Consider the following 72,089-nt stretch of genomic DNA (forward strand, 5'->3'; position numbering starts at 1 on the left):
GGTACTAAGGAAATATATATGATAAAAGGGACTATTAGGTGTTGCGTAAGGTGTTAGGTGTAAGGTGTTGCGCGCTTAGCAACGATAAAATTAAACGCTTTTCCATTCTTTTTTACGTACCGGTAAAGTCAATATAAACCATAAGGGGAATAATGCAATTTACGCATCATTTTTATGCCCCCGAAGGAGGGCATATAGTGATCGGACCGTCCGTCTTTCCGTCACACTTTGCGTTTAGGTTTCGCGTTTAAGTTTCGAAAAATGCTCATAACTTTTATGTCGCTTCAGATAGCAACTTGATATTTGGCATGCGTGTGCATCTCATAGCGCTGCATATTTTAAGTGGTGAAAGGTCAATGTCAATGTCATTCTTCAAGTGCAAAGGTCAAACAAACAAATTCAAGGGAAGTAATAAGCCTCAAAGGGAGATAATTATCTGTACCTGCCGAATGATAAAAAAATAATAATTCAAAACGGCGCAGTAGGGGGCATTGTGTTTCTGACAAACTAAGATCTTGTTCAATTTTTATTTTTACTACATAAAAAAGATGCCTTCGACCCCGACAACAAGAATTACTACGTCGACAATAATGTCCACGACGCTAATGGCAAAGAGGACAATGTGAAGGCTATAACAAACATGGCGATTATAATAAAGTATCAGTATGACGTACGTAACGTTAAATGACTTTGTAAAGGTTATTTGTAATTAGGCAATATGAATGAAAATTATAATAAATACATGATGACCTTTCATGCAGAATGTAAATGTATATGTATTTTCCTTTTCCCGTCTTAAATAATTAATTATTCAGAATTAAAACATTCACTAAAACTAAGTGTATCAATGAATTTGCCAAAGAAGCACTTTCAAAAAAGATGTAAAGCTGAACATTTAAAAATAACAAAAGGATAACAATGTCAACTTTTTGTTCTTGCATCCCCGACAAATTATACGTCGATAATCTCACACTACGACCAACTTGTAAACTAATTCTAAATCAATGACATCATTATTGACCAAGGGATTCTGGTATAAGCCCCCACCATCAAGTTCTAAATTTACCTCCTACCAAATTTAGAGACTTTTGTGAACGCCATCACCATATCTGGAGACTGCTAACACACCATAGAATGATATGAAACACATGCTTTCCTGTCAATACCTTTAAAAAGGCTTATTAATCAATTGATCAACAATCACAATAAAGATATGCGAGCGTCCATCCCATCTTATACAGTCTGGACGTCTTTGTCAACATCTCAAGTTCTGAAATATCGTTATGACAACATGATAGTCTGCTACACTCTATCATCCTCGAACAGCCACACAGAATCAAGTTCAAGGTCAAGCTTGAAATCAGATAGTTTCACCGTTATTATTTTGGTCAATGTAAAATTATATTCTCAGCGGCGAATGTAGCTGTCTCTTGTGATCCCATGTTTAATTAGTATTAATCGTTACGTGTTGAAATGTTGTTCTTCAGATGCATGTTTGTGCACATTTTTTTGCGAACGGGAAATGGACTTAAAAACCCATCTGCAATTTTCTTGAACATGGCTATTTTATTGCTATTTAACTGCACCAAAACAATATCAACATCAAACGTTTAATGTTACACGGAATTTTATCTGCTTTACATGCAAATGGTAACAAGCATTTGCCCCTGATAACGCTTTTGGTGTTTTATTGTTCCTATATTTATGGGACTGAGATTGTGCTGGTAAAGTATTTGTAAGATTCTATAAGGGTTCTCTTTTTTCTCTTATCAAGGGAATGCATTTTCAAACTCTTTAGTCAGAAATGGATTGAGATCGGGATGCCCTTGTGTCTAAAAATATTTTACCTACAAGTAGAAGTTATTATGTTAGAAGAGTCCTTATAAATCTTAACAGTAAACACAGATTCTTTATTCATGTAGATGTAATACTTGTGCTCTCAAACAAATGACCATGTTTATATGAAGTTCGTGGAATATGTAAATGTAAAATTAAAAAGGTTTTATTCTGAGAAATGTAACCTGATATTTTAATTTAATGCTGATTTTTTATTCGCAATTCTTGGAAACCAAAGTATTCGACAAGCGATATCTGGATATTCTCTACATATATAAGTTCTGATGGATGTTTCACACACTATAACATTTTGTTAAGTATCTATACAAACACGTGTCGGACAACACGTGTCGGAACATTCGCAAAGCCTGCAGTTCGGATTATATTTGTGTCGTAGTTGAAGTTATGGCTTATTAAAAAGACACTTTAATCATGAGATAACATGAAATTAAGTATGCTATCAATGGCAAACACGTGTCGCAAAACACGTGTCGTCGCATTGGCAAGACCTTATATAAAATGTATTAAGCACCTTCACACTTAGATCGCTGTGTATGCTTTATGTTTTTATTTTTTAATTGTCCTGAAGTGTAAATCTAAATAAAAGACAGAGGAAAGTAATGACTCTCCGGATAATGTTTCGTGCGTTTTATTATTCCCTTTACTTCATTGACCGTTCTTTGCTTGCAGATTTTTAAGTTATACTTGTTTTAATTGTACTGGTTTATTTGTATCAGTTTATACTTTGTTTAATTTAAAAGCGAATTCTAACGTCAACATTTAAACATCACACGAGAGAAAATATTACCGATCAAATCAATAAAATTGTTTTTACGACTATTCTTATATTTTACTCTCATATTCTTTAAATACCGTAAAGTATTTAAAACATGCACTGAATAGTCTTGTATAAATATATGCGAGTGTCAAGAAATCATATTTTACTGATATTTTTATGTGACACGTATTTAAATTTGATGTATTGATGAGACTGAAATAAACTATAAAACCACATGTTACGGCGCAGTTAGTACTTCTGTCGCGACGACAAAACTTTCGTTGGCGGTATGTTGTTTTTTGATAAATGGAATTCCTATTGTCAATATTTAACGTATACTTATAAATACATAATACATAAAATAGAACCAGTCCATACCGCAAGAAATTTTGGCACAAATGCTATTTGTTTGTCGGTCACACTTCTGAATCATTTATAATGTTTAAAGATTTGTTTATGTTCAATAATAATGTAATGCGAGTCTTTATTTTTATAACTTGGGTTGGTTCGTACTTAAAAGCTTTAGTAGGTCTACAATTATCTGAACTTCATGTATTACAGTGTCGTAAAACCAGTCGAATGCAGAATCAATATATTTTATATATATATCCTCCTGAAAATGTCTATCCTTTAAAGAAAAGTACGATCGCTACCTTGAGACAATAGGCAAGAAGTAATTTTTCGTTATGTAAACTGTAAGCATTTCGTGGAAGAACAAAGTATTCAACATGTTTCGTGACAAGTGCTAATCGTAATTGCATTATCATGACAGGGAAACATACTTTGCATGCAGTAAATGCATAAATTGCACAGGAAAAAATATTCTAGACATATTTACGACTTATATTACGAATGCTTTTAGAGCAATACATCAGAAAATGCTTCTTGAACAATTTACAGGTATGTGTTTGGCACAGAAAACAGACGTCATAGTTGATAATAGCAAATGCGATGTCCGTAGCATTGAACGTGGTCAAGAAAGGCATGTTTGAAATATGATCTTTGGAATAGTATAAATCCATAGCCTGTCAGAAAAACAAACATAGCCTGTCAGAAAAACAAACATAGCCTGTCAGAAAAACAAACATAGCCTGTCAGAAAAACAAACATAGCCTGTCAGAAAAACAAACATAGCCTGTCAGAAAAACAAACAATTGATTGTATTTGTTATATTATACAGTGTGTGCTAAATTCTGTTTGCTGCAATTTACCCAACTTGTAGTAGTAGTAGTAGTAGTAGTAGTAGTAGTAGTAGTAGTAGTAGTAGTAGTAGTAGTAGTAGTAGTAGTAGTAGTAGTAGTAGTAGTAGTAGTAGTAGTAGTAGTATAGTAGTTAGTAGTAGTAGTACAGTAGTAAGTAGTAGTAGTAGAAGTATAGTAGTTAGTAGTAGTAGTAGTAGTAGTTAGTACTAGTAGTAGTAGTAGTAGTAGTAGTAGTGTATAGTAGTAGTAGTAGTAGTAGTAGTGTAGTAGTCTCGTGTCGAGTAGTCGTAGTAGTCGTAGTAAGTCGTAGTAGTAAGAGTATAGTCGAGTAGTCGTATTCGTAGTAGTATCGTCAGTAGTTAGTTCTGTAGTAGTAGTCTGTAGTTTAGTAGTAGTAGTCGTCTAGTTTGTAGTAGTAGTAGTAGTGTAGTAGTCGTAGTAGCAGTAGTAGAGTAGTCGTAGTAGTGTAGTAGTGTTATAGTAGTAGTAGTAGTGTAGTAGTAGTCGTTAGTTATAGTAGTAGTACGTAGTAGTGTAGTCAGTCGTAAGTGTAGTAGTAGTAGTAGTAGTATGTCGTAGTAGTAGTGTAGTGTGTAGTAGTAGTAGTAGTAGTAGTAGTAGTAGTAGTGGTGGTGGTAGTGGTAGTGGTAGTGGTAGTGGTAGTGGTAGTAGTTGTAGTAGTAGTAGTAGTAGTAGTAGTAGTAGAAGCAGTAGTAGTAGTAGTAGTAGTAGTTGTAGTAGTAGTAGTAGTAGTAGTAGTAGTAGCAGAAGTAGTAGTAGTTGTGGTTTTTGTTGTTGTAGAAGTAGAAGCAGCATCAGAAGCACTTGCAGTAGCAGTAGTAGTAGCAGCAGTAGCAGTAGTAATAGTAGTAGTAGTAGCAGTAGTAGTATTAGTAGAATGAAGTATATACATACAAAAGAGAAGTAACTTTAAACCACCTTTTTTACTTTAACCAAAATTTATATCCCTTTGAACGTATTTTCCGTTGTGTAAAATTACATATTTCTATAAAAAGCAAGCGTGTGCACTTAAGCCCGAAAACTTCAAACCAAAGCTGATAGACGATTGTATTATTTCTTTATGTTTAGTTTATTCGTCCAGCATTTTCAAATCTTATCTAACAATCAATGAATGATAATTCCTCAACACAACCCGAGTAAATTGTTAAATTATCAATAACGCAGTGTGTAAGACAGAGCTTTAGATCAAAGGCTGCGATATAAGAAGGAACGACTAGTATACTTTGATTGAATTATTTTCGTCATGTGAATATAAGTCCACTGCAAGATCGATTATTCGTTTCGTCATGTAATATAGGTGGTGCGGTAGTCTAGTGGTAACACAGTGGTCTTCCATTACAGATGTGCCCGGCTCAATTCCTTGCCGGGGCACTGGCTATTTCAGAATGCTTCAAGTGTTTCCCACCTAACTAGAGATGTACTGGTATGAAACCCAGGTAATTCTCGCGTGTATCTGTGCTATACACTGAGCACGTAAAATAACGTAAAAGATCTATTCGCAAAGAGCTAGGGTATCGCACCCGGTTTCCTTGTATCTCAATACTGTCCCTTCTGCGTGTTGTCTCTTCAGCAAAACCAAAGGACCCCATTGGAAATAAGTGCTTTCACTTTCTGGGGTTATCATTGACTGAAAGATCAAACGAAATACCTACATACATGTGTCCACTGCAAGACGGAATATTCTATTCACCATGTGTTTTATATAACCACTGAAAGTCCGATTTCATTTTTCGCCATGTGTTATACTAGTATATGACAACTACAAAACCGATTATTCTTTTTTTCAATATGTAATGTTTGACCTCTTCAAGACCGAGTATTCTTTTCGTAAGCAGCATAAAAAATCTGTATGTTATGCACTAGTATAAATTCCTTAAGAAAACTGTTAAAAAAAGTTATTTCAAATAAAGCACCCTTACCGTCCTGTCAAAATCCATTAAAACTGAAATGTGGAACCCCAAAAAGTCACGTGATCCTGCACCCTGTTAGTTGTTGAACAGTATGCAGTTGTCAATCAAAGCTTCGAGTTGACCAATCATGGGTTTATATTTGTAATTGTAAAAAAATAATAGTTGCATGATCGAATCAATTACCAGTTAATTCTTTGATAAATAACCGACAGATGTTAAAATTAATGTATATATATATTGGATAATCTTTTGCATTATTTTTTGTTACTGTCCACTAACCGAAAGTCACAAACTTCATAATGCGAGCTATTTTATGTCATAAACATTATGTGATGTGGCTTTCAATTCGTAAAACCGATTTCCCACTATTCACATGGCTCGATAGTATTGCACATTCATAAACCAGCATACTTTTGTTATTTGATATAATTTCATACATTATGTATATTCACCGTTTAGTTTTGCATTTGCTCAGATGTGTTCCATTGTGTGTTCGAGTGTATGTTGGTGTTTTGTCGTTCGATCGGATATTTTCAGTAAATTTGTTTGCTCGTTTGTATTGTGTTTTTGTTTATTCGTTTAAGTATTGAATGTTTTAAACTATATGACTGCATAATTTTTGTTCAATCAATCACGGATTTTAAACATTATCTTATCCTTGATAATACGGAGACAGCCTTCTCATACATCCTGCATTCTCACGAAAATTCATAAATGTGTAAACAAAAAAGCATAACAATAGAATTTCTTTCTTTGCTTTTTTAATGCGTATTTATAGTGGAGTATTGCTTTATTGTTGTCGACGATAAACTGTATATGCAAATAAACTTTCCTTTCTTTTCTGTATCGTGTTACTATGATTTATTATGGGGCAATTATGTTATATGCGAAACAACTCAAATATGATTGCGTATACATAGTTGTTTCAGACAAGCGCTGTTATTTACTTTACCTTTCCTTACTTTTGAGTCCGTGTTTAATTATTTTTCAGAAAAAAAATGTATATAAGATATGTGTTATACATGTGAAGCGTCGAATTCAATAGGAAATAGTCATATGAGTTTACCATTATATCCAAACATTTACGCGTTTTATTAGCAAAAATGGACTCATATTGTAAAAATCTGTATTCAAAGACTTGATATTTACCTCATGGTGCCAGCTGAATTCATTATCCAGGTAATAAAGCTCCTTAATTATCAGTTTTTCAAAACTTACTGTCTCCGAACAATCTTTATGGAGTTGCAGTTATTGATGTTTGGACCATTTTTACACGTTTCGCACAATGAAGTACTAATGGTCAGAATAATCGTTTCTTAAACGTGTTTAATGAGTTTACATATGTGTTTTGTTATGTGTTCTTTTGTGCTGGGTACAGCAATAATGGCCGTGCGTTCCAAATGTTTTGAAACCAAATCGCGCGTCACCCATAATACAACCAATGCATCTCTGTCAATAGGAAATGCAGTCAGTAAATGGACCGAGCCTTTGCTTTCTGGAAATACAATCAACGGCGGCCATAAACCGTTCTGACTCAGAAAACTGTCATTGGATGCCGTAATAGATGGCTTTATAAATGGAATGTATGGGAAAGATATGCATTGCATGCATTGTAATAGGTAATGTCATAAACTCTGACCACTTTAGAACGAATGTTAAGTGTCAAATCTCGCTTCGTTTTGCGCACCTCGTATATGAGTTAAGGGCACGTGTCTCGATGCTTCCAGTCTTTAAGTTATACATGGGTAATCGTCCCCTCTTTTGAGAATCCAACACTGTGGTATGATGTTGTATATAATGTGGTGCAGATAAAGAGACTCGATCTATTTAAGCCGCGTTCTGAGAAAACGTGGCTTAATGAATGTGCGTAAAGTGTCATTCCAGATTAACCTGTGCAGTCCTCACAGGCTAATCAGGGACGACACTTTCCGCTTGTATGGTATTTTTAGTTTCAAGGAATTCCCTCCTTACCGAAAAACAAGTTTAGGCGGAAAGTGTCGTCTCTGATTAGCCTGTGAGGACTACACAGGCTAATCTGGTATGACACTTTACGCACATGCATTAAGCCCAGTTTTCTCAGAACAAGGCTCAATTTTAATGATACCACACGGGCAGATTGAATGTACAGTCATTCAGTTCAAAAACCAATCCTTAACTGTTATATGTTTGCTCTACTTATCCCGGTCAGACAGTACAGTTGTGAGGGAAAGAAAATTGGAAATCATGCACATACGTGGGAAGAAATTCTAAATAAATGCTGTGCTTAAATAAAAATGAAACCGTTGTTGTTTGAATAATTGAAATAACGCATAAGACGAGCAGTGGGTTGGTGCAGTCAGACCACGTTCAACGGGTGCTTCCAAGTGCTTCTTCAGTGGGAGGCTGGTGTCATTGCATTTATGATTTTCAAATGCTCTCTCTATTAATAAGCGTATACAGTATATTATTTCTCATTTCCTTTAATCAGTATGAACCCACAAAACATATGTTTATTTGGAAACGGAAAACCGCTTAATTGTGAATTGCTGTTTTAATAAAGTATGCAGACATATTAAATAAGGGTGTGTTTTTTTTTTACCTTACCGCGTCACTTGTTTAGCGTATGGTTACAAATTGAACACATTGTTTGATATTTTTCATTAAAATGTCCAAAATCTCGCATAGAAATTAGTGGGCGGTTGTTTAATGCAATACAATAAAACAGTTAAGCTTCAACTACGGGGACGTTAGACGATAGTGGGCGAATGCACTGTATAATGAAAATAAAGGATGTGTGATTTGGGATGTTTATCATGTGGAAATAGTTATTCAACTGACATGCCTATTAAATATATATGAAATAGTTGTTATTGCAATAGAAACAAAAAAACACACAATTGGTCTCTACCCTATTTGGTTTTCTAAAAGCCGTTACAGCACAAGGGGCTAAGCAACAGGTATAAGGTTTTCAGGACAACTACGTCATGCATTCCGAAGCTGCCCGAAGCCAATCTCGAGTTCGCTGGTAAAATGTTCGGAAATTCACATGGAATATATTGTGACACTAAAAAAATAAAAACGAGTATTTTGAATCGCGTTAAATCTATGTTACTAAACTACATACAGCGTTCAAATTTTGGTTATTGCTGTAAGGACCATTGATTTTGTATATGTTTACTTTATTGCTCGAAATATTTTTCGAAATATTCGTTGATTTTGAGAGCGTTTGGACTTTTAATTTATTTTTTGAAATATAGTACGAAATATTCGTTGATTTTGAGTGTTTATGTGCTTTTAATGTGTTTACTTATTCTTAAACTATGAGATACTTCTAAGACGTTTCCAGCACGTACTATTTTCTCATTGATGCATGATAATTTGGTTAGAATTCCAATGCTACGTATATTAGCGTCATTTAATTGTTAGGATCTGCTATGACCATAAAATGACTAGGCTGTGATGTGTTTCATCTGACGACTTGCTCCGCGCACAAACAATAAATATATTAACTTAAACAATGGGTTATAAGCTAAGAAAAGAATAAGAAATCTGTTGGAAATGATGTTTCTGTAGATGACTTTTGTAAATACTTCTCATCATTATGTAACGCTGTATTTGTATGTAATAATGCAGAAGCAAATGTGTTTTGCCAAGAAAATAATTTTGATAATGATGATTGCCCCTTTGATGAGTTAAATATTCCTATTGAAGCTGATGAAGTTTTATTTGCTGTTAAATCTCTCAAAAAAGGCAAAGCTGTAGGGCCAGACTTCCTTTTAAATGAGTATTTTACTGAAAGTAGAGTCATCTTGTGTGCTCACTTGTGTGATTTATTTAATGCCATATTAGAGTCTGGTTTCTTTCCCGACAAATGGATAGAAGGAGTTATCGTTCCTGTACATAAGAAAGGCGATACAAAAAATGCACAGAATTACAGGGGAATAACACTAGTTAGTTGTTTTTCTAAACTTTTCACAACTATTTTAAATAAAAGTATTGAAACGATTTGTGAAAATAATGTAATGTCTGATGCCAAATTCGGTTTTAGAAAAGGCAAATCAACTGTTGATGCGATATTCATTCTCCACTCAGTAATACAACACTATATAAATAATAACAAGCGTCTGTATGTTGGTTTTATTGATTTAAAATCTTGTTTCGATAGTATTAACAGAAATTGCCTTTGGCTTAAATTATACAAATGTGGTATTCAAGGTAAATTATTACGTATTGTTAAGGATATGTATGAAAAGGTTAAGTCTTGCGTTCGCAGTTGTAATACGTACTCAGACTTTTTCAGCTACGCTGTTGGACTACGTCAGGGGGAGGTAATTTCGCCTCTGCTTTTTTCTTTATTCGTGGAAGACCTAGAACTACATTTACAAAGTAATTTAGATTCGATTTATATTTTAAGGATATGTTGTTAATATTATTGTTATTTGCTGATGATATGGCACTTTTGGGTAAAACACCAGAAGACTTACAAAATAGCTTAGATAGTTTATATGATTATTGTAACTGTTGGGGTCTTGAGGTAAACACTAAAAAAACCAAGGTTATGGTTTTTAGAAAAAGAGGCAGAGTACTTCCAAATGAGAAGTTGAGTTACTATGGGAACTTGTTAGAAACTGTAGATAACTTCAACTATCTCGGTACAATTTTTCATTACACTGGCAATTCGCTATGAATCAATAGCATTTAATTGGTAAATCATTAAAAGCATTAAAATTACTTATGTATAATTGTAGAAAATATTATATTAAACCCAAATTACAAGGCCAGCTCTTTGATTCCTTTATAGGTTCAATATTGAATTATTCTGCCGAGGTATGGGGCGCAGCTAAATCTAAAGAAATAGAGCGTATACACCTCACATTTTGTAAAAGTCTTTTAAAGATCAGAATGAGTACTTGTAACGCTGGTGTATATGGTGACTTAGGGAGGTACCCGTTATATATTACTCGATATTTAAAGTATTGGTGTAAATTGTTAAATACTGATATATTATTATGAAAACGATTTATCGACAAAGTATATCTGATTGTTCAAAAGGTTATAATAATTGGGTATCCAATGTTAAACAATTGTTAGAAACATATGGCTTTGCTGATTGCTTTATAAATCTTGATTGTAAAACATTTCCACATATATTTAAACAAAGATTGATTGATGCTTATAAACAAGACTGGCATAGCTCTGTTCAAAATAGTAGTGTATTAGATTTGTTACAACACTGTAAAGATTCTCTGTCATATGAACTATATCTAGATGTATTGCCAAGAAGTTTAAGGTTCTTTGTCACTAGAATAAGATTATCTGCACATTCTTTAAGAGTTCAAACTGGTAGATTCGGTAGGAATAGAATACCAAGAGATGAGCGATACTGTCAATGTTGTAATTCCGTCGATATTGAAGACGAGTACCATTTCACTCTTATTTGTCCTTGTTTTAGCAATATACGTAAGAAATATATTAAGAAACATTATTATGTACGACCATCAATGTTCAAATTTATTGAACTATTGAAAACTATAAACAAATCTGTATTGATTAAACTTGCAAAATTTATTAAAGAAAGCTTGGAAATTAGAAACGAAATTACAAATGGTAACGAAAACTGATCATTCTCTTTACATGCTGTGTTATGTTATATTGAAATGTCCATTAATTCGTGTTTATATATTATACTGATATACGTGATGTTATTAATTGTCATATAATAATGTGTGTATATGATGATGTACTATGTACAAATAAAATAAAATATCTGTTCTGTTCTAAGAAAACGCGTTAACAACAAAGAAGCATGGTCACAAAATTGAAATATGCTTTCTAAAATTAAAACTGTTACAGCTATTTGATTGTGTTAAATAGCAAGAAAGTGTCGTTTGAAAAAAATATTATATAGAAAATACGAATCATGAATCTGCCCATTAACTGGTTCTACTGAGCACTGCTCCTCCCATGTGTTAAAACAATCCCAATGCAACATGCAAATTGTCGATTCTTAGCAATAATTAAAAAAACAGTGTGCAAACAGACAATAAAACTCTCACCGGGAGTTACTCGTTCGTACATGCCGTGCCTTTGTCAAATCGTTTACCAAAGGTATCGAAATATAAGATCGCACCAAAGCTGAATTCACGCTTGTATGTACCGTATATTTATTATGAATTTGAAATAAAATCCTAGAAATATTTTGTAAATTGGGGACCACAAAGATGTCAGTAGAATCTTGCGATTTTATCCATAGATAATCTTGGATTTTATCATGTATAGGAATCTCATTACAGACGTTTTACGACATCTAGTGGATCTTTACGCTAAGTTTTGATTGTCGTAAAACCAAGTACAAATTGTCTTCCGAATATAGAACGCAGGCTTGCTATCACGATACCAAAATACAACAGTTACAACAAGAATCATATTCAATTAACTTGTTTTACAAACACGTCATTATCGGAGCAAACATGGCGCAACATCTACCAAGTATTCTATTGTTTAACAGGGTAAGAATTATCCAATCTTTTTATAACACACTATATTATTTAAATTGTGTTTGGATAATTAACATTTACTTCAAAAAATATGTATATTAACATTTCAATAAATCATACAAAACATGAAGTTGTTATCAAATGAGGGAACACAAATCTATTTAAAGTTATGTATAGATCTTTGGAGGGAACCATTTTTCTTTTTTTTTAACTGTTTAAGATTTGTCTTGAATCAAGCTTTATTGTAAAATTTCAATCTGCACCTCTTAAATTATTAATACAATTTTACTTTTAAGCCGTTTGCTTCGATTTAAAATTGTATTTTGAAAACAAAAGTGTGTGTATTTTTCATATCAGTTCTGCAATAACATTATCAAGAGTAAACGTGCGTTGTTGCATTTGCGGAATTTTAAACCTTATAATAATTAACGCAATACGTTGATTGTTTCACAAGATCTTAAATTATTCATTTGAGCTTAGAAAGTCAGCATTTCATGTGGTTTTGCAAACGTTATTATCAAGGAACAAGGTAATATAAAGTAAGTTTAAATTGTTCACTCCATCTCACACAATGCAATTATATCTTAGACACTTTTAATTTGTATTTAAGTAAAAACGACTCTTATTTTTTTATGTATCTCGCTTTATGTCATTTACGTAATCAGCAGACACAAAACGACCTTTATTAATTAGACAATTTTCTCCGTAATCCGCCTATGTGATGACTTGGTCGGGAGATAAGCACAGAATGTTGCTAAAAATAATATCTCAGAATGTTGCTACAATTAATATCTCAATACAGTACGAAGGTGCAGGATCAACGGGGTTCATAGAGGTTTAAACAAGGGCTGGACAGAATGTTAACACACCGTTAAGAACTTCACTTTGCAAATATCTCAAGTTATTGGAATCTATTTGCAGTAACCATTAATAAATAACAGACAGTTTTTCCTGCAGTTTGTGCTAATATCTTAATATTTAAGAATAAATTCTTGAACGCGTCTAAAATCGGTGCCAAAATGTCTCGTTACGTGCAGCATAACCGTGTAAACGAATGCGGTACACATACAATTTTGACAAAAAAAAATGCTTATTCAATAAAGTAACTTTTATTTAATCCACTTTGCCATTAGCGGAATAAAACAATGTCTTTTATGCACAATTGATGATACATTGAAATTGATAAGAGTTTTTTTAAAAAGTTATTTGAAAAAAAGCTGCACTTACCGGTGTGTTTGCTTCCATTAGCATGTTTCTATGAACCCCACAAATTCACGCGATCTTGCACCACGGGTACCTTTAGGCGCGTGTATAGAAGCATGTATGAAAAGATTGTACGTAAATTGAAGGATATTGATAGATACATCGAAAATGTATTATTATTATAATTAAATTATATACTGATTATTTATTTTCTAATCTGAATGTGGGGCAATATGCACAGTCTTATATTAGAAGTAAATAACAGAATAACAGAACAGAACACAATTTTATTACACATAAACTTTAAAGTTTCTAATGTTCAAATGCGGAAAGTATTCTAGATTTATTTATGGATGAACTAAACAGATATTTAAAATAAGTGACCGTGTGTCAAACCCGTATTTTCGCTAATCACTCTTACCTGATTACTATGTTTGTAACTGCCTCTGACGTTATTATCTCCCCTGTCACTCATCTTCATGTTTCGGTAACGGAGACTTGTTCGAAGGGAGATAACCACCTATCAACAGTGATAAATTGAGTTCGCGATAACACGTTTTTGTATTTAGTTCATTTATCTGCGGTGCTGTTTCGTTGTTTTTTTTAATCCTTTGTGTTTGCGTTTTGAGGTAAAGCATCTGTGACAGTTATGTTAAAAAATATAACTTTGTCACCGGAAAGGCCTACGTTGTTAAGTCTTACATTGTAACTTCGTAATTTTGTGTGAAGGGAATGATTAATAAATAGATATCAAATAGATTAATTATGTCTTTGAGTTTTACCTTCATGCAGGACTTCTATTTTCGCAGGTGATTAATAATTATAATACTTAATACAGTTGTTGCTGCTTCTATTGTTGCATTTTTTAATAACATAGTTGCAATTATGGTTTGTTGACTTAAACTATAGTTTAGATTTTTTTTTAACTTTAAATTCTGAATCGTGTTAAGTTGTCGCTTTGCTTCAGTAGTATTGGTGTCATCGTTAATTTCACAGGCTACGGTACAAAACTTCAACATGAATTAAATGTTTGTCTACAAACTACAGATTCCGTCTAAATATCGCTGCAGACGCTCGTTAAGATAGGCTTTCGCCCATACGTTTGTGAGTTATTTGACGTTTATTGCTTATTAATTAATTGATGCTCTCCAATTAGCCAACGGAGGTCATGCTGGACGGTCCGCTATTCTAGAAATGCGCCAAATGACATATCTGATTCGCTACAAGAGGCACCGAGGCCAATCGTTTAGTAGCCAAGATGAGCGTGATAATCACTGGTCGAAATATGATTTGGATACAAGCATAATTTAGGTGTATAAGCACATAAAAGCAGTGCTCTGTGAAATGTGGTTTTAATGCACGTGCGTAAAGTGAAGTCCCGGATTAGCCTGTGCAGTCCGAACAGGCTAATCACGGACGACATGGTCCGCCTAAACATGGTTTTTGCTAAGAAGTGACTTACTTGAAACAAAACACATCATAAAAGCGGAAAGTGTCGTTCCTGATTAGCCTGTGCGGACTGCATAAGCCCCTTTATCACGGAGCACGTCCCATATACATCTATAAATAAATATATATTAGACTTTCATATATAGCCAAAACAAAAATTGCGCACAACAAATATGGAGCGGTTAACACATAAGATTATACGTGATTTCAATATTCATACACATAAACCTGTATGCACTATATATCTAACGCCTTTTATCTGAGTCTTGCAATTGCAGTGAATAATACGTTTTGCTTTCCACCAGTATTGACTATTTGTAAGTACCGAAATTGGAATGCATTTATTGTTACGAAATTTCGCTTCCGTGTTCTGAAAGAAACATAATTTAAAAATCAGTACAAAATATAATAAGGAAAATATCGGTTCACTATTAAGAATCACAGTTATGATAAGAAACTTATTTAAATAAGATAAGTGGGCATTTTTACTTAAAATTGCATTCTGTTTTGTAATTTAGGTCGCGTTTCATTCGAATGTTATCATTTCTTTTGTAACGATACAAAATTGCTAGATGATTATTTTTTTTAAGAATCTGTTAACAAGGCCTTCAACGTTGTTGTGCACATCTTTCCACGCGATACGGACATCGTACGTTTTGTATTGTTGACAATTTGTGAATAGCCATCACAAACCCGCATTCCATTCCCAACACTAAATTTATGTTATAACCTGTAAGCTTTAGTGAGCGTGTCCGCGTTCGCCTCATCTTTCCAATCAGGCGACCGTCCAATCTATATGCATCTTACTGCCGACCATAACCACGTGATTTATTGGTCGCCATGATGGCAAAGACTAGTCCATGGTCTAAACATGTGGCGTCGTAGCGCAAAACATTTACAGAATATCCGATCTCTCACAGTCGAAAAACAAGGCAATTAAACCTATCGCGATGCTACAATACAAGATAGAGACGCGATAAATCAACAATGGTATCACGATACGTAGCGATGATAAAAATGCTAAACAAGACGTCGATGTTGCTAATAAAGCACGTGGAATTACAGACGAGCGGGGGCATGATGTATTAATGGTCGGGTCGGTTTATTGTTGGAGTGATCGTTAGTATGTAGATTTCCTATGTTAATGTTGTTCACATGCCTAAGATATGTATTATATCATTGTTTATTGGAAAACATTAATCGAAGTTGAAAAATGTAACATTAGTTCATGTTTTTACAATGCGACATTTGCAATTTTTGTTGACTTTCTGTTTTATAACAAAATGAATATAATACGTATGATAAGATTTCAACGCCATGTGTGTAATCGGTCGTTTTTATTGTATCGAATAAAGTGTGCTAATTGTGATAGTATTGTCCATGTGCTGAATAGGGCTTAGTTTCCAAATAATTCCATTCTTAATAAACAATAGTAAGAGATTTATTCGGAAAAATAATGTTTTTAAACGCGTCTTTGTCTTTCTCAAATATAATTATCTGGATACGTTACAAACCGATAGTAATATAATTTATGAGTAGCATATTATTACATGTATTATTAATAAATAATATTATTATGCTTATGTTTATTGAATAGCTAATCCGACGGAATCTTCTTCACGCCTTCCTCTCGAGAAAACACAAAGTCTGAAGAAAAGCGTAAATCTTTAATCGCTTAAATACTCCATTTATATCTGCCACACGACATTTCCTTGAAAATATATTTCCTCGTCTTTCAAGACATGTTAATTGCCAGAGAAAATAACAATCTCAGATTCTGGGTGTCAACAAAAGAGTTTTTGAGAGCATTAAGCGTTTTTGAAGCTCGCTTATTATCCTCGTGTGAAATTCCCGCAAAAAATGAGCAATTTTGTGTCAATTATTTTCGAATTATCTTCTCCGAATTAGCGATACCCGCAAAGAAGACGAATGTCTAGCCTCACATTGAATTATTTAAATGTTCAGTTTTGTTTTCGCCACAAATGTATTTGTCTCAAGTTAAGATGCTATCTTTGAAAAAGCCTATGGCCAATAAAGAAACTAATTGAAACGTGAAAAAGCTAAGAGATGTTCATCGTAAGTTCGTCCGGAACTTAATAGAGCGTGAATATCACTAAAGATTTGTCTATTTACTTTTAATTATACTGAAAGTGTGATTTCTTGGTGTGCGTACAGTAGCCTGAAATTTTAGAATTGTGTAAAATATAGTGGACATTTAACATCGACACACATTTTTATTGCAAGACGCTTTAAGCGTCACGTTTCATGTAAACGTATGTGCGTTTTAAATTACACGATTATGACACTGACAGTCTTTGCTTTGTTTTTATGTTTATTCTCACAGGATTTTTGTTGAAGCATGATATAAGTAGTTGCGTTGATGTAGGGACATTGCAGCTTTCTTCATGTATATATTTACTTCCATATCAATTTATTATTTTATGATGCGTGCATTGCGCGTTGCTCAAGTTCAGATGCAATTGCTGTCGGTGTGGCAATGTGGTACAAATAGTAAATCATTTTGAGTTCAATCCGACTTTGTTAGCGCCATATCTGATACTAGGACAGTAATTAATCAGTGAAAAGACAAAGACCTTAATCTAAATAAACAAACACATAGAACAGGCATGCATTACATAGGTAACGTATAGTTTACATCGGTTGACAGGCAGCGAAGCCTGAACTGTGTATGTTCAAACAACTGTCAGGTCCATTCATTGGTTGTAATCTCCATAATGTAGTGTCCACTTCAATTACTCAACATGGGACATGCTATGTAATGAAATGATTTCAGAAGATTTGAATGGAACACAAAGGACAAATGGCCCCAAAACTGGAGTGATTACAGTAAATACGGGCAAAGTAAATGCAACAACCCGATGCGACAATAATTTGATTGCTTTCGACAACCCATTACATTTGTTTTGTGCAAATTATACGATAATATTGTGTTCCATATTCACATACGAAACAATCAGAAAAAAGAGCAACGAAGAATTTAAGCTGTATTAAAGCAACAATTATGGTTATTGTATTCGCGGTAAAATACAATGGTATGATAACATATTCATGTCATTCTAGCTTGGAAAAAAAGTATATGAATTAATCATTTCATTCTTGCTTGATGAAAATATGTTTGCGACTATAATTCAATTATTGTTTAACAAATTTTAAAAACATCATCGTCAGTATTTAATTCGACATATAAAACAATAGACAAGAAATGAGAACATTCAATAAGCGACAACGTACTGAGACACAATCACTACTTCCACACTTCAGCAGTGAGCGACATTCAATATGGTGTTAAATCGTAGTACACAACTTTTGATGACGCTCACGCAAAACTTGCGCATTCAATAAATTCCGCGTACAAGAGCTGAAAATGAAACAAATATGTGTTATTATCTAGCAAATCTCACTCAGCCACTCGTGAAATATGTTGTTTATTACCAATCATGAAATTATAATACGATCTTACACTAACATCAACACAAACTCTCATTTTCGTCTCATATTGATATGGAATACATACTAAGTAATATATCAATTAAATACTCGGGCTTTGACTTTGCAGAATACTTGAGCTCACACGTGTGCATTTTTTTCTTGCTCGAGCAGCAACATTATTACACATTCTAATGACTTCATACAGAAAACCGTTAATGCGATAAGATACGATAACCCCCTCCCCCCTCCAATAGACCAAAATTTAGAGAAGAAAGATGGTATAAGACCGTTAGATTTTGAATAAATGTGCGCACGAATGCACACTCGCGTCTGTTATCCAACAATTAGTATCCCGGTGAGGCAATAAAGAGATTTTGAAAAGATCCTAAGTTTCTAACAGAAAAATACTTGAAAACTGCTTTGAATTGTTATATCCTTTAATCAACCAATCTTTTCATAGCGGCAGCAACGATTAGGCATAGGAACGGACTCGTGCTGGGTTAGGTGAATTTTCTGGATTCGCTGCCACTTCAAATCAAAGAGCGGAATACTTTGACGCCCGTCTTCAAAAAGTTCAACCACTGTGAATGTTAAAACGTGATTGATTTATTGCTTGATTATCATACATAACTATTTTCTTCCTTTGAATGGAAAGCTCGTGTGCAGATATTTGCGGAAATGCAGTAAGTCCATTCTTTACTTCTATATGTCAATGTTACTTCCAAAGGTTAATCTGGTGTTTCGCAGTTTATAGTTCCTCATGCAAATCATATGTATTTGGCAAAACACGTTTCGATTGCCGTAGCAGCATGCAATGACACTTCCACATATTTAATATATGTAATACATAATTATGTGCGTCGATACGTATTTTATTCCTAATTAGTTAGTGAAATTCATTGCAAAATGTACGATACATTATTTAAATCTACGAAAAAATGGTAACACAGTAAAGTAACATTAGAAAATGACACGTTTGAAAAAGTATTGTTAAATTTCATTACATGGATCTTAATTTTCTTAAATGCACATGTTTGTGGTTTGTGGCCCCATAATCATACGAATGATCAGCCTTTACAACTATCTGAGGGGTCAGACACGCATCATTCTATGATTCGAAACCAGCATTTGAATCGCTCTGTACCTTTAGTCCGATTTCTATCAAGTTTCACAAGCATCTCCACCGGTGCCTCTAATCTCCATTCGATACCTTTATGAACACGGGAATTGTGATATAAAAAGAAGCATTAATCTTTGGTTTATGCCAAACATGATAGATATATTTCCTACTTTCGTTTTTAATCAGCTGATTTATATGAAGCCACGTGGAAAGCATTTGAGGAATAGAAGATCTTATAAACTCGTCATCGGCGATAAGAAATCTTTCCGGCGAACATTTTTATTTCCCTCTTGGATTCGTGATACAATGCATCTGGGTCAGCAAACGCTTGATTAATGATGTCTTGTTCGTTCGAATGCTTGCTTCCTGTTGAGCATGCATCTATTATTCACTGTGCATAGTTGACTGTGGATAGATTTTCGGAGATTTATCGGTGTTAGATAACAATGTCTTATGTTTGTTTCTTATTTGTTTCTTATTTGTCACAGGCGTGTTGTAACTGCATTCTTTCCAGTTCAATGACTAATGTGATGACATATATGACTGATAAATCGTCCTTTGAAAAACAGAATGTTCTATCAGCTTTCTGTGGCGATATTCAGCTAGTACTGATTCCTGTCAAGAGGCGGCATTGCCATAGGTTTGTATAACACCAACATTATTATAAGATAATCAATTACAATCAAATAACCTGTTGAAAACTTTACAACAAATACATGTTCGAACATATCAGGAAAGACGTTCACAAACGTATATGCGAGTAATAGTAAAAGAAAACCAATCGGGCCGTGCTCTGTTAAAAGGAGGTTAAGTTCATATGCGTAAAGTGTCGTCCCTGATTCGCCTGTGCAGTCCGCACAGACCATTCAGGGACGACACTTTCCGCCTAAACTGGATTTTTGCTAAGAAGGGACTTTCTGTAAACAACAAAAATACCATAAAAGCGGAAAGTGTCGTCCCTGATTAGCCTGTGCGGACTGCCAGTCTAATCTGGGACGACACTTAACGCACATACATTAAACCCTTTTTTACAGAGCACGGCCCGTTTAAACTTGTTTAAGTCGCCGGATAAATCAGGATGATTGTAACACATGTACTATCGACAATGAAGTTACTATTGTAGTATGTTTTGCTACAAACTTATTCGACGCTTTACAATTAATAAAACAAGACACATATCAACTTTTCTAACTTGTTTCTTCAAAAGTTTTATTTTTTGGAACTGAATCGACACAAGCACATGAAATTATTGCCATATAAATGTGTATCTTATTATTTATTCGTGTAAAAAAAGTACTAGAATCATCGATCCGACACTGGCAGGTCATTTTTGAATTTCCGGTTAAATTTTTTTCGCTTACAAGACAACCAACTCGAATCGTGTCATTTCTCATTTAAAATAAAAACGTTCCAAAATTAGATTAGGGTGTTTCCCAGAGCACGAATAAGCTCGTCGAATGATACATGTTGATACGCATTTACAAATACATGTATTACAAGACTTTGCCTAAGATGTTTCCAGGTGGCCCAGCACTGACCTCTATTGACCTAGATCTTAATATTCAAACCAATTAATATTACTAGGGTTTCTCTTTATATAGTGACCAATGAGAAAAGTTTGTCAGTGTATAATGCACGTAAAATGCATGTTGATATTGTGAGAAAACAATTGGCGGAGAAAATGACAAACGTTGGTTTTGTAGCACACAGAGTAAATATATTCTTTTTTATTTTCAGATTTCTCGTGACCTATCTACTAAATACCATCGAACTCCATCCAGATAAAGGAGTAAAAGGTAATATTAAAGATAAACCATTATAATTTTTATTTAAAAGTGGCTTAGATTTGTATCATTGAAAATTAATCTTCATGTATTCCGTGTTAGAAGAAACTATTTCATTTTGTGGACCCCGTTCAACATTCTAAACAGTGGCCAAGTGAGGTTGATAAATATTAGCTTTATATATTTCTCAGTGAAGTAATTTAAGCTTTCATAATCTGTAACAGACATTTGAGGGATGACTATTAAGTGTTACAAATATGTTTTGAACATTGGAATACATATTGTATTCATCAATATACAAACTCAAATTATAAAGATTTCTAATAACTAATGCATCAATATTCTTGAGAACAATTGTTAATGTCTTTAAAATACCACTCGTTTTCGGAACGTGTTTAACTTAATATATGTTAATAAATCTTATTGATGTAGATGGATTTTTTAATTTAAGCTTTGACCACAAAAACGTGTTTTTTTGCCATGGAAACATCATTCCTGTGATTTACATGTTCTTTTTAGGGGAACTAAACCATGAAGTCTAACGTTTCCGTAATTCGCTGAACGCACAGCGACAGATTCCGAACGAAAGAGAGCCCTTCAAATTGAAACCATTTTTTTAAACGTTAAAACTGTATTAACATCGAATATGTCCAATTGATATTATTCAAAATCCAGATTTAAAGATGTAAACTTGTTAAACTATGTTACATTACAAGTATTGTTATACCAATGCAAGACGGAACATATATCCGTCTGAAACTTAAATGCGATTGAATTTCATTGATTCGCGTACTTACCACGCAGATGTGGAATCCCTAAGAAAAAAAAACATGCTACTTCCTAGCAACACGTTTGTGTTAATTTTATATGTGTACGTTACGCTCCATGGGATAATCTTAGTGTAGAGTTCTGTTGTCCACTGTGTAGAGAACACACATACAAATATGATGTCATTTTGTGGTTTGAATGGGCCTTTTCACGTTAAGGTTAATCGTAACAATTACAAAAAAATGTTTCATATTCGCACATTTTCGTTGTAGTGATGATATTTGAAAAGAAACAGTTATACTGAACATTTACCATGCCTTAAAATATCCTTTTAAGGCATCTTTTGACGATTTAAAAACCTGAAAATAATAACGCGAAACGATTGAATAATATGGAGAGTTATGTTATTGTCGTTCTATTGTGTGACACTACGAGGATTGCTTATATAAAATACATCACTCATTGTATGAGCACGGATGGCCGAGTGGTCTAAGCGTTGGACTTTTACTCAAGGGGTCCGTGGTTTGAGTCCAGTTGAGGGTTACTTTTTTCTGTTTGTGTGTGCTTTTTCATGTAATTTTCTCTTTAGAGCTATGGGCACGATGTCAATAGAATAAATTCTAGTTTTAATATTAAATATAGAGAAATGTTGCTTGTTTTGATCGCACATCGGTAATTCCGACCCAAGTTCCCGCTACTGGTGTAAAATACAACATGAAAGATCAACTAACATGTTTATCTATTGAAAGTCTCACCCGAGATTTTCACTTAAGTATATCTTATGCGTTCTTGTGCTCTTTTTCTATTTTACTTGAACAATGGGTTACGTTTTATGAAAACACAGGTTTTGTTTTTAAGTTTCAACAAATGCATAAATATACTCATAAAAGAGATTTGTTAAAAAAATAATCGATGTCTTATTTGCACAAGTTATCTATTGTTGAAACCGTTGTTACTATTTTGTATTGATAACTTTTTCGATCTACCGTAACATTTTCTTTTATTGAAAAAAAACAAACTTTAAAAAACACATTTCAAAAAAGATTTCCGTGTTTTATTAGTAATTATAAATAGCATATGTACAAATGTATAAAATAAGAATAAACGTAGCACAACATGACAAGAAACATACACGGTGAAACACATTGTTACAAAAAGTACAATATGTAATATAAATAACGGTACATTTGAAATACAATTTATATGGAACACAAATATGGTATAGCTCGCCAACAATAACTTGTCACTTGCAAATTCTGTTAAAATATATTTCAGTGAAGCCGGGATAAAGCCCATATAATGACATATGCCCTGTCGCCATTCGTTCCTCGCCCCGTATTCCACCTGGACCCTGCCCCCACCCCGACAATAAGCGATTCATCGTCTTATATTACAGATTGGTAGCTGGTTCAAAGTACAATAATTTAAATTACAATATTGCTTCAATTGCGGTTTTAATTCATAAGCGTTTTTGTCGAATGCATGTTATATGTAGATCTAATGACACAGTACCTGTACGTCCGTTGGTTATTTTTTACGTGTTTTTCTACTGGATTTAACCCATTTATGCCTAGCGTCTAGAAAAAAGGCATTTGCAAACAGCGTGGACCCAGATGAGACGCCGCATGATGTGGCGTCTCATCTGTGTCTGCGCTGTTTGCTTCAAGTAATGTCTGTAAGAAATATTCTAAATATAGAAATATAAAGTATACTAGACATCCCTAATTTTTTTAATAAATTGATCCAATTGAAAAGGATAGGACAGTCCACTAGGCATAAATGGGTTAAGCACAGAATCAAGTACGTAAGTCGCGACTTAAGTTAACAATATTGGTTTCAATATGGGCAGTGTCAGATTGTGATTTGCATAGAATAAAAGTCGGCTTTAAAGAAGAAGAAGAAAGAACAAAAAGAAACACAGTAGTCTACAGCATACGTACAGTATATAATGATTAATTTTCATATGGATTAATTGTCAGAAATAACGAATTACATGCTTGATCTTTAATACATATAAACTGTGTATTTACAAGCAATGAGCATAACCATGTTCAATATAAGAATAATTGCTTGTTTCCAATACAAGAAGAGCAAAAACTGCAAACAAAAAATGCCTCACACAGCATCTATGTTGCTGTTAAGATTTTAATTAATCTCTTTCTTCTATTCTCGGGTAGCTTGTTTCCAAGATATGATGCCTTCTTAAGCATGGGTTTCCCACGGTACTGTATTTCTAATAGAAGTCTATTTCTTTCGATAGGTGCAATTAAAACGCGAGATCGCGATCTTTGTTACTGTCATAAGGGCCGAGAATAAAAGAATACAGATGTTCCGTGTGAACAAATAGAAAATTATAAACTGGATGTTGTTGTTGCGGTTGTTTAAAAAAAAAAAAGACATTATGAATGGTTGAAACAGACGAAAGGATTGTTATGCATATGTATTGAATAACGATAACAAAAAGGAGGAAGATTAATAACTGGACGACAAAAGCAAAGAGGATCAGGGTTATGAATAAGAATTAAAAGATAATAATAATATTGGTGATTCTACTGATAACGGTTGTGATGATATAATTTGGGAAGATGATGGTGATAATGATGATTATAAGGAGGAGGGCGACCAAACGTGTAATCTTGATGAACAATCGCACACATGCATTACTAACAGAACTATTGATAACGACGACATAATTGTTTGAAAAGCGAGTATGTTTAGGTTTCATCGTGTGTTTAATTCTTCATTTCACCACTCACAGCGCATTGCAGGCAGACATTTCACATCGTGCGTTTATTCACACTCAAATAAAACGTTAAAAATGCTCTCTGTCTTTGCATGTAAACGTTGTCGTTTATTGGTTTGAAAATTGTGTTAATAAATATTAATATAAAACCGTTATTAATACAAAACTTATAAAATCACATGATTATTGACGATACTTCAAGCATTTTCTGTTCATTTTTTCAGTATAATAAATGCAAAATGATTTGTTAATTGGTCACTAAATATATAATTCAACAACTGCACAACAGATAAAATAAGGACACACCACTTTTTATCACACTTTGATGTTTAATCCAAGAAAAAGCTCGAGTTAGTAGAACAAACGTAACTTTTTATAAAGGGCGTTCTGTTGGAGCAAGTGACGTCATCATTGGAGATCCGGAAGTGGCACTGATGCTTTCGACAATCAGCGAGAGACAGTCTAGACTTGATACGTTGCTTCCACCCTGTGAGTGTTGTTGTTGTTGCTGTTGATGATGATGTTGGTGGTGATGCGTCTGATGATGAACATGGTCCAAGTAACCTGAAATTACATGAAAACATTAATAAATTATTTGTTCATATAATGTCTAAATATATCATGGAAAATTGCTTTCCAGGCCCGGATATAGCATATCATGAGAACACGTTGAATCTTAAGTATCGTTCGTTTGATTGTATCTTTCATTTAGTTTGTATTTATGTACAGCAACCCGTTTGAGTGTTTCCACAAAGTATACTGATCCTAAAATATAACTCGTAAGCTGTAGAAGATTCAGCTTCGGAGACTCTTAGTTCTATAGATGCGTAACTATCGTTCGTGTGCACACGTGTACACTGATTTATCTGCTTGACGTCAGAACTGTATTCGGACTCCAGAGTGGCTTTCACGCGCGTCGCCTAGATGGCCCGAATAACAGCAACGCAACCGAATCGTATTCGAGGGGCTATAAAATTTCACGCCAATTTCACGCGCCCAATTAAGGGGTCATGTCGAGCCCTATCTCACTCACGCAAGCACGTGCGTTGCATAATTAATTATGATAAGCGTCTTCCTGGTTTTCTTATCAGAATTATCATCATAATAATGAAATGGTATTAGCACATGAGCGAGAAAAATGCGACCTATTTCAGGGGTAAGGCGAGAGGCGGCGCTGCTTTTGTTTGAAGAATCGGCACCTGGGGTTAAGCAATATGATGCACAGTTAGAGATTTCATCGCCGGGGTAACTAGGGAACTATCTATTGTTGTGTCTCTGTGTTGTACATGATTATATCGTAGACTCCTCTGACAATGGCCTCGTGGGAATATTAGTTTGTATAACGTTCGTCATTTGCAAGGTACAACGAGACTACTCACATGAGCATTGGTCTGTGAAAAGGGTTTTTAAATGAATGTGCGTAAAGTGTCGTCCCAGATTAGCCTGTGTAGTCAGCAAAGGTAAATGGGGTCAAAATGTTCTGCCTTAACTGGATTTTTGTCAAGAATGGTCTTCCTTTAAACGAAAAATAAAATACAAGCGGAATGTATTGTCCCATATAAACTGGGACAACACTTACGCTCATACATTAAACCCCCTTTTCGCATAGCTAGGCTCATATACATGTTTGTTTGGCGTATCAAGCACTCACCTTACAAATATAAGAAAACACAGTAGGTAATATTAGAAGATGACATTATTAATATTTTCATACACTTTTTAGGTTATCATATTATTACAGCAATGTTATTCAATATTAACAGCTGAATTTCTATCCAAATTTCTAAACATTTATATGTAAGGTTCACACAATCATAGGTCATTACAATTCAGATCACGGTCCTATAATAATATTTGATTAACGTTCTCTGGAATAAATCTATACATTTTTAACAAATAGTCTGTTCGTCGTTTTCAGTGTTGCGTGTTGGTTTATGCACACGATTGTTTAACTTTTTATGTCCATAGTTTTAGATATAATTGCGTTTAACTCAAAGCTGAAATTTCCTTCTGATAGTATTTGGATACCTAGCAAACATATATAAATGTGCAATATATAAATAATGAATTAAATTGAATATAGGTATTAATATGGATGAATGATTGAAATGTCCCAAAGCAATGAAATAAATCGTTAAAATACATAATCATACTTATTATTATAAACTTTATTTGCAAAAATATTTTCTTTCCGACTAATATCGGCTTAGCTGCTACATGGGCGTAATTGTTTGTGTCACACATACATCACAATGAAAACGTTTCATGTTGTCTCTTTTTTATAAAATGTTTGCCATTTTGATTTTTTTAAATGAAATTCAAGACACTAACTAAGCTTGGGAAATGTAACTAAATTATATGAAACAAGGAATACATTAATATTGCTTTTTTCACTTTAAACATTTTCGCCAGTGACCCCAATACGTATATTTAGCTGTTTTTGTTTAGTGTGTGTGATTTCATAGTGTGTTTTTACTATACATTTCCGTTTTACCAACCGCACAATGATCATCGTTAACTTGTACGCTATACAGCACCCGTTTGATGATAGCGTATAGGAAATGGCAAATTGCAAGTATCTGTTATTCTAATATGCTTAATTCGATCCACTCTAGAGGTTTTGGGAATTTCAAGTGAATTTCCCACAACATAAAAGAGCTTTTGCTGAGAGTGTATCATATGGAAACTTACAAACTAACTACACAAAATGGGCCCGATATCCTTAATAGATCGAAAGTAGTAGACAATGTTCGTTTTGTTTTCGTTATGGATGTTATTTACCTAAGGCGAAACCTATACAAATTGAAAAATCTTTGAAGCTGTCTGGCCTATATTATTTTAAACGAAAATCATAATAAAATATCCTCAATGCATTTAAAATCAGGTACAAACATGCTGTACAGAAATAATCATTTAACGCATACCTGAATGAAACCTTTTTCTATATTATGAATTGATTTGCAATTGTAATTACCACCTTCTGAACATTCGTTGCTAAAACTGTTTTCAATTTGTTAATTTTAAGCGAAACCCAATTCGTTAGTTTTAAGCGAAACCTAAAGTTTAGTCTTATTATACTTATTATTCCATTATAAAATCTAGTTTTCAATAATTCCTGCTCTGTCATGTCTTAAATACATTCAGCATTTTATTCACGAGCAATACAAATTATAGTAGTAATTTTACTCTTAGTCCTCAATACAGTATCAGCATTGACTCTGGCTAGAATGATTACATTTAACTTATTAATTCTTTCAGTGCTGGAACCGAATTTTGAAGGCCTTTGCAAACATTTTGGATCCAGATGAGACGCCACAGAACGTGGCGTCTCATCAGGATCCAAACTGTTTGCTATTCTTATAGTATTCTTTGAAAAAAGAATTAAAAAAATGCTAATTTTTGAAATTCAGCAGACGACATTTTAGCAGACGACAAATGTCCTAGCATGCAAAGGGTTAAAAACTACCTGTGCTGTTTTACACACTAGTTAGGTGGTTTATGTGAGACAAAATACTATTTCAATAATATACACAGAAGTGAGTGTTAGAAAAAGTTACATGATGATGGAGCTAAATTGACAAACTGGTACATTTACGCATGCAATGCTATAAAAAAATACTTGGAAACTATGTTTGAATTCGTAGTTTAAACTGAATGAACGAAACTATAAAAAGGTTATTCAAGACTTCACTTCCTGTAAGAAAGGCCTTGTCGCTGAGAAGAACGCTAATTTGATATAGAGTTCCATTTATTAACCACAATGCACCGTGAATTTGTGCTCGAAAAATATATAATGCCAATTATATACCCACACATCTCTGATATACGAGATTTAGTGAGGAAAGTGGATAGCAATGGTCTAGTTAATGGGTAATAAGCTTCGTTCGAATAGTAAATATATACACTTTCTTGGTGTTAATAAGTATACCTGCGCTAGGGTGCACCAACATTTCGGATAAAAGTGGTACTTTAGCAATAGATAAGTCGGTGCGAACGTTTTTGTATAATCAGTGTTTAAAATAAACATAATAATAATAACGCCCGGAGACAGAACTCGAAGACGTGAAAAAAGTATGAGAAAATGATTAAAAAGCTTTTGGAAATAATTGACAAAATGTTTAAAAAAAATGTCATGCACCATACCCCGACCCACAAAAACTGCAAATATATATAAATATATATAAATATGATTTTGCAAAGTGAGAATATGTAGGAAAATGTTTTGTCCGTTCAACCGATACGAAAACAGGAAATAAATGATGATGCTACGGTTCATGGTGAACATAAAACTTTCAACAGTCGTCGATCATTTATGTTTAACAACCGGCGTCTACAAAGGCCAACAAAATGCATCTGACTCGCCTCCTTATCATATGCGCACGCATCTATCTGCATGGCGTACCACTTGGCATCTACAAATTGCCCCGACGTCGATGACAGATAGTCGTATAATGGCCGCATCAAGAGTTCGAAACCTTCCCGAATTCATTTTTTTAAGAATTAAACAAAATGCAATAAACTGGCATTTTTGTTCTGTTGGTTTGGTTTGTTTCGTGTGTTTTTTTTAATATTTATTTTGTTTTGATTATTTGTGTTTTGTTTTGTAAGAACCGTTCGACACCGTTCCAACATGTTGAATATAATTTATTTGAGAATATGTTATATTAGAAATTGGTGCATATTTTGTATTCTTATATATTATTGTGTTTATTTACAAAGAATACACATACTTTTTCAACGCACAACCTTTTGATTTAAGATTTAAAATTCCAATAATAAATGAATCAGTAAAGAAATGATTAAACTATGTATCCATAATTTTTCTTTAATTTTAATAGGTAATGTTTTATGTCGTAAGAGAATTTGTACAAATACTTATTAATATTTGATGTGATATATTACATTGGATTGATATTGATTTATGATAATAAGAATGACCAGCGAAGTTTTAATGATATAATGTGTATAAAACGAATGTTATAATAACAGGCTAATACATAAAATGAATACATGACTAAGTCTCACGGAATGAGATTTTTAAGCACAGCATCAAAGCGCTGGAACCACTTAACGAGCCACTAAAGTAGTCTAGGGTTTAATGACTCCCGGCCCCTCAAATAATTACCGTACGCACCAGTTTTGCAATTTACCACGATGACATACTTGTGAATATTTGCACATACCGCTTTTTATGCATGATTCCGGTGGAATTATCCACAAAATATACCTTTATTACTAAACAGAACCACTCTTTATACGCTGCGGTGCCATAACGCGGAATTAAGTACCCCGTTTACATTTCTATATAGTGACATGTAGCCTTCATTAAACGTAATCCAGGTGGATCGGATTTGCTAATCCCCGGTGTAGTTTATTGCGCATAATTAATTATCTCGTGCATAGCTACCCTTAAATGAATCAAAGACGAAAATTACCAAAACAATGTTTTACTCTACATATAATCCATGTTAGTATAAAATAATCTAAATGCTTTATTGTAGATGTTGATGCATACTACGCCCTTCTTATTTTGAAGCATTAAATACGGAAGCGATTAAGTATTATGTTTATAATTTATGTTCTGGAATAAACGTAGTAACGTCGAGACTTTGCGTTTTGTAAGTATACGCAGGGGTGTCAATTGGCCAAAATCTAAAATCCTGAAAATAAGCCTAGCATGTGGGGGGCCAGTGACAAAAGAGGGTTAATAATTCATTTAATTATGTTAACTGTGTTAACAATATGTCAAATTAAATAATTTATGTTTAAAATGACATTTTGTGAAAAATATCTTTAAATACCAGAACAAAAATCCTCTAATTTATATCAACATCAAAAGCAGTTTTTGAGGGCCTAAATCCTGAATTCAGGAATAATCCTGAACTTTGACACCCCTGTATACGTTACATATTCAGGGTAATATTTGGAAAAATACGACCATTTATTTTATTATAATTTTAATTGTATCAATAAATTATTTATTACTACTACAACAGGCAAAACTATGCCAAACCAAGGTGAATATACACTTAATATCAACGTGTTTAACGTTATACGTATACACAACTATGAACATAAAATGAATTAAATCAGGATCACTGCCTTGGAACAGACAATTCAAATACGAAACGCACACTTAAACCAGAATTGATATAACGCACGTGTAACACGATCTTCCTCAAATGTGCCTCTTTGCAGATAGAAAATGAAAACAAATCCAAAACGGGACGCATAAATCAAATACTACACAAAAAATGAAGTACACCAGGAACTTAGGGTCTTGAAAATATATTACGCGCGTGTGTAATAGGTTTTAAGTATAAATAAGTTACAAAATATCCAGCAGATCTAAATGAGAATTTGGTAAAGAACTTATGGTATTCGCATTACACAAGTTTTAACGGACATTATAACATGCGTCCTTAAATATTCCAACATCACCAAGTAATAATTAGTTATAGTCTTCACAAAATAATAATTCAATTACTGAACAAAAATGCGGAAATAAATATAAGTAATATATTCCAAGATATATTACAAGGTGCATGCCTATAGGAATATATTTACAAACGAAATAAAGCAAATAACCTTGATCATTTAAAATTAAAGTAGTTAACCGTTACAACTAAACACACGTTTAATTAAAAATATATTTCCATTAATGCTATGCACTTACGAAAAGAAACATAAATTGATGCATTTCTTAGGAGCAAAATAATGCTTAGTTAATTCAACGTCATTTTGTTTAATGAAAGCTGATGCCATTTAGTATGCGTTAAATTATTTTCGATGGACATGAGCTTTAAGAATGCAAACTTAGATTCATAAGTACATGTGCTTTGAGTGGTAATTCGCGATATTTTATATATGGAGGATATTTCAACACCATAGCTGGTAAAATTCCAAAATACGGATATTATTATATTTAACTGCGTGTTTTTTTAGGTATGCATATTTATTTCGAAAGAAAGGCGATTCATATCCAAGATTTTGTATAATATGTATAATCATCATGTCTGCTGAAGTTGCATATATAATTATAACAAGCCGAATCCCATATGTTGTTTTTTCACATAGATGTATTTGTTTTATGTCGACAATTGTTCAAGATTTGTATTACTGGCAACAAAATAACCAAAAACTGCCGCAATACTACTTCAGAATGCATACTAAGCTTATGTTTCCTGGTCAACGGTTCTCAGAAGACATATCAAGATTATATTGACGAGGACACAATGTAAAACCGTCCTTGTACAACTTATGTTTGTTTGTAGTACTGATTCTAATAATTTATACAACTTGAACATCCGCGCAGATATTAGACTCGTTCTGATTTCAGATCCTTAGACCATGCGTTGGTGATCGATGCAAAGGTATTTTGTTCTTGTCATCATGTGAGTGTTTACGATGTAGATAATGTTAAGAACGTCTGTTTTAAATTTCATTAAAAAAAACGTGAAACAATAAATTGATTATAACGTCCATTACATAAAAATGTTGCTTCTAACAGCATGAGTTACAGCTTGGTGCAACCTTAAATTGGTTAGCCCCTTTAAAACTGCATCAACTTTGTGAAATTTAAAGGCAGGCCATACGTATTGTGTATGTTGTGCTACTCCGTTAAATTTTCTTGACACATTTACTGTCCTTACAAAGATCAAAATGACAAGCACTAGTGACAAATAAGTATCAAAGTTTCTTTCTATAATGTTTCAGGAATAAGATGTTTGAAAGAACCGTATGTAACCGTTTTGTATAACCACTTCAATAAGTTAATTATATTATTATGTTAATACTCACCATTCTGGTGTGAATTGTAGCCGTTCAGTTCGGACATATGGTGCAGTTTGTCCGGATAGAAGTGAGGACTGTTCACCGTCTGAAAAGGAACAAAAAAAGCATATCAATTTATGGGGCAACATTGTACAAATATAATAATGGAATTTTAAACGGACTAACCCAAATTAAATGTCATATATTCTTCGAAAGATAGACTATCCTTAAACGTGGGCGATTAGTTTAACGACCATCATTGCTTTTCCTTGGGTATAAAACGTCAAGAAGTGTCAGACGATCCGGTTGTTTATCATACTCGATGGGTTTGTCATTTCTTTGTTAGTTATATGTCCGTTGCATTCGTCATATTTACGTCGTTACTTTAAGACACGTGACTTTGCACACGTTCACGCCGGAAACTTCACACGGCACCATTGAGTGTTTTAACGTATATTCATATATTCATTTTCAGTAGTAAGAGTACATGGCATAAAGCCGGACATAAAAGGCAAACCATTTGTTGTTATCTTGTATTTTACAACCATTGGAAAGCGAATTTATATATCGCTCCTTGCTGCAATTTATTATTATTACTATTATTATTATTATTATTCTTATTCTTCTTCTTCTTCTTATTATTATTATTATTATTAATATTAATATTATTATTATAATTATTATTATTATTACTATTATTTCATTTTATTTTTATTATTTTAGTGTAATCATTAATTTATATTACTAATTATTTCTATTTTAAGTATTAGAAATACTAACAAAATGTTATGCTGTCCTCGATGACGTTATGTCAATTCATTGTATCGCCTCAGTGCAAATTGTTTCGTCCTTCAAAAAAGTTTATAGAATTTATTTCTTACATTAAAAAGAATAAACCAGTGCGTTTTTATGCATGATGATATACTATCTGCCATTATTTTGTTGCGTCATATAACCTACAACCGTCTACAAAAACACAAAGTCAAAGATTTATCTTTCTCACAACCAAAACACAATACCTACTTCAAAGCCAATTATCTTTGAAGTATTCTCTGATGAGCCTTAATACCCCGTCCCGGTGTTGATAGAACGCCCCCTTGACGTTAATTATACACGTTAATGTCTACCAACTCCGAAAAAACATGCACCACGTAATGCAGTAACATTGTCAACTAGTGATAACAATGATAATACATTTTTCCCTGGTTTAAATGCATATTTTGGTTTAGGTTTTTATGTGACTTCCATGCGGTAACACTATTTTTTTCTGTGTTGAATATATCGATTTGTGTCGTGTACATTTTATTGGAAATTCTTCAATCCTTTTAAATAAAAAAGCTTCGCCTTTTGGATGTTTTATCATTTTTATTTTTATATATTAAAAGCTTTTTCCGATGTTTATTTTCAATTGTTTCTTAAGTTAACAGGGTTAATATTTAATATAGTACATATCGTCATGTATTGTGTTGTGAAATGGTACATTGCCTTTAGTGGAAGACTGACGGATGTCAATACGAATGTCCCTTCTTATAATACTTATGTGGTTGAACTTTTTAGCCTTGCTCTGGGCAACCGGGAGGTAATGCATATGAGTTAAGTGTCATCCCAGATTATCCTATGGAGTCCGCACACGCTTATCAAGGACGACCGACACCTTCCGTTTAAATGCAATTGCTCGTTTAACTCATTCAGTGCTGGAACCAAATTTTGAAGGCCATTGCAAACAATTTGGATCCAGATGAGACGCCATAGAACGTGGCGTCTCATCAGGATCCAAACTGTTTGCTATTCTGATAGTATACTTTGAAAAAAATCGAAGAAAATGCTAATTTTTGAAATTCAGCAGACCACATTATAGCAGACGACAAATTTCCCAGCATGCAAAGGGTTAAACAAAGTCTTAAACACACGAACACCCAATGCACGTGCATTAAGTAAGCCCCGTTTTCCAAGAGTGATTATCATGTTTATGTTAACCATTAATGTGACGCGTTCTGAAAAAAACGGAGCTTAATGCATGTGCGTAAAGTGACATCCCAAATTAGCCTGTGCAGTCCGCACACGCTAATTAAGGACGACACTTTCCGCTTTTATGGTATTTTTCGTTAACAGGAAGTCTCTTCTACACGAAAATCCAGTTAAGGCGGAAAGTGTCGTCCCTGATTAGCCTGTGTGGACTCCAAAGGGTAAACTGGGATGACACTTTACGCACATGCATTAAGCCCCGTTTTCTCAGAACGCGACTCATTTCTATTTGGCGACTCCATTTGTTATGTTTCAATCATGGTTATATTTTGAGTTGCTTTAATATTGAGAACAAAGTTCCACACTTTCAATTAATATTTGAACGCACTGTTATAAAGTGAACCTTCTACGTTAGCGGATCATAAATTATAAGTCTGATTTCAATTATGATAGTAATTGGTGAGTTTTCAAAATCTGAAGAAAAGTCGGTTATATGCAACCGACTTTTCTAACAGAATGGCATTTTAACATCATTTACATGCGAATCCAATTCTTAATGACAATTAAGATTTTATCGGAAAACCTCTTCAAATAGAAGCGTTTTACTCGAATCCCGGCTCGAGATCAAAGAAACGCTATTTGACTGATGCGCCGCTAATGTTAATTGTTTAAACATAACTTTCAAATGCCTGAGATAATTAAACTTCATAACGATTCTCGCAAAAGTCTAATTCTCAAGAAATAACGGTACAAAACCAAAGCAAACATTGACGTTTAGTACATGGATGATCAACACTGTTCGAATAATTAGATTTCCTGCTTGTTACTTCAGTGGACGTTTTTTGTCACTTCGGTCACACTTATAAACTGAACAATCCAGTTCAAAAGTTTACGACCTCTTTCATTTCTGGAATCAAAATTGCAGATCAAAGCGAGTGAATTACCACCTAAATATTTCACAATTCCGAAACGTCGTCGCTTCGCATTGATGTGTCGACAGTTCATGCCGATTTTACATGCCTAGCGAGCCGGTCGAGACCTTAAAATAAACATTATAAACGAGGTTCATTAGCACCCAATGAAAGGGGCTCTCATATTGTTTAAAGGGGCGCAAAGGGCACTATCACGACGTGGGTGCTGACCCGTTACACATTAACGGGGCTTTATGTCCCATACGGGGATTTAATGGCCCTTAAGGATGGTTTATTGGAGGTTGAATGGAATAGAATTCGATTAAATATTTGTTCCAAGAAAGACTAAAACAGATGCAGTGGTTTATGTTAAATATTTCATTTATATTCTTCCGGGTTTGTGTAAAACGTCTTCTTGTAAACAGTGCTTTTCTTTTTGATTTTTTGTAAGGATATGACTTGGTAACTTTGCAATAGAAACATTACTTAACAAGGCTATTGTCAAGCAATATGGTCCCCTACCGGCTCCACCATTGTCAGAAATTCCACCATTTTCAGATTTGTTAATATTGTTTTTCTTTTGGTTGCCATAGCAACCACACTTTTTGACGTAGGAACAAAATGAAATGACGTGCATAATGTCCATATTGCCATCTATCCATGTTCCAAGTTTTATGAAAAAATATTAAGAACTTTCAAAGTTATCGCAGGATCCAGAAGAGTGTGACGGACGGACGGACGGACGGATGGACAGACAGACAGAAAGGCGGAGCACGAACCATAAGTCCCCTCCGGTGAAACCGGTAGGGGACAATAAAGAACAAGAACATAATCATGCGTTGTCTTCCTTGAAATATTAAACAGTTTCAGCAATTTCATTTTCAGAATCTAAACGTAGTCAATGACGGCTTTTGCACGTCCTTGACATCTGATCATCGTTTGTACAGATTGGAAACTCTGGGTACGACGGCCTACGTTATTTGATAGTAAGCGACTATAATTCTGAAAGAAATAAAAAGAAATAAACAATAAAAAATACGTATGTTTTTTATGTATATCATCTCGTTGCTTATAAAGAAAGCAGGTCATTATAATTCTTTAATTTTAATGGCAAATACTGCAGGAACGTTTTGCTCTCGGTAATAATAACAACTTATAACGCCACATTGATAAGTCCACATTATGACATTTCTTTGTTTAACTACATCAATATATGAATTGCTGTACTAATTAAATATACAATTCACCATTAAATTAAGAAAAAATTCCGAGAACTAGAAGAGCTCGCACACACTGTCAAGTACAAGTTAGCGTCTAACTTTACATTACACACATGTATGCAGGCGTCGTGTCCAACCTCGGATGATTCCTCGCAAAGTCACGTTGTCGCGCCGAGCTTCGAGATATAATCTTGCTAACAATATGTTTAAACATTAAATCACGCAAGCACATATGTGAATAATCTCTCCAGATGTTTGCCAACCGGTTTAGCCATGAGCATAACGCTGTTTTACACAAACACCTCCCAGGAGCGTTCTTCGTGGAGGCCAACTCGATTCGCGTCCAGAAAGAATAATCAAATGTCGATCATGTATTGAAACAAACCTTCACCATTCAGTTGCCTCTTAAGAAAAACACTGCCTTTGAGGTGGATGATATTTTGATGAAGTGTGCTGGTCATGAGTAGAAGAACTGATATGTCTTTAATTTCGTATGATACAGAGCTGTGCGAGGCATCCAAAGTGCATATGCATTATTAGAGGAAGGTTAGTTCGTAGGAGGTAAACGATCAAAGACATGCGTTGTCTGTAAATACGAAGAGGTTGGTGGGACGTAATTGCTTTTTAATTATACCTCTTTTATGAGTAAGACATTGATATATGCCATATTTATTATTAAAACTCGTAGATTAGTCCATTTTGCGAAAGGTCGCTATGATGAGATGTTCGCAATTTTCTTTTTAAATTAATGGTTCACAAACATATTTTTGTTAACGTGTGAAGCACATAAAAATATGCTCATGCATATAAACCTTTAACCCATTTATGTCCAGTGGACTCTCCCATCCTCCTAAATTGGATCAATTTATTTCCAAAATTAGGGGTGTCAAGTATATTTATTTCTATATTTAGAATATTTCATAAAGAAAATCATTTAAGCAAACAGCGCAGACCCAGATGAGACGCCGCATTATGCGGCGTCTCATCTGGGTATACGCTGTTTGCAATGTCCTTTTTTCAGGACGCTAGGCATAAATGGGTTAATTTCACATATTTGAACGCAACAATGAAAAACACAGATTATGGAATAATTCAAGACATGATCGTCAACATGGCCGTAGCTTCGATACTAATATAGCATACGTTCATGAAATTATAATTATAATTTAATAGTTTATAACTATTGTCTAATAGAGGCCATTCGTATACGCTAAATTATCAAAGACGGTTTTATTAATTGCGTTATAATATTATTGGAATACAGGAACCTGAGGGCGATATTTTAAGACATTATTTTGGAACATTTGTTTAGGTTCCGATTAAAAATATCACATATACAAATTTTCAGACAATCGCCAACGCATTCATAAAATAAGCAATAAAATATTCATTTATATATTATGTCCATTTAAGTAATTATCAGGGATGATATTTTGGACAGATCGATTTGGAGGAAAAAAACCATAACGCCGATTCACCGAAATCTCATCGATATATACAGTAAAATTAAAAGTATGAAATACTAGTCATCAATAAATCTTAAACATCAAAACGTAGAAAATCAGCTTTATACGGATAGACCGAATCACACACTAGAAAGGTAAATATAAAACGAGCACATGTATAATTATTACCTTATGTAAACATTAAAGTGACCTCACCGTCAGGATTTTGTCAACTATATTTTTGAGGGCTGAATGTCGGGTAACCAAGAGACCAAAGGATTGTTTTCCTGTGTTGTTTAGTATTTATATATGATTGAAGCAGAGAGAGTGTGATTCCTGCTCGATTGAACGTGTTTTCGAAAATGCTTCAATTTTATATTTTAAGTCTAGGAATTATAGATGATAGTTCTAGATAGATTAATGGTACAAGAAAAAATTTAATTATACTAATTGCAAGAACTGTTCTGGTTTCTTTATCATTTCAAGATTCTAATGCCGCTGTCGTTGTTTATAAACGTATCTCCCTACATATGACCTATTTATAAACCACATTTTGACACTTCCATTAACAAGTAGCTGACGTTAACAGGCGAGGGCGTCCGAATATACTAGATGACAAATGTAATTACCCCACCACCCACGGGCGAAAGATAGCCGATTAATTGTTATGATCAAGAGCTATCAAATGGTCTCAGGTTTCGGCGGTGGCTTATCAGACGAGCTCCCGAATGGATAAGCCCTGCCCCTGGAATCTAATCTCCTGTCTGGGCCGCTAAATGTGTATAAATGTAACATGACAGTATCCAAAACATTTTCCTTCCAATCTTTGCAGCTATGCAAGAAATATTGTTGTGTATTGTTTATAAGAAAACGCTAATGCTTTAAGTCGGAATTTGTCATCGGATGTTCACCAAGAAAATCGCGAGTTTAAGATATCGTTGGTTGCTTGAGAACCTTAGCATACATTTGGCTAGCCGTCAGAGACACGAGGATGCTACTTTATTAGGAGATAATTGTTTGCATAGGTATTCAAGTAAATTTATCATGTTATTAAAATATGAATTAAAACGAAGTTCGATCTTAAAATATCTGAATCTTGTTTGAAGTGAATATGGTTTTACTAAAAAAAAGCTTTAATCTTTAGAAATATAAAGATATATAGAGAGAGCACAGTGCCGTCAGTGTAAACACGGTTAGCAGTATTTGGCAGTAAAACTAAAGTGTGTACAGAGAGTGATATACTCAGAAAGAAGATGACAAAATAAAATGCTAACTGAACTTATTTTATTGAAAAAAAAAACTTTCTTGTAAGCTGACAATTATCGCTGTATATTTTCGAAGTAAACGTTGCAATAAGCGAACACATTTTGTATGTCCACTCAATGTTCTTTTTTAAACAAGCATACGAATGGTTATTCAGCGAATGGGTTAGCGGGAACAGACCAACTGTTTTCGCCTGATATTGTATCTACATGTTTAATATTTAAATGAATGAAATCCGGTTTAAAGTAACGACATTTTTTATGTCGGAAGCTTCGTGGTGATAAGTGGAAATTCAAAGTGATATTGCTCAAACAAAAGCATTCTGAGAAACACGTTTCACTCATAACAAATGTAGCGTCGAAAAATAGCAGGATTTTAATAGCTGGAATATGCTTCTTGTTTAAAAAACGACAATTTAGAAGGTTTTAATGCCAAAGGCTTCCAGGATATACAATCAGTTTATGGCTTTTAAAGTATCATCAAAGTATTCTGCGTGAGTTAAGTAGAGAAACGTTTTTGCCATTTTCTAACACGAAGCACATTGATGAAAACAACGTTGTAAAAGACTATACATTTTAAAATAATGTGAAAAGAAAAGTATAGTTTGTATGTGTGTTTTATAGTTATGTATCGAGTCAGTTCATATACATAACCCTTCAATGTTATTTCACACACATTGTATGTATATACTTTTTTTCTGTTAATTGCATCGGATGAAAGGAATACGATTCCACACTATACACATCTTCTTGTCATCACGGACTCTAGATGAGGTCAATAAACGCTCCGTGTTGTCATTGATAGTTCATAACATGTTTGCCGTCATTGTTGCTGTAAATGTTACAGTTTTATATTGTATTTATCATGATAATAGTTTTCCCTTTTCGAAAAAACCTTCACGGTATTGGACAGAACTATAACTTACACGCTGCTAGAATTGCAAGTCCACTATCAGTTCATTTCATTTCAATAAAACTGTATCGGTCACTTAATTAACTCGTCAAATCGAATACATCATGCCCGGATCGACGCGTTGACGGCCGTGGCTGATAAGCAATGCCCAACGGGGACCTCTCCTCAATCACCGAACTGAAACAAATCTACCAGAAATGACCGTATCGTTGTCTAAATGACCCACGGTCCGGTTCCATTGCCCTGCGTCAGCGCCACCTCGCGATAGGGTCCGTGGTGTTTATCCAGCAAACTGCATAATGCATTCTTAATGAGATCTCGTAATGCGGAATTGAGGCATTACGTTTCGTTAGGGTTGGCTGTTTTTTCTCTTAATTCTGCTGCGATTCCTGCGATTATTTTGACATCATAATTAACCGAGGTTTTGACGGCAAGTTATCGCTAAACATAATAATATTGTGTCAGCGACTCGTACTGGAGACTCGTGGTGTTTGGTTAGCGCGAGACAACTTTCTGAAGTCGAACTACACCACTAAATGTAGTCAGCCTTTTTTTCAAAATGATGTTTTTTCTTGCTCCGTAGACAGCGCAAGCTACAAGATGTAATCCAGAGTTTGATAAGGGCATAGCGTTTGCAACAAAAACCCGCTCGTAATTAGGTTGTTGTAATTGTGTAGGCCATTATTTGTGCCACATGGTGTCATATGGAGAATTTCACATCGCGTAGAAAAAATGTCAGTTGGTACTGGTGCAATAAGATTGTACCAATTCTGACCTTTGTGGTCGGCAATACAAGCGTTCCCGCCAAAGTGACCGGCACGAACAAAAACTTTCCAGGTAATTTGGTAATATAGATAATAATCTTGCTCGGTTATTTGCTCCGATAATGCTTGAGCATTGATGAGAAAAAATGTCAGACTGCAATTAAAGTCGTGCCCGTAATCGCTAACATGTTTTATTTATCGCAGGTCAAAGCGACGTGTTAAAATAATACGAATGTTTAACTTTAGAACATGGCGGATCCATGCATGTATTTTGCGGATTTATGTATAAGCATTTAATTACGAACACATGTTGATTATTTCGCTCGCTAACAAGGGTCTTGGGGCTGAGTATAAAGCGATGTACGCGCTGTTTCGACACTTGGGAATTAATAAAGAGAACGGTCGCTATGGAATTCGGTACGTTTTCTCACAGTACAAGTTCACAAGTTGGAAACGATGCGGAAATATATTCCAGAAATTATAAAACATTAGTTGTGAATTTCTCAGGAGCGGGGTTATTTTTAGTCGTCGTTATTACTAGCAAATAAAAAAATGGGTATTTGGGAAATTGCTTGGTGCCTAATTCGAAAGGATATTATTCATACATAATTATGGTCGTTTAGAAGGGATAATAACGGCGCTGGAGAATAAAGAAGCAATTAAAATTGAATTTAAAATCTGTTATTTTCGGATTATGTTATCTCCGCGGCGTTAACTGATTTATACAGTCGGGACTGATAGCAACGTTTCTTGAAAGAAGTAAACAAGCGAAGAAATGAAACGGTTCCATAAAAAAACACAATGACATTAAATTACTCTAAACTATTGTAGAAATTGAGTTATGTTTGAGTATGTGTGTATGGAATCCTTTTTAAGAGAGAAATAAATACCATGATAGCACTATTATTTGGTTTGATCATATACACCGGTTATGTACTATTATGCTTTTAACCAATTAACCCATTCATGCCTAGCGTCCTGAAAAAAGGACATTGCAAACAGCGTAGACCCAGATGAGACGCCGCATGATGCGGCGTCTCATCTGGGTCTGCGCTGTTTGCTTAAAGAAATTTCTGTAAGAAATATTCTAAATCCAGACACCCCTACTTTTGGAAATAAATTGATCCAATTTAGAAGGATGGGAGAGTCCACTGGGCATAAATGGGTTAAGTCATATGGACCTTGTTATCGGACTGAATAAGGCAGTATTCGACATTGGCTGTGGACCGAATACGACCGTCTGAAGGTCCACAGTATGGCGAATATACGAAAAATAGCATATAAGCGGGAAAGGGTCGTCCCTGATTAATGTTGGGCAACACTTAATGCACATTCATCAAACCCCCCTTTCCCAGAGCGAGGCTAAAAACATCATATTTTTCAACATCTGCAGCTAAAACGTGCTTGCTTGGTTGAGAACACCTATGCTCATTACATTCCTTGAGTATGGAAAACGACGACTACATCAAAGGATGTCAAATAAAATAGCACGATTTTGTGAAATATAAATAGCGCTTAGTCAAATATTGCAGCATAATTCCGATTGATTTATGCATTAAGCAAAGCTAGGGAAAACAATTAGAAAAAAATGAAGCAAATACGAAGGTTCATATTATTAATCGGCGAGTATGGTATAGTTATGTTGGAGTAGGCACCTTTGGTGTGCAATAAAAACAACAATGAACTTATATGAATACTATTTAACATTTCGAAGGCCTCGAAATCTCGAAAACCGAGCTTAGACACAAATGTCATGTTTGATGTAAATCGGGTCATACTTAGAAATGATAAAGTTATCACGGTTAATATAAAATTGATAGAAGGTTATCGCAAGAATTGTATATGTTTCGAGTGTCAAACAGATCTTGTTGCCACGACTAAAGACTGGAAAACAATTCTTGATTTCGCTTCGCGGCAATCGAGAAAGTGATAACATTTTATTTCGTAAACTCTGGTTAATTTATTATGAGACGGTGCAATAAAACTCCGATGGTGAAATAATTGAAGAAATAAAGTTAGAGATAAGTCACAGTCTGCAGGTGTGATTTTTTACGATGAAAGAATTCAAATATTTGGTAAATGACATGTTAATAATTTAAGTCATATATGTGTTATCTCAACTATTTGATTTAATTCCATTTAAAATGATTATTCAGCATATTTATATTTTCTTATTTGAACTGCTAATACATTTTACAGGTCGAGGCAAATTTTGAATTATAAATTAAATTGTAAATTAAACACATACCACGCACATATTATATAGATTTATGTGTGTATATACACTGCCCTCTATTTACACATAAACTATGGCTATAAAGTCTTTTATTTTACACTTTATGCCGATGATGCAATCAGAACTTTTGATATTGATATTATTTAATATTGGTCAGATTATACCATTATAAAATATCAGTATGTTCGATTGAAAAAAGCTTATATTTTTACGTATCTTTCAATAATCTATGGTCTCTTTCATCCGTCACATCTGTATTGTGGCTATTAAAGTACATAATGTTACCATGCATAACGTACCATATAATCTGAGCCGTTATTTGACCCAGATTCGTTGAGATGGTCATCAGGTCTCACCAGACGATTGCCGGCTAACATGTCCTCCAAACTCTCGATATATTCAATCGCGTTCCGTAGAATTTCCACCTTGGGAAGTCTTTGGTTGGGGTTCGGGCACGTCCGTTTCTTGAGAACCTCGAAAGCTTCATTCACTTTCCTAAGCCGACGGCGCTCCCGCATCGTCGCGGCCTTACGGCGGTCAATTTGAACACTTTTACGTTTACAGGCCTTGCAAGCCCATAGTAGGCACCGCCTATTTTCTCCGTGGTACCCGGGAGCCAGAACGTGAGTCAAGTGTTCATCCCCAGTGTCGTCCGCGGAGTTCACATCATCACCGCTTTTGTCGGATATTTCGTCCTTTAAAGAACTGCCACAAGACGACATCGGACTGTCGTGTTTGATATCCAACTCCTCATCGTTGGAACTGCAATGTTCGGAACACTTCACATCCTTCGTGTCGGGCGACATGCTCGGTTTAACGGTCCTTGTTTTATCGTCCGCGTCCTCCTTTATTCCGGTATGTTTCGACTGTTTCTGGTGACTCTCAGACGGCGAGCCTTGAGAGAGCACTTTGCCACTTCTGCTGTTATTCTGATGATTGTAATCTGCGTTTTGTGTACTGTAAAAGCTGGGCGGTGTTGTAGTGCTAGAATTCCCCGTGTATTGGTAGTGGTCTGGAAATACTCTACTCGGGTATCGCTGATAAGGCGCGGCGGAACCCGAGAAATAATCCCTGCCTCCGTGAGGGCTGTTGTACGAGAGTTCCGTGAAATAACGCGCGTTCTCGAACACTTCCGGCGCTCCGCTTCCGGTCGCGCTAAACTGCATGTTCGTATCGAATCTGCAACTTCTAAAGTCCGCTGTCATCATCATTGTGACGTCATTAGGTAAACACGTCCCCTGCCACAATATCACGATAATATTATTAAAAATATTCTTTGTCAATGTTAAATAAAGTATATTTTAATTTTATTACACCTGAAATGTGTCACAGATAAAAGCATTATATTAAATGTACAAGTGCATAATTGATTTATCTCATTAGCACATCAACCCATACTTTGCAACTATTATTATATATTCAACAAACATGCCGACAGATCGAAACGGAACTCATCGCTTCTAACATAAACACACTTATTTCAAGCCTATGTGCTGATCTCTTGACACCCCATGGGACCAGCGGGTTGCGTTTGAAATATGCCGCCTACCAATGAACATCTGGCTTGCATTTTCTCGTGCTGATAAGCCCCGCCTTCTGAGGATGTTTATCGCGTCCTCCGCCTTATTAAAACGCTTTTCGTGTCGTGGTTGGTTTGAAGATCATACTGCTAGGTAGCGGATTTTATAATTAAACCACGTTGAGCAGGAATTGCCTAATTGCCGAGTGGGTGGGGTATGGAAATCAAAGAGAAGTGTTTGGCCGACCCTCTCTCATTGTGACCAGGGGGAATTTAGAGACAAGAATGTTGTTAACTAGTTAGTGATCGTGAATAAGGTTTTACATATAATTTCTTATACATTTTTCATCAATGAATTCCGTGTATTTTAAAAATCAAACAACAACCCCAAAGTAACAGATATATCTTCATATATTGATACATTTTAATGATACAAAGAGTGTTTTCATAATGGTAGAGTAAAACGTTTGTTTGGTCTTGCATATGTGCGCATAATAAAATGTGTTCGTTGGGAACTTTCTGGACTTGAGCAAAATGAACTGCTTACCACCTGATTGATTGAATTATTTTTAAAATGTCCATACATGCAAGTCTGTTTATATAGAGTAAGTGATCTGTTCACAGTTGCATGTAACAATGCGTAGAAGATAATACTTATGTTGTTAAAGTTGCATAGACGCATATTCTTCATTCGTTGAAAACGGGGCTTAATGCAAGAATGTTTACCGCATTCTAACCTGTAACGACACTTTGCGCTTTATTGAATTTTTCGTTTAAATGAAGTTTCGTTTAAGCAAAACACCAGTCAAGGCGGAAAGTTTTCCCCTGATTATCCTGTACGGACTGCACAGGCTAACCTGGTACGACACTTTATGCATTAAGCCCGGTTTTCTCAGATCGCGGCTCTCACAGAGGTAACTGGTTCGATCCCAGCCGAAAAGAAACTTTTTTCTTTTGTTTAAACAAATACATTTATGTCATTTCTAGAGCTATAAAGTTCAATCGTCAAAATGTAAAAAATCATTTATTCACCCAATACATAAAGACGCTTTTTTGTGAACAAATCTTTGTAAGTCTGGTTTTCCAAAATACTGTCACAATTTCTTGTTGTTATTTTCGCTTAAAAAATGCTTTTCGGCTCGACGGTGTCCATTGCTTTGCAGAACTCTTTTTCTATTGACTCTGTTTTAAAAGAAAGATAGTGTCACTTCGAACTCGTCCCTAACAAGATTCGATCTCCCGATCGTACATTGTAACAATTGCAACCTTTGATACTGTTGAATATTTCTTATCTCCCGGTCGTGGTTTGGTACTTTTGTTGGCCGGTAAATTTAACACATGGTTGACAATACTTTCTGCAAAGCAGACGCTTTTCATGATCAATGCGGGATGAGAATCTAAGGCAGCCCTGAGACACACAGCATCATAGTCGTACGTTTAGAAGTCTTTACAGAATACTGTTTATGTGATCATATTTAATTATACCGCTGATCTGTTTTTGCGGATGTGTTTTAATTCCATGCAGGAGATCTTTTTTGAGAAAGTTTATTTGTTATAATGCATATATTCAAAGTTTAATATTTCTACGGTGTGAAGATTCTGTTTACATATCGGTAATATATGTATACTTTGAATGAGATCATATTGTGTTCTTACTAAAATAATGTTTGAAAACACACACACTGTTATTACTATTTTCTTTCTGTACATGTACACGGAAAGCTAGTGTGCTGTTTTTTTAAACTAAATAATGTTTGTTTCGACTATTCAACACGTACTGCTTCAAATTATGTTTGAAACGGACGACGGCGATGATACTCAGCACTTCCCTATTTATAAAATTCGGCTCAAAAGAGTATATTCATAAGAAGATTTTTAATCTTTTTAATCTTTTTAATGAGCCAAACATAATCACCCAAAATTGCTACAGGAAATTGCGCGGTCAGTCGGGAAGGAATGTATCACTCCGCGCGCACGAGCCTTGTCACTCAATTATATGTGAAATATCGCTGTTAAATAGTTCCCCCTACCGGGCGCTTCGCGTGTTTTCATAGTAAACTAGTTTATTTATCATTTCATGGGGAGCGCATTTTTGTGTGACAGGCTATATGTGCGTTTTGCACAAATTGTTTTATTTTCGGTCTATTTTCTGGGAATACTCAAATAAACGATCGTGGTTTTGTAATTGTTGCTACAAATTGCAACATCCCATGAGAAATAGATATCCGTGTGGAATGCGATTATTTTGAATATGCTGCAAGATGTATTGAATGGAGCAATGCTCATTTTTGTTATAAAAACACTTACTAAACATTTAATGAAATTAAAAGTCCTGATTTAGTTATAGCTAGGCAAACATTAACAACAACAATTAAATAATCTATCATTTAAACTTTTCGTTCATTTAAAGTGAAAATGAAATCGTTCATTGATAACATCTCTACTCTACTGTTAAATGTTACTTCATTTTAAAAATGGAACATAAACATATTATATATGCAAAACAACCAATCAGTTATAAGATCGCATCTCCGTCAATAAACTATCAAAAATCGATAATTGAACGAGTGTAATTGACACCTCTTCAGTTAATATACAAAATGGCCATCTGTCAAACAAATTAAGTAGCGGGCTTATTAGCTGGGCTTTCGTGCGCATTTGATTGTTTTTCTAGCATTTATCACTTCGAAGAACGCGTTAGTTAACTAGTTGTTCGTTGAAAGATACTGCGCTACTGCATACCAGAAGCGATAATGTGAAAATGCGAAATGCGTTTGAAAAAAAACCCCAGCTCCACACTAGCGTTTCTTTAATGGGACGCCATTTGATACAGAAGCGGTTTTATTAATTGCTTACTTTTATAAAATAATATTATGTAACAAAATATGAGTTTATAATAATATCCATTTACATGTGGTCTTTTCCCCGTTTTAATTCTTAAGCTGAATGTGTTGTTTTGCAATTTCAAATTAATGCTGCATCCAGGGTATACTCTAAATTCTAAAGCAATAATATAAGTTTTGAATCGACCGGTCGAAGGCGTTGACCTCAGCTTTAATATTTAATGTTTGCATGCGACGGGAAGTGACGACCACAAGATAGTTAAAGCGATTGCCAGTCAGGTCCCACACGAGGCAGAGAATTAATCACATATCAAGTTTAAGTAATAATGAACAAACCTAATAATTTAAGTATTATAATTTAAAATAAAAAGCAATACAGTGCATATTAACTTAATGTACGTGCAGTATAATTGTTCAACTGTTTAACAATCAGAAGGACAACAGCAGTCGGAAACTGGATAAGATGAGGTACATACAAGTATGAGCGTAAACCTTTTTTTATTGCAGAATTTAGCATCATAAAGTACTAATCATAGGTCAACTCACGAGGAGTAGTAAATAAAATGACCGCTAACAAACCTTGGGTGTATATGCAGAATAGCAATAATTATAATGAAATGCAATCGGCACACGCAAATTGCTACTTTGGACTCTCCACGTATGATGTTAGTAGCATAATTCTTAATATGCTGCATAAACAATTTAAGTGTTGGAGTATCGAAGCAGTAGACATAGGACAGTTAAAACATATATGGACATAGAACAGTTAATACATATATAGACATAGAACAGTTCAAACATATTTCCTTTCTTTCAGAATCTGTAATACGTATTTCGACTATGTTATTCTTCAATGTAACGTTAACGCAACTAAAGTTTGCTGTATTGTCGATTTGTATTTCTAAATATATTATTTTGATATTAGTCAAATAAAACAGTACCATGTATGTTAATATCTTCACAAGAACCTCGATTGTTAAACAAGTATATATAAAAAAACATGTTTAACTGGCGTATTGCATACGCTGAATCAATTATTTGTTTCAAATTCTATAAAACTCTGTTGTCGTTAACACGGCATTCTGATATTTCAGAAGTCAAGGCGACCGCAGGAATGGCCACACTAAGCAGGTTTAGTGACAGCAGCCCAATAAGAATCCCCACTAAGTACAGGTCAATTGCAGTCTCTGTTCTACTGTACGGCTGCGAGACCTGACACCTGGACGATGACACAGAACGCAGGATTAAGGCTTTTGATTAGTCTTTGAAGACTGCTTTGCTCCGTCCGGTTCATGATAGCAGCACTTGTTGCCCCACACCAACCTTACATGGCGACCGTTAAACGACGAAGCTGATTTTGTTTTGGCACGTCACACGGGAGGAGTCTCTGTGCAATGCTGTGCTCAAAGGCTAGCTAAAGGCGGTCGTCGTTGAGTCCGTCAAAAAGCGGGATGGACAAACTTGAAAGAGTGGACGTCCCTACCGATGGATGAGCTACTTCCAACAGCCCACAACGGACCTTACTGGCGAAGGATATCTGTGTCGTCGTCCCTCATTTCCCCCCAGCGGTCAGACCGGTCGAGGGAATGATGGGGCTATTTCATTGCATGCTTTAACAGAGATTGTATGCATAAGTACATTTGTTAACTAACTTAATGGTTTAAATGTAATGTTTACAATAAAATGTATTGTCTAAGAGTACCAAAACACGTAACTCGTAATGTCAAATAATACAGTTATAATCCGGACAATTGAGATACTACGTCACTGTGTTTTGCTTATGAACTTCATGTACGCGCCATTAGTTCAATTTTTGATAAACAGCTGTCTACATACAATTATAAAGTGTGTGATCCTCCCTAATTTTATCTTATTTGCGGGCATTAGTTATTCTCATTAAACACACATTAAACTATTTCCATACCCTTTGTAGATCGGTTTTATTATTTTATTTTCATAGTCGCCCTTTTAGTTGTTTCAAATATATTACTGTGATTACATCTTTTAGGGTTTATTATTCGATTAAGTATGCATTGAAATGTTGTTGGTAAAGATGAGAACGATTATGTCAATGTTTAAAAATCAGCGGTTGATGATTGTGTTCGCAGACGTTAGTATATAAAGCATATATTGTACTACGTTAAACACATGGATTCATTTTCAAAAACATGTATGACTAAATGTTAGTTCCGATTTCTCTTGGTAAAAGTAATGCTACGTAATAACTGTGTATTTCAAATATCTGAAGTATTTCAAGTATTGATAACTACTTTTCGGTTATAATACACATACAACATGTTGAGATGTACGTAATATCATGTTATTAGGATTACACCGTGTAACTAAATCATACTTCGTTACACTACTACAGTATGTGAGAACTATTCGTATGTATTTAACTTATCTCCCATTGTATAACAATAACAATTTCGGCTTAAAATGTGTATACTCGTTTTCAGTTTTTCAAGGCGTTTGCTCAAAAGAAATATATCATTTTAAGCGAAATAACAACCGAGAGAACGAACGACAAAAACAATTATCTTCTTCAAAAACAATTTAGCCGAGTCGTGTGCATAATAAATACATTCGCAACAACTTAATCATCTAAACAGTTTTCAAATGTGTGCATTGCTTCATTACTATTAACAATGAGGCGGTAAATTTGTTTCCGGATTGTAGAGTAGATAACAAAATAATTACAGATAGTTCGTGGACGTTTAAACTACGTTGCAGTCATCCGTTGCTGAGCTCTAGGGTTATATAATTATTTAATACGCGTGCTAATTATTAAATGTATTAAACACACTTTCTTAATAGACCACACTATTGTTGCTTTGTGAAGTTTGATATTTTGTTGACTGAACAAACATAAGCTTATTAAAAATTAGCATTCAATGTTAAAGTATTTAACCATAAGCTGCCACAGCGCACTTCGTTTTAATGCTACAATCATTCATCAAATTCAGTTTATATGATTCTGTATTGGTGACATATTGTACGATATATACCCAAAATATGTAATCCTTAATCAATCCAATAACTAATTTCTCACCATTTTAACATTCGTTAATCTCAAAATAATGTGTTATACGGTATGACAATTCGCGCAATAATTAAAATATGTTTATTCTGCTTGAAACGACGAGTTTTGTCCCCTTATCTTAATTCTTCATTCACTAAAAGGGAAACGTCAACCAATCTTAATAAGCTCAAATATGTTGTTTGTTCCCACTAATATCTAACTAACTTTTATTTTACTAAACTCCAGTTACTTTCCCCTTTAATGAGCATATTAAATTAAAAGAAATCTTCAGTATTGATTCCACCAATCTTGCTCTTTTATTGAGAGGAAAAGTGACTATGGTAATACTTCTGTTACGCGGTGTCTTACACTGAGTTGTCGTGACAGTTTAATACACTGATTTCTTTCTGAGGTGCTTTGTTCAATTTCAGACCCCTTTCTCTTTTTATCAATGCTGTATCTTTTCCGTGAAGCCCATTCCAAGCCTTCCTTTTAGTTTCCCTTAAACACGTCGATCTGTAAACAAGGAAAAAGTTATGAAATACAAATAAAACAATGGATGAGATATGAAACATTCTATCTTAGCGTTAAATACCAATGCAGCTCGACAACAAGCCGTTAGCATTGGTTAGTGGTTTAAGATATCATGGTGACCAAAAACGCGTTTCAAACCATATATGAAAATCAAAATAATTTCAATTTGGTGAATGAAAAACTTTAAATAAGAACAAAATATATTTACTCATTTAAATGAGCCTTTTTGTGCCACGAATATTTACTTTCCTGTTATCCATACGTAAACAAGCTTTACACAATGTACATCGCTACGCAAGTGTATACTTGACATGTTGTAAATTGACAGTTCAAACACGAAATTTCTTCATCGAACTGGTTTTAATGACAGCGTTTGGTGATAATTATGTTGTGTATAGATGTCATGCTAATTAACTGTGCAGTGGAGGTTTTAACATTAGGCTTATGAAGGTTATATCACAAAAGCGGATCTAGAATAGGTCATGAACGTATGCAAACGGCCGTTCACTGAAACTCCTTAAGTTGTTCAACGTTAAATTTGTATTACAAAGACAAACTTTTAAATCCATCATGTTTAAATTTTAAAACTACTTGTTCTGATTAACTGTATGTCAAATTGTACGCGACTCAAATTATAGATTTTACAATAAAATATTCAACTTAAAAATACAAACAAGTCCAGGAAACATAATGCGTAGAAAACGTTTTTTGTAAATGCAACAACTTGTACATGTTCAAATCAATCGTTTGAGAGCGTAAGCGATATAATTTGGTGGAGAGTTCCTCTTCACACAGGACAAATACATAATTTTGCCTTTGAAAACTCCGCAATGCCACAATTTATAAAGGTACTCACGTTTCTAAATAGGTTGCCATTGTTTGTTTCTGTACGTTTGTTGAGGTATTAATCGCTGAATCGCACTACATTGCCCGATTTTAAAAATAATTCGAAATATGTTGCAAAAACATATCAAACCTACTCATCCCGTAGAATTATCCGTTAATTTTACAAACATCCGGTCCTGAGCACCATCTTGGAAGAAGCATAGACTCGTTTATGAATGCATCTCAAAAAGAGGTGGCGCCGTGACTAACGGCCGTGTGGATAGGCAGTCAGAATTTTGTGTGATGCAAATTACGCCCGAACAAAATATTGCGTTAAAAATTTGGTAGTGTGTTGTTTTTGATGCTAACTTACTTGTAAATCAAAATACCAATAAGAAATAATTACGAGTTATTGTTGATTTATGAAATAAAATTTGTTCCCATTGTCTTTTATTTTCGTTTCGATTTAAAAATTGGAATTTTTCTATCAAGAATTGTTCAACAATAATAACATAAGCTTTTTTCATCAGATAACAAATTTAACTATGAATAATAAACCTTATAAGAATAGTCGAAAATCCCATTTTTTTTACCCATGTATAGATTTATTAAAAAAGTCGAAAACATCAAATCCTACGAAAAAAAATCCATTCAAATTAAAAAAAATATATTTCAGTTTTTTAACTATTGATTGAAAACAATCATTTTATTGCATACTTAATCGTAAATAAGCATATTAAAAAGAGAAGGGAACTTTAATTTGCGAAAAGTCGGATTCGAAAAGTTTGTCCTTTTTTTCCCTTATTTGGGTTTGTGATTTGCATCTTCGTATATGCAGCTGGTGATGGCTGGTTGCGTTTATACCTTATTCTTACTTATACAAACCCAAAACTAATACAAACAGTTTATAAAACAGCTATGCATGATGTTAACTCCAACTTATAAAATACTGTATCAAACCTTGTGCAGAAATGTGTGTGAAAAATAAATGAGCAATGTCAAGTATACACACTTATTTATTATCAAAGCATTAATCTTAATATCAACAACATCAAATCGTGGAATCGTCCTTCAGTTATCATGGTCTCATGGTCGCTCTCGTAAACCATGTCCGACTGGCTACACGGCCGATAAGAATAATAAATTGATAATTATAAATGCATGGATCACTTAAGAGTGATATAGTTTGTAGCACAAGTGCGTTTCTGTATACCAGATGCTCTTTTACAGCAATGATTTGAACTAACGGCATATTAAGTCATTGACTTCTAGTCAACACGTAGATAATACCGGGTTAGAGTTCAACACATTTATGTAGCAACTGTTTGAAGCCAGTTTCAATCATGTTTTTGATTCTTGTATTGATTCGGAAAAACATTTCTCAGAATCGCAATAACATAGTATGGGCCTGTACCTTGATAAGTAATAGTATTCTGTATTCCAGTTTATGCATGTTTTCAAGATGTGTTTATATGTGTTTATATGTCTCTTTGTGTTTTTGGGCCATCTTACATCATTATATGCAATATATGTGTCCGAAGGCATTGCAGTATAATTATTCATAAATCGATCCGTTTTGCTTCGTTGCGTGAATGAGATTACGATGGTGTTATGTAATTTCTGCGATATTCAACGATATAAGCACATTCCACAGCATGATTATAGATAGGATCTGATTTTGGCAACGACGCACACTATTTAACGTCCTTTTCGTCAGAAAAAGAAACCACAAACAGTATTAAAGACACGTTTTAGATCACTTTTTTTTAGAAAAGTAACACCACACAATTGTTAATGGGTCTATTTTATTTTTGTTGTCAATAAATAGGAATACTGTGAGATAAATTGTTATTAAACCCGCTATTCATTTTAGTTTAGTCAAGCGGTAAATTGCCAATACAGTACGGGATAGTCCATACAAATCGACATACGATTTAAAATGCTTGCAACTTGGGTCTCCTCCTTTTGATGGTTCATTCAAGTGGGTTTATACACAGCTTGAGTTACATCTCTAAGTCCAGAATCAATTATAGACCGACCGACAAGTGTTAATTAATATATCATCATAGCACTGTTATTTAAATTGAAATCAACAAACGGGTGTTTCAATTCAATTTAATTGCAATTTAAATTCCCAATGGTTTACTATAAGAAAAGGAAAAGCAACTTTCTGAGGCACGATAACATGCAGTAAATCGTAATGCATCTCAGAAATAAACCGTTATTCTGGATGTGAAAAGCCCGATTACATAGAAAGAATGAATTCTTTAACACTTAATTATACATTGAATATAATTTAAACTAAAGTAGTATCTGTTATTAATACAATTACATTTCTTTGCAGAAGACATAGTATTGGTAAAACTAAAAACAATACTTAAAGGAGACATATTAAAACTGTAACTGATTTCCTAACTTGAATAGATACAATATTCACTAATAAACTCAATATAAAAAAAAGGAAAAATATAATCAAATTTAGCCGCGTTTTATCCGTTTGAATGATCAGACTAAACAATTTATAAATAACGGTTTAGCATCCTATTTGGCAAACTTAAATTATCGTAACCGTTTCAAAATGTTTATACAAAATGATGGATGAGAAACTTCTTTAACCAATAACAATGTGTTATATTTAACGGGATCTAATAAATTGTTATCTAAAGTTGAGAGTTTGCACATGTAAATACACTATTTAATTCATGTATTATAACCATTTAATACACTGTTTTAATATGAATTCTAAACGAGTTTGCGATAAACCAAAACGATAGTATCATATGACCAAGCTATTGAACCCATAACGGTGTAAAAACTCTCTGTACATGTTTTTAATCGCATACCATCTTAATTAATCTCAAGTAGTTACACTTTGGTTATTCAGCAGTGTAAATGGCTATACAATTATATTTTTGTGATTTTAATATTTTCTAAGCACATTTTTACAATCAAGACAATGTTGCATTGTTGTGATCGTATGATAACATAACTAAAATTCAAATAAACTAAATGTATTTACATGACATGTGCCTTTATTTAAGGTAATTACGGTAAATTCTAAGACGTTAAACAGCGTGAACTGTTAATAATTTAAATAACTTTTAAATTTTAAGTCATTGCGCGCAGCTCCAGACGCTAACTGCTCTCCCTCCCACACTCCTTGTTGGTTTGGTTAATCCGACCATTCACTTGTAGATCTCAGATGTTTGTACCTTTTCACTGCTTAATTTATCATACATAATTTCGTGCACAAAAATGTTTATTTAGGTCAATAAGGTCCAGATTCCTAGTGTTTTGTTTTCAATTGGACATATCTACGTTAACATAGTTATCTTAATTTGGAAATGTTGGCAATTGTTAATAATTCCAAGAAATCTTTTTTATCATGGGTGATATAGTAACAAGATTTATCCTCAGCAAAAAATAACGGTTTAACTGACTAATCATTGGAACACGTTATAATGTCATTGTATTTGCTTATTGAACGAGTGCGATTTGAGTTGTTTAGCGAACGAAGCAGACAACCTGCCCAGCGATATATATTTTTTTCTAACTTAAATTGTTTTATATCGTCGAGGCAATACTTTGCGTAAAGAAGGTCAATAATATATTACCTATTTACAAGAAATGCCAGTTGAAGAAGGCTTGAAGTTAATCATCTGCGTAATTTGCATTTTCTCAAGCATCTTTATTTTACCTCTTTATGCATTTGTGTTTATTCCAACGCGCGGATAAATTCAACGAATAGCACACGAAATAAGTTAATACCAAGGAAGTATAATTCAATCAATGTTTGGTCTTACAAAATTCCGACACATCAGCTGAAATATATCAATTGCAATTTTAATTACCATTACATATGTAAACAATTTTTCAATATGGTGGGAATAAGTATTTTAACAAAAATTGATCATCAAGGTAGGTAAACGCTTGCGTCATCGTCTCGACTTAAGGTCATGTATGACCCGTATGCTTAGCTACGTCTTGTAAGACATTTTAATTGGATTAAATGTAACTGTTCTGTATATTCTTCATTACTATCTCGTAGTGTTGACATTGTAGGTTACGATCGCAAGCACCAATTATGAGTTGGACTATGTAATAACCATTATTGTTACATTCTTATTTTCAAGATCTAACATATGATGCCATTTTGCTACTTAAAGTTATATGGGATAATAAAACGACACTAAACATTTGCAATAAAACTTTTGTAGGTTATACAACACATAAGTGTTTTCGGCTGTGGTATAGATTGATGAATAGATGTATTGTTTGTGCATACACATTTTATAACCTTCAAAATACTCTGCACATCTCGAATACACTTCGAATTTGTGGAAAAATGTAAGTGTCAGTAAACATTCTTCTCAATTTATAAAGCTAAACGTTATAAATAACACAATATATATTTTGTTGAAAGCAATGAGGGTACTTCATATGATTATTCCCTTAAAAAGAGTCAATTATTAGTCTTTTTCCTAAAATCAATGAATGAAAATTACATGCTTCCGTAAGTGCTCAAATGGATGGGATGATAGCTTGTTACAACATAGTTATTGTTCATGGAGAACTTCAAATGATTTAATTCAGCATGTAGCATGTAAGCATCTCTTCGACAATCATAAAACATAAACGAATTAATGTATGTGGTTCATCACTATAATTTGGAGTTTTAGCAAATGTTTCCAATTGCTTTGAAGGCAAATATTCGAACAATATATATGCGCCGGTTAATATCATACACATGAACACATGGGCGTCATTTTAAAATAATATATTTACAGCAATGTCTTTTCATATTATCACATTGCTATTGAGGAAATGACAATCTGTATGGAAAACTGGAGGTCTGTAAGTCAACTAGTATACGCGCCGTCACGATTCTTGCTTCTGGCTTTTTTAGCCATGTAAGATAAAAGGCTAAAATTCACCACTAGCCCACTTATTTTATCGTCAGTATGACATTAATATATATTACCAGTGTTATTCTTATTTTATATTTGTACAGTTGATGCATTTATTGACAATCTATGTACACTTGAAACAAATATCGAAGCATCACTTTAACTGTTTTAACATAAGTTGAACACATTAAGATATTATTGCATAAAGTTTAGAAACACGAGTGACTGTTCTGGCAAGTTGACCGGTTCAAAGTTTAAGGGACATTTTCATCGTGTTAATAACCGAATTCCGACGGTCAGCTTTGCAATACATGTTTTTAGGGCTGTGGGTTTTTCATGATAATTATTACACCACGTAGTAATCACAAAAAGTAATTATATTGGCATGTATTGATATCGAATTCTTTTTATTGGAATTATGACATCTAATTTGTGTTACTAAATATTCCGTAAATATTAGGTGGCGTATAATTCAAACGATTGGCCGCACATGTTTAAAAAAATAAAGATAGGTAAATTACTCTTACAGATGCCTTAAGACTCGTCCGTTAGTGTGTCATTTACCGCAGTGACAAGTAATGAAGATATGAAACATATGTGTTTACTAATGTTTTGAAGACATACATGCCTACACTATCAAGCGCTTATGCGGACCCGTTTTGTTAAACGGTTGGGCAGGTTGTCACTTGGTAAAATGGTAACTTGGTTTATATTTCACGGTTATTTCTTTTTAACAATCAAATTACTCAACGGTGTAAACCGTTCGTACAGTATAAGAATCTTTTAATGAGCCTTAGTTGCCTAGTTATTTTATGTAAATGTATGCAATAGTAAACGGTTAAGTATTAAACAAAACTTTCTTCATTAGCTTCGTTTACCTTTATTTGATTTAATGTATTTAATATATTATTTTCGATTAAAATAATGTATAACCGAACGACAAGCTTTTCTGACATTGGAAACGAACGTATATTAAGTTTACATATAAAGTCACACTCACATAAGAGAACAAGATACGTTGACATTCAATATTGTATGTCCATTTTATCCTAAAACGGCACTTCAAGTATATACAATAATCTAACAAAAGGTCTGTATTGACAACTAAACATCACAACTCTATTATGATTGGGAACAAAACGTGTAGAAACTTAAGCAATATCGGGTTATATTATATGTTGCTGTAACCGTTCTGTAATCATTGTTGATGCACCCAAGTCTAACAGCTCCCAAGCAGCACGCACACCAATGTGTAAGTATTAACAATAGATCCTCGGATTTTTTTTTGTAATTATTAAAAAATAGACTTGAATGCTCTTAAACAGTTCAAACCTACGCATGTGGGCTATCGTTTGAAAACCTACCTCTTTAATGAGTAAAAGTGAGATGTCGAGTTCACGGCTTTCTTGCAGCAAGTCTTCCATGACTGCGAAATCACAATAATTGGCTTCAAATATCATCGCCTTCACGTCTGTGTTAGATGCATCCATAGGATATTGTTTACGTTAATACAGATATTTGACGCACCTGCGGTTATATTGAAGAAACCTATTACTTAATAATATAACTGAGTTGTTCAGTTTTGTTTGGTTAACTTCGCTAGGTTATTTGAATACTTAATATTTATTGTTTAAATATATAATTAATATCAAAAGGTATGCAATACAAATACAAATTACACTGTTACTTTATAGTAGCATTTGATAATTCTTGTTTTATTTTACGGTCTTTATTTTTAATTTAGAGTCCACATTCTGACCGTAATAACGGCGCATTAACGAAATAAAGTGGATAGCTTCTAATAAAGGTGTTTTAATGATTTATTAACACGCTCGAATAAAGATTTTTTCACATACACTGTTAAAAGGATAATTCAATTGTGTGAGGACGCTGTTAACCCCAGCAATTGATGAGGGAATCGATCAGTAGGCACTGATCAGTTAAGATATGAGCTGACTAATCATGGATTTATATTTTCACTGGTAAATAAAAGCACATGGTGCGTATTCCAATCAATTCCATTTCAACCATTTGCCAAACATCCGACAGACGTGGCTTGACATGTCTGTCTACTGGTATATTTATATAACGTATACTTCCAGTGCACTGAACAGGGGCACATGCGTTAGATTTGTAATATACAGCTTTGAGTAAATATTAAGTGTATTTTCTCACTTACATAAAGTAAAATAATATACATTGTAATGTATAATATCATGATTTCATTGAAGCTGACTCACATTTCAAAAAGTCGACTACCGTTCAGAGCTTAAGCTGTATATACGGTGTCCTGCGATGTCTTTAATATCAGACACATTTTTGAACATGGAAGAACATGCATTAATGCGTACATATTTATTGCACTTACACATGTGTTCAAAACAACCCACTATAGTTATGTATTTTGATAATATATTCTACACCGGAGACAACCCTCTGTTACAATGATACACCACCAATTACCGAAATCTCTTCATCACTTAATTCTGTATGCCGACTCGAACACTAATATGATTCAGTTATAAATAAAAATAAATTGTATTGTGTTCATATCTGCGTATCTGGTGTTTAAGACGTCATGCACGCATGCGTCACTTCATATTTTTTACCAATACGCCTCTAAGAGATAGAAAGTACATGACATAAGTATAATTATAATTAATGGTTAATTAAATATTGTCGTGATTCAATCACAGTGACATGTGCATGTATGTCATTTCTTTAAATCATGCGCACACATTCAATCTAACTGCAAGCTATTCATGGGTAATATCAAGTTGTCAAATATTAGTTCAAAAAGGAATACGTCCATGACATAATAATTGCATTTGACTTCTTCCTTTTTTCCCAGCCGCCTTTATAAAAATACCAATTAAGTACATGTACTACTTCTATTTCAGTATATGCATATTTGAATAATTTTAGTACTGGATTTGTGTGATTAATTTCAATCAAATAATTTCTTTACAATAATAATTATTTTTAAAAACAAAAATGTGTGTAAACAATCATGAAATTAGTATTGTTATTTGGATAAACAACAGATCATGTAATATTTTTGCACCAATCACTATTTAAATGTTGATTGCATTTTATGCAATTAATCACATACAAGCTGTCTAAACATTTACAAGATAAAGTATGATTGTATTCCAGATGCAACGACAACAATAAAAAAATACAAGTTTACAAATGTATGTTCATGTTACATAAGAACTGAACGCGTGACTTATTCCGTTTTAAATCAGAGATAAGAATGCACAACAACCAAGTAGAAAGCAAAGAACAATAAATACTCCATTTACATAAATGAACGTAACAGTATTGTCAAAGAAGCAAACATTTCGAATGTTTCAGGTTAACTTAAAACCCTTACCTACATTGAGATAATTTGTCCAAGCGAAACATTCTGATCAAGTGCCGATTACCTCTCATTATCATTCCAGCAGCATGATTTATTTGTTCACGTCTCTATGTTTCTGGAGGAAAGAATGTATTCCGACACGAGTATGCTTAAATATAACGTTCAATAAAAAGCGAAAATAAAACGACGTTAAGCAAGTTTGCAACATACTGTCATAAAGTCCTCAAATTAATATGATGTTAATATTCGATGGATTATGCAGTTCGCCAATTGTTTACATTCCATAGTCTTGTTGAATGTTCATCGTCCTATTTATGTCTAATTTCTTTGCTGTTGTTCTAAATTAAATTTATTTGTTTAAATGGAATGTATTTTTATAAACGTTGCTATTGTACTTTTGTCGCATTTGATGTCTAAATCGTACGATAGGATTTAATTTCCTACGAGCTCATATGTCGCTAAAGATCATCCTTTTGAGAATAGATTGTCGACTTTGGGATATGATTAATACTAGTATATATACGTGGAGATATTATATTAAGGCCCTATAGATTGAATTATAAGTACTTTGAAAGTATTTTATATTCACCGATGAACCATATCAATATAGATTTACTATAGTTTCGTGTTTGTTTGTGTGGTCAACCATGAGATATTACTCCAACAATACCTAACTACTATTATGTGCAACATTGATGGAGGTATTATTTTATATCATATAACTGTAACTTGATCAGCATTTCCCAACCGTATAATTATACAATTATATAACTACGAATGAATATAACCTACAACCATAATGTTGAATTAATGCGATCACATGTCTTGACTCCACATTCATGTTTTTTCCTATTGAGGCGCAACTTTAAGTTTTGAATATATACAAATGAAATATCTTAGATATGTAGTTTCTAATGAATATATTTGTTTGCTTAAACAATAAGGTACGGAATTATGCAATATTTTTTTGCAATTATTACACCACGCCTGACATTATGTGGTCAATATGTATTAACATTCTCACGAAACACGAAAAAACATGTTAAATTCTATTTTTAATTAATCTTTTTTGTAATGATGTTTGTTTTGCATTTACTTCAAACGCATGCTGTTTTTGTGTATGTATGTTAATGACGATGAGCTTTTCATGTTTACGTCTTAATAAAATATTATGTTCTGTTCTGTATGTTTCTGTATTTATATATATCACCATCTTAAGTATTTATTAGTCACCAAATTAGTCCAAAAAATGTCAGCATTCACTATAGCATTAAGAACACCATGTGAAATTTAAGATTTTTGAAAGCGAAACAAAAAGTAAACATTTAAAGACATAACATAGATATTTGAACTCATAAATGTTATCAAAGCGACACAGTTTATCTTTAGGTTAAATATTGAAATTATTAAGGTTGTATTTATAAATCATGTTAATATGTCAAAACGATTTGTTTCTGTTAACGCAATAATGAAATACAAACCACATCAAGAAACAAACAGTGGGCTATGGTTGATGCCTTACATTTAAGTCGTTGTACGAATTAAAAATACGACGTCATTTTATAATGATAATACTACAAAAATGTCATTAACTAGCGCGTTTATTTCATTAGCGGCGAGTAATATTTCTAATATTGCATTAATTATTTTATATTTAATTATTCAATTATTTTATAATTAATTAAAAACATTTTATTATAACGAAATGTGAACAAATTAACATTTCAAAATTACCATATTGAATCCGTAATTTAGAAGAATAAAGACACAAGACTGTATGAATGTCGAATTATAAAAAATATAATGGCAATAAAATAAATATAGTTTCTGGAAGACACCTCTTTCTAAGCAACTGATTAACCACGTATTTGTTTAAACCTTTGATCAAAGTAAACGAAAACCTTTGAATTGTGACATACTTTTCATATGCCCAACCCGGTGTTTATTTGCATGATCAACCCTTTAACTCAAAAGTCACAAATAAAAAAATGACCACAATTATATAATAACTAAATAGACATTAAACGTTTTAATTATGTTAAGTTTTCTTTTATGAATCTTACTATTACAACACAATTTTCAAAAAGGAAATGCGTTTGAAAATTGATTATTGGTATTTATATAGTCCTAATAATGATTAAAATACGTAAAAATCGTACAGTGACAAATGGCTTATGTATACCGGATAATGAATAAATGATGGCTTCGTTAACAACATTCAGGTAAGATAATTATTTCACCATATCTCATTTAACATCACCAAGGAACGTATTTCCACCCAATTTTCTGTCGAAATGAACCGACCCTGCACATTTCGACCGTTTCGGCTCATCCTGATTAGAATTCAGAAACTTGAAATATATGAGTTTGTTCTTACAGGTATAACCACCAACTGTTTGTTATGTGGAGTACTTTGACAAGTATGGACTTAACAGCAACCTAATTTCACATCACATATAAAACCTTTGTGTAATTATTGCAGTGAGTGTATTTATTAAGAAGTATGTGTTAATTGCTTTTATTTAAAAACGGAGTATCTTCCGTTGTTCAATGTCGACTTGAATATCACGAATCATTTCTTCGTCTTCCACGTAGCAAATATATAACAAAACAAACCATTCGTCGTAAAGATGAGATGATACACTCTTCACTTTTTTAGAGAATTGTTTCATAATGCAAATTTTGCTTCTCAATTAATTATTTTTTTATAAAGTACACTGCTGATTGGTATGAAAATACATTTGTATGTCTCGAATTCAATAATAGTTCTGAACACTGTGACCACTATATCAATCCACAATGATTTCTAAAGGATTCTTACCGTCATTGACAACTTATCGTGGATCATCGCCCATAAAACGTCGATACAGAGATACTGTTTAGACACAAGACTGAACATGAAATATGGGTGGTCATTTATTTCCCTGCATCAAGTTATGTCCTGAAATATATTTCCGATTCAGTACATTTATCTATCTAGTTAAAAAAGTATCACACATTTACAACGGTTTATTGAAACAGTTTTAGTTGATGTTATTTTGTTAGCCATTGTTCTTGAAATATGTGTTCACTTAATGTTTAAAACTGAAGAGAAACCAAGCTGTACCACTATTAATCCTTAGGAGGTTTACTTACTGCATCTAGAATGTTTCGTCACTAACACTGTGCAATAATTGGAACCTGTTCGTAGTATCAAAGATTTGTTGAAAAACATTCACAAAATGCTTTTCAGTTTGCAACTTTAAATATTTCAACATTTATCGGATCATTGTTTTTATGGATCCACTATTGTCATGGTATAGTCATTTTCGACAAACGAAAGTGTTACAATTTTGTATTTTGTACACAATGGTTGGCTCTTCCGTTATGGCATCTACGGCGATGGTGTCTTTCTAATAACTATTGTTATGCTTTGCATATACATAACTGCAACCTCCCAACAGTTCTTGGTTTAAGAAATATATGATCAAAACAATCATAATAAATTACATAGTATACAAAGCTCGAATGGTGGTATTGCCTTTTACAAAATATAATAATAATTAAAAAATTGACGCGTCTGTCAGCATCTGTCAGAGTTATACGTACATCCGCCGAAAAGTTAACATGTCTGGAAAATTCATTGAGTTGGTAAGACATAAACGAAATACCACGTTGAAGAAAGGTCGAATAGCACGCGTCATATGTCATATTTGAAATCTAATACGACTATATCATAACAATTAAGAGACCAGTGCAATGTTCAAGATTTACTGAAAACTTCATAACCCGTATACAGGTTTATCAATACGACAAAACAACCTACTTTCAATTTGCATACGCAAATAATAAACTTATTTACGTATTAAACGTTCATTTAGCTAACGAAGCTTTGCTTACATTGACGCAATGGCACTTCAATAATCAAAGAACTGACAGTACTGGTGTGACGATGCTTTTGAAGAGGATTGATATAAAAGCATCTATTTCAGTTTATCTACATCACCACAATTGTGTATGTGGGTACGAAAATTTTGGGTAGGAAAAAAATGGGTACGAAAATTTTGGGTACAAAAATTATGCCAAAAAATAAATTAAGTACGTAAAAAGATTTGGTTACGAAAAATATTTGGGAATGAAAAAAATTGGGTACGAACAAAAAATTGGTAACGAGCAAAAATTTGGGTACGAAAAAAAAATGGGTACGAAAAAAATTGGGTACGAAAAAAAAAATCGGGGGTACGGGGAAGTAGTACCCGTGGGGAACTTGATTCTTTCAGCGAAACTGGGAGGCGGGTTATATTCTCGATCAAATATAACAAGAAATATCTTTAAAAAGGTATTCGACGTGTATTTTCTGTACAACTAATCTTAAAAAACTGTCTGTTACAGTAAAACGTTTGTGGGATATAACATTACGTTTCAGCATTTAAATTCAAAACTTGACATGATCTTTAATTACACCATGCTCTTTAATTTCACATGTATATCATACCAAACTTTATATTTCGTTGTTTCTTTTCCTAAGTTAATGATGCTATGTGTACGGACGTGATTTCACAATCCCATGTGCATGAACATATACTTTTTCTCTTTTGATTATTGCTCTTTTTCTCTAATTCAATAAGCTTAGCCATGTTTGTTCGTTAAGTACGGCAATAATTTCATGATGATTCCCGATCGAAAGTGGGTATGGGCACATAGTCGTAAGAGCACTTGAATTCGGGAGGTCGCCCATGAACACAAGGTAAGGTTAACTAAATCTCCGCGATATGACCTAATATGTGTTTAAAATAGCAAACAATATCCAACAAACGAATGAATTGTCAAACATAGTATGTGCACTGATATGGCTCTGTAATTTATGTTTGAAAAGTTTTTTAAATATGCAAAATAAGACAGCACGCAGAAGAGCGAGTATCACAGATATCATACGGCTATTATGCTGTTTATATACCGTAGTCGCTACAATGTTTACAAATGGCAGGTTCGAAATAATTCGTTTTTTTTACACTAATGATCGCGTTGAAAGTTAATTATACACGACATATGTCAAATACAATACAAAAAAAGCAAAGTTGTTTCAGTGATCTATAAACATATAATAGATTGAATATAACTGATTTAAAATTCACGTTTTCAAACTCTTATTAAATCTTTTCCCAGAATATGATGTCCTATTTATAGCTGAGCTTCCTATACCTTTATCAATGATAATCAGCGAGGTATGCCGATTAGAAAAATCGAGCTATCTCAATCGGACTGGCTCGGTCTTTTACATAGGTTGCCATTGTGAAGAATTTTTTCATGATATGATAACTTAGACGATGCTTCGCAGCATCGTCAAAAATGGACTTCATTTTGATAACAAGTCGCAAAACAAATCTACAGTCATGATCGATACATGTATTTTTACGGTCTGAGTGGCCTATCATTACTTTGCTGAGTCCTATACTTAGGCCATATACCATAACTCCTTTTATCCTAAGTTATCTAGTCTAATTGATAAATGCATGTTCATCCTACCGGACTTTGTATTGACAGTTACGTTTTTATATATTGACAAGTTGAATACATATGGAATAGGGATGTGTGCTATTAATATGATTGTCTTCCCACATCTTAGTTTAGAGGTAGCGGACTTGAGTAAATATATTAATTAACATAATCAAGCACAAACACATTCTGTAAGAATGATCTGCATCATATAGGTATCAAAAACATGTTTCCATCTTTAAATTATGTATAATACAAAGACACATGTATAGAATGGTTATTAACCAAAGATGGGAATTTAAGCTTATACTTTTCGACATATCGACCATAAATCAGTTTGATGTCATTTATGTGAATGTTCTGATACGCAAAGTTTAATTTCCCTTTTTAAGTTTACTAAACACTTGGCAAATAAGTGACTGAAATCTGAATTTTGTGTTCAACTGAACAGCTGTAAACATTAATACGTATAGACGGTACAGAAAACGGTAAAATGGAAGAAATGTAATACCCTTTTTATGGTGTGCGTATAAGTATTTTTAAAACGAGGAAATTGTTAACATGTATTATATGATTATTGCAATATTGCAAATGAATACATGTACTTTAATGTTGGTCATTCATAATATTCCGAAAGTGACTGAATTCTGAATTTTGTGTTAAATTGAACAGCTTTAAATCGTGTAAACATTGATACGTATAGACGGTACAAAAAACGGTAAAATGGAAGAAATGAAATACCCTTTGTATGGTGTGCTTATAAGTATTTTTGAAACGAGGAAATTGTTTACATGTAATATATGATTATTGCAATATTGCAAATAAATACATGTACTTTAATGTTGTTCATTTATAATATTCAGATCCATGATATTCAGTAGCATTAATTTGTTGTTTAAAAAAATTACTTACATGCTTTTGCACATCACACATTGCTTACTTAGTCAGAATATGGCTTTGCACGTATTCTAAGTACTTAAAGTTTTTCGCTGGTAAGCCTGGATACGGGTTGTAAGCCATTTTGCTCACCATTTAAATCTTACCATCGATCTATTGCTTGAAATTACCGCCATTTAAGAAATGAGAAAACTAACCGGAAAGGCGCAAAGTCCGTGTATGTTCATAATACAATGATTAAAACACATATTAAGATTTATAAGATCATAATGATATTTAAACAGTATTTACAAATGTATATAAATCCAGTTTAAACATGATCAGAACAAACATACACCAACATAATTGATTTTAAAATAAGTCGTTCTCGGGAATAACGTTTTCCGTAAAAGGAAAGTTTCACTATGTTAAATTGTTTCATTTCCAATATGACATTTTTCTAAAATAGTGATAAATACACACAGGGTTAGGCAAGGTACGAATACGCAATTGTATTGCCCATTAAACTTTTGACCTTTAAGTTTGACTTGTTTTTTTTAGCTAGAGACGCGACGGCTGTTACACGCAACACATAGTCTTAAGATGATTCATACGCGTGGAAAGATATTTAAGATTGGTAATCATCAATAACAACCCTAATATCCGGTTAAGCATGCTGCATGTAGTCATTTATGTATGCTTACTTTTATCAAATAAGGCAGAAACATTGCCAAAATGACAACACAGTTTTTATTTTATTTCAGTATAAAGACAACTGATGACCTTCAGCATTGTATTCAGAACATGAGATATATCGTAATAAACACTATTTGACCTGTTTGTGTTTTTTTTTTCAAACAAATCTACAACACAAACTAACACAGTAAAAAAGATATGTTAACAAATACCTGTTTTCAAAGCGACAAGGTTTATTTTTAATTTATCAATAAAGTATATATAATATTAGATCAAATGTCCCAATTATTCGCTTGTTTTAACGCATATACATATAATAAGTCAATAAACACGTGTCCTACGTTTGATGCCTAACAGTTAAGACGTTGTATTTATTAATATACTTTTTATTAAGAAAGCTTTGCTTATATAAGTACATTTATCATGAAGGAACATTACATGTAAAATTACATCATCGTGTAGAAATTTTATATACAAATGTAGAAATTTAATACACAAATACACGTGTTGCATTTTCAACTAGCCATGCATAATATAATAACGGTAGTACGCGTCCTCTAATGAAAACATAACACTAAAATGCATGACCATATCAATTTCGTAAGCACGTGTGTTTCGGTAACTAGATAAATTGCTATGCATTGCATAATAAATGTCCACCATTTAAATCATGCATTAATGTGAACAAGATACCTTCTCTCTTTTTGTAAGCTTCTATCTTGTATAAGTTAATCCAATTATGATTCTCGTAAACATTTCCTCATGATTATGGTTTTCTATAAATCAAATAAAATTTCGGGCAACTATTAGCAGTCATACATTGAGCGCATTCGGCATACATACCCGTGTAAAATTGTTTTGCTTACCCTATGTAACTCGGGTAACGGATTTAGTCCGAACGCTTATGGAGTAATTCAAAATGGCAAACCCCGACAGTAGAAAGATAAATAAATAGTTTTTATCAAGTAAAGTCACGCTTGCTAGATTTTCATCCAAATAATAACATTATTTCATATTTTATCTATCTGTTTCCTTTCTCGTCAACCAGGTCAGCCATTTTCCCGCTTCTTGTTGGAAGAAGAAGTATATTCGGACAGTCTTACCCGCCTTCCCGGCTCCGTGAGGTGGGTAGCAATCGAGTGACTCGCGCACCATAACCAGGGTAACACGAGTAATACTCGAGCATTACCCGGGTTAACTCGTGTTAGCTCGAGTTAGTATGCCGAACGCGCTCATTGTAACAGTGAACATAATTCTTAGATAAGTATAACGATCAAAACAGTTTATTTTATTCCGCTGAATGAATAGAACTTTGTTTTCAAAACTACCCACTTGATTACAGAATTTAGTAAAATACAGACCCAAGACTGTATTAAAGCGCAATTAAAAAACAATAAATGAATGCAAGAACATTAATTTTTTTTTTCTAAATTTTTGACAAGAATTCTCCTTGTGATTGCTAAACTGTATTAAAATAAAACATATCCTTTTGCGTACATTTCTTTTTTTAAACAAAATTTGTTTTTGCATAATAATTATTGTGTTTTCGACATATCTGAAATTAATTTAATTAAACATATTGTAATACACCCATGAAGGCAAAATACGAAAGTCAACACTGGTCAGAATTATTAAATCACTTAATATACACGCAACGTCTTAATTCTTTTTCAGTTTTCGTTTATGCATGACAATTTTTACAACAAGTTTTGCAATACGGAATTGCACTTGCAAATGTATTAATTAAATAAATTGAATATAATAAGTCAGGATAACTGTTTAAATACACCACGAAACCAATCGTTAGTGACAAATGGCTTATGTATACCGGATAATATAAATAAATGATGGCTTCATTTACAATATTCAGGTCAGATAATTTCTCCGCCATATCTACTTCACCATCACCAAGAAACATATTTTCCGCCCAATATTCTGTTGAAATGAAGCGGCACTGCACACTTTGCTTATCCTTATTCTGATTCAGAACCTCTTACATATATGAACACCTAATTAGTTGTGGTTGTCGTTTTATTATGACAATTTTCACAGGTATTGAGTTTTGGAAATAAAACAACAACAACTTTATTTAAAGCATAATATAACACCTCTGTGAAAGTATTGAAGTAAACGTTGCTATTTATTTAGGACTTGTTTGAATGTTTTTAATTTTAGAGACAGAGACTTCTTCGGTTCTTCAAGTATGACCACTTCATCAAACCGATATGATTCCTTAGATATAGCAATAACAAATCATAAAATAAAAATATTTTAATGATCCGTTGTTAAGGCGCAATACCTTTTCGGGTTCTTGCTCCCTTGGGTTAATGATAGTTTACAGGTTATTGTTTATACAATAGACACTTGCCATGAGTATACAGCGCATAAATGTTATGTATATAACAAACGAGTGGTGAAGTACATTTTAACATACAAACAAAAAATAAGCGAGAGGTATATCCTTGTTATCATGATAAATCTAAATAAAATGGTTATGTACGAATGTGTTATACTTGTTTAAGGATAAGCATAATAGAGATCAAACACGTTTCTAAGTTCAAATGCTGTGTTAACCACATATAATATAAGATTGTTATTGGTTTGAACATTTCGGATTTTATTAATTCAACAAATTTAAACATACTTGGCTTTTCCAATAGTAGTTATAAATGTACAACTTTATTATTTCTGTATACAGTTTACATTCAATGGCAAAGTGATACTTATCTTCGAGCATATGACAACGTCTCTCCTCATAAGGAATTGGTATAGGTTTTTGCCATCGCCCGGCCTCAACTTTCAGTCTATGTAAAGATACACGAAGTCTACTTAAGACACTTCTAAACTTGTTTGTTTTTATACTGGTTATGCAAGGTTTCATTTTAAAATCACAAAACGTTACAGAAGACCTAGCTCAAGACGAATCTTTTAGCTCAGTTTGCCAGTGTTGTAGACATGGGTCATGTAATCGCAACTTTAACGTAGGCAGATATATTTTATCAAGGCCACCATTGTGATATAGCCAAGCACATTGAAAGGCAAATGATTTAAAAATAGGCAACATAATTAGCCAAGTATTTAATATTTGATCTGCTTTCAATGTCCCTACACATAGTGTTGTACATACATTTAACATATTTATAGTCCTGTAACTCCACAATTTTCAACCAATAACAAACTAAATGTACATCTCTAATGGTACGGAGAGAAGTTCTTCTTAGTTCACCATAAACACAATTATTTTGTGTCTGTATCTTTACATTGAGTATTAGTTTACAAAAGAATAAACGATTTCTTTCTAGCATAGGAGCTTCGTTTAAACCCCACACCTAAGACCCGTAATGCAAAATAGGCGATATGCGTTTATCAAATAAGTCAAATTTACATTTAATAGACATTGTAGGGTATTTTAACATACATGCGTTTAGTTTATAAGTTGCCTTTCATGCGTGACCTGCCAATGTTACAATGATAGATGGAAAAGATCATCCGGTGGTAAAAGCACTACCGTAATAATTAGAATTACAATATGATTCTTTTCAATTAAACGTCAAAAGACAGAGAAGGTTTAGACACAGGACAAAACATGGTAACTTATTTCCCTTTATATAGTAGCTGGGCTGATTTTCAGTGTACGCAAACGGCATGCTATGGGGATCCGGGGGCATGCTCTCCCTGATTTTTTTATCTCTACGAAGCCGTACGTGCATTTTAGAGAGGTTTCTGACAATATTATAGTGCAAAATATGGCGTGATAAACTCGGATATGATACCATTTATCTTCGATTTTAAAACATGTGATTTTGCTTTAAGATTTATAATCTAGAATTATGTCGGGGTATATCCTTTAATGTATGTGTAAATAAAATCATGATATGGTATGGTATAAAATAGGACATAACAATTTTGGATAAAAGTAACTAAATCTTAATTTGTATTGTTAAAACACAAATAAAAGAGACATTATAAAGCAACACATCCATCTTTTAGATAGCAACCATGTCTATCATATTTACTCGATAACTCAAGTCACTTACATCTCGTCTTTTGTTGTCTACGTATAGCAAACTTTTAAACTTTTAAAAACAATACACGTAAACTGTATATATTATAATTAATGTAAGGTATCCTGTATTACATGCCTTACATGTATACAGCTCTCGCGACGATGGCTTGGATGCGAGCCTGAACCCCCTTCTGCTTCTCGGACATGTTCGACGCACCATCATAACCTTGGCCTAGAATTTCTGAATGTTTACTCCAAGAGCTTGAAGGTTTTTTGAAGAAGGCATTGGCCAGAACTTCGCCGGTGGTAGAATTGAACTCTACAAACCCAACGAACTTCCGGAGACATGCTTTCTCTGCATCGTAGAATCGAAGGCAGAGAGCAATTCGCTCCATAGTGGCAGCATCAGTGGCTTCGTCCGCCATAAATCCGAAGCAAAACGACTTGTTGCATGCTTTGACAATATCTGACGCGATCATAGATCCACATATTTCATTCAGCTCGTTCTAGATCTGTGGGGATAAATACATTGTCAAGTTTTGCCTTGTGTTTCAACAACGCACTGACATTTCCCATTTCCTAATTGTCACTGCAATATAAAGCAATATTTTGTTTTCCACACAACACAATTGCATCCACGATGCCTACAAGAATGTGTCTGTTCTTCTCTACATTTAAGGTACACTCAATATCTTTCTGTTTAACTCGTTCAATTGCTAAGAAATCGTCGGCCCTTTCTACTCTTGCAATATGGTCAGGGTTTTTCTCGTGTTTCTTCAGAGAGGAAGACACG

At 33.7% G+C, this 72,089-nt stretch overlaps 1 protein-coding gene across 1 annotated transcript; it reads right to left on the bottom strand.

Moving 5' to 3' along the window:
- Nucleotides 1-25,113: 25,113 nt before the first annotated feature.
- LOC127878236 (myogenic factor 6-like) lies at nucleotides 25,114-44,395 on the bottom strand. The gene is made up of 3 exons (XM_052424756.1): nucleotides 43,529-44,395; nucleotides 32,541-32,619; nucleotides 25,114-25,304 (listed from the first exon to the last, which is right to left on the bottom strand). The coding sequence occupies exons 1-3, from the start codon at nucleotides 44,393-44,395 to the stop codon at nucleotides 25,114-25,116; spliced, it is 1,137 nt and encodes a 378-aa protein (XP_052280716.1).
- Nucleotides 44,396-72,089: the final 27,694 nt, after the last annotated feature.

This window comes from Dreissena polymorpha, chromosome 4, assembly GCF_020536995.1.
Source record: "Dreissena polymorpha isolate Duluth1 chromosome 4, UMN_Dpol_1.0, whole genome shotgun sequence".
NCBI classification, from domain to species: Eukaryota; Metazoa; Mollusca; class Bivalvia; order Myida; family Dreissenidae; genus Dreissena; species Dreissena polymorpha.

Coding starts and splice junctions, on each gene's coding strand:
- LOC127878236 (XM_052424756.1), bottom strand. CDS start 44,395: ATGCAGTTTAGCGCGACCGGAAGCGGAGCGCCGGAAGTGTTCGAGAAC. Junction 32,620..43,528: donor ATAACGGCTCAGATTATATG/GTACGTTATGCA, acceptor GTTCCTTTTCAG/ACGGTGAACAGTCCTCACTT. Junction 25,305..32,540: donor CTACAATTCACACCAGAATG/GTGAGTATTAAC, acceptor ATGTAATTTCAG/GTTACTTGGACCATGTTCAT.